This window comes from Bos indicus x Bos taurus, chromosome 10 (genome assembly GCF_003369695.1).
Source record: "Bos indicus x Bos taurus breed Angus x Brahman F1 hybrid chromosome 10, Bos_hybrid_MaternalHap_v2.0, whole genome shotgun sequence".
NCBI lineage: Eukaryota > Metazoa > Chordata > Mammalia > Artiodactyla > Bovidae > Bos > Bos indicus x Bos taurus.
In genome coordinates, this window is record NC_040085.1 from 21,265,144 (window position 1) to 21,337,232 (window position 72,089).

Below are 72,089 nucleotides of genomic sequence, written 5' to 3' on the forward strand. Positions count from 1 at the left end.
ACGACTGAGCGACTATACTTTTTTTTCACTTTCAATCCTTTATCAGCAGCATTCTGAAGGAAGATTTAAAGGATGAAGTCTCCCCCCACCCCCCCCCCCCCCAGGAAAACACCTTTACTGGATTACTGGATTTACCTGGAGTCTAGTCGCTAAGGAATTTAGTGTGTTTCCCCTGTCTTCTTTTCTTTACCCCAAGAGATTTCCTCATGCGAAAGAAGTGAAAGGATAGTTGAATAGCCACTGTAATTTCTTTTTATCCTGCATTAGTAAGCACATTTTTTGCTCAATTTGGTCACCATCAAAATTGCCCTTATTATAACTTCTTAACTATTTAGCCATAGTAAGTCTTTTTTCTAAACAATTTGATATTTTATATGTATTTAAAGAAAAGAACTTTATTACCACACATTATTTATTTAATTATTATAGTCATTTCATTAATTCTCCATTTTCCACAATTTGCCTATTTTCTTTTACATAGGTAATTTATTTTTCATTCTTTTTTCCTACCCTAAATAATGCTTGAAATGTCACTGAAAGGTACTATTTAATTATAAATTATATGAATAATTTATTTTTAAATGATTAGATAAAGATTTTATAATCTCAGGGACATAATCAAAAAGATTCCTTTTGAAAATGTGTGATAGAAAGCAATCTTTTCAGGAATATCAAGACGGCAAAACAAAAAATAAGTAAGTATGCTGTGACTCATATTGCCCCATAAACTTTGTGACAGATTTGGATATGCCATAAAATACTTGAGAAACTTTTATTTTAAAGTAGTGATTTGGAGTTTGTGTTTGATCTCTGGTCTTGACAAATACCTATTAAAATATAAAATGAATATAAAAGTTGGAAAAATAATCTATAATAAAGAATAAATATATAAATAAGCATAGTAGTACTTTTTGTGACCTTCAATTAGGCAAAGATTTCTTAGATATGAAACCAGCATCACAAGTGATAAGGTAAAAAGATAAGTTGGATTTCATTAAAATTCAAAAGTTCAAAGGACAATCATAAAAGTAAAAATGTAACTCACAGATTGATAAAAGATATTTGCAAATTATTTATCTAATAAGTGACTTATATCCAGAGTATATGTAAAGACCTCTACAGTTGAGAATTAAAAGATGAATAGGCTAATGTTTTAAAAATCATCAAGGATTTGAATATATATTTCCCAGTGAAGACATGGAAGTGGCCAATAAGCACACTGAAAGATAATCAGCATCCTTATCATTAGGGAAATGCAAGTGAGCACCATAATAAGATACCTCTTCGTATATACAAGGATAGCTAAAGGACAAAAAAAAAAAAAGAAAGAGCAAACAAGTGTTGGTGAGGATAGAGAGAAACTGAACCCTACATTTCACACTATGCTGATATGATAGTAAAGATGGCACAGTCACTTCGGAAAATAGTCTGACAATTCCTCAAAATGTTAAATAGTTAACATATGACACAACAATTCCTTTCCCTGGAGTAAATCCCCCAAAGTGAAAATATATGTTCATACAAAAACTTGTTCATGTATAACTTATAATAGACCAATGATGGAAACAACTCAAACATCCATCAACTATTGAATAGATAAAATGTGGGTATATCCATACTAAGAAATGCTATTCAGCCATAAAAAGGAATCAAGTACAGATAAACATGCCCAGCAAAAATGAATCTTGTACACATTATGTTAAGTGAAAGAAGTTGGTCACAAAAGGTCATATATACTGTATGATTCCATTTATATGAAATTTGGAGAATAAACAAATCTATAGAACAGAAAGTAGATCAATTGTTTCCAAGGACTGGAGAGAGGAAGGATGGGGGAGTAATAACTAATGGATTCATGGTCTTTTTGTGGAATGAGGAAAATCTGGCTGACAGTATGAGATGCTATTGTTCTTGACATAGTTAGCAAAGCAAATCTAGCAATTTCTGTAATCGCAACAATACCTGAGGGTCACTGGTTGTTATCTCTAGCTTGTAGAATGCACAAATGACGTATAAAGAAAAGGCAGTGTATGGTTTATTTTATAGAGAATTTATTTTAAAAATAATTATTAGATTAAACATATAATGGAGAAATAATGGCAACCATCTGGATCCAAATTCTGAGTATTTAAACTAAGTCTTGGTGAGAAAGTGGGAAGTACAATTATGATAAATGAACTTTTATAAAGAGGTTAATTAATTTTGTCATGTCTTTAATATTGGCATAGAAATTAAAATTTAAATGTTGTTTTGTAAATTTAGCATGCCTTTTGACTTACCAGAGAAATATCAGTAATAAATATTTGATTATTGTGTATACATATGTAACTGATATGCTAACATCAAAATTTTAATATTAAGTCTGAATGCCAGGAAGAAGACTGATTATTTTTTCTTTGATTATTTTTATTTGAATATGAAAAAATTTTACTATTAATGTAAATTTTCTCAAACAATAAAAAAAATGGACAGATGGCCACAGTTAATTTAATAAACATTTCATTACATTTGACTATGTTCTTCTCCCTCCCTCAAATATATTTGTCTAATGTGGTTAATACAATTGAATGCTAATCTTTCAATCATTTATTTCACATATATTATTTCAGTTGCACACACAAGTTCTTCAAGGATTTCTGCCAGGCCTCTGCCTAAATCTCACAGTCTTAAATAATTTTCTCAGAGCCTCCTTCATCTCTTTATTCCGGAGACTATAGATCAAGGGGTTGAAGGGTGGAGTTAGCACAGAATAAAACAAAGTCACATATTTCTGAATCCCGGCTGGATCGCCTGCTGTTGGGCTCACATATACGACCATAATAGAGCCATAGAACAGAGACACTACAGACAGGTGGGAGCCACATGTAGAGAAAGCCTTCTGCTGGCCTTCTGCTGAGGGGACCCTAAGCACAGCTCTGATCACCAGGGCATAGGAGCTGGTAATGAAGAATAAGGTGGAGAAAATGAGGACTGAATTGTAGATGGCACAGATAATCTCAGTGACAGGAGCTGGCACACAAGACAGCTTTATAAGGGGTCCTGGATCACATAGGAAGTGATCAATTTTATTGAGACAACAAAAGGGGAGTTGAGAGATTAGATATATAGGCAAGAGGAAGTACAAGAAGCCACACGCCCAGCATGGGGCTCCCATTCTGATGCAGCGTTGCACTGGCATGACAGTGGGGTAGTGAAGGGGCCTGCAGATGGCAAGGCACCTGTCAAAGGCCATGGCAGACAGGAAGAAGGTCTCAGTGGTGCCCATGGAGAAGAAGAAGTAGAACTGCAGAAAGCAGCCAGAGAAGGAGATGGTGTTGGTCTCAGAAAGAAAGTTGGCTAGCATATTAGGGACAGTGGAGGTGACAAACCAGATCTCCAAGAAGGGAAAATTGGCCAGCAGGATGTACATTGGAGTTTGCAGTTGATGGTCGCACCTCACAGCACAAATAATGCACAGATTTCCAATGAGTGTCAGAATATATGTCCCAGAAAAAACTGAGAAACAGAGGATCTGAATTTCCCAAGTATAAGGGAAGCCTAAAAGGATGAATTTACTCACAGAACTAGAGCAATTCTCTACATGGGTATACTTATTTGTTTTCAAAGCTGCAAAAGAATGACAGATTTCCATATTAGAATTGGCCTTACAAAACATGACTCATTAGGGCAGATGACTTGCTTTGAGCCACATTACTTTGTGCTGTACTTAGTTGCATCCAGCTCTTTGGTACCCCATGGACTGTAGCCCACCAGGCTCATCTGTCCATGTGATTCTCCAGTCTAGAATACCGGGATGGGTTGCCATGCCCTCCTCCAGGAGAGCTTCCCAACCCAGGGATCAAACACACATCTCCCACATTGCAGGCGGATTCTTTACTGTCTGAGCCACCAGGGAAGCTCAAGAATACTGGAGTGGGAAGCCTATCCCTTCTCCAGTGGATCTTCCTGACCCAGGAATTGAATTGTGGTCTCCTGCATTGCAGGCAAATTGTTTACCAGCTGAGCTACCTACCATACACAGAAATGTTACCATGATTTTCAAGTATTCATATTCCTATTCTGGATATAATAAAAACAAAGTGAACAAAGAGCTTTCCTAATTTCCTACAGCTAACAAAGTGTTGACAATAAGTAAATATGTATAAGGACTTACCATTTTAAATAATACTGAAAAAAACACAGATTCCCTCCCCCCCCCCAAAAAAAAACAAAAACACAGCCAAGTTAACTCAGTGTTTGTGATGTACAAAGACATTAAAGATAATGCTATTCAATATTCTTTGTTCTTCTGGTGAGAAATGCTTTGAGTTGAATTAAGGACAATATCAATAAATCTAAATCCTTTATACAACTTTAAATTTCTTTGAGTTACGTTATGAGAAATATTCCTATATCTTTTTAAGAATAGATTATGTTAATATTAAAATGAAAATTTACAAGAGTTCACATTTCAATTCCTCCCTTCAGTAAAAACACACTATGGAAAATACATGTTAAAATTAAGTAGTATCAATTATTAAAACATGTTTAATAATTAAACTTTACGTTTAATAATTAAAACATGACTTTAATAATAAAGTCATGTTTACTTACGCTCATAAAAAATGTCCTAAATTTTGAAATCTCAAGTACAAATAAAATTCCTTGCCTGCTACTCATTAAAAGTAACAGAAAGTACAGGGGATAGACTTTTCTGAAAGAAGGTGTATCCATTCATTTTCTGGAATTTTCCCTGATTTAGGATCAGAACACCTTTATATAGAGTGGGAATAAAAAGGAGCACCTGGCAAGATCATTTAAGAGTTTTAGCAAATGTTTGAAGTAACGCTTTTTATAAGCTCTCATATAAAATCTCAGCTATGATTCTGGAGAAATAGTACTTTTCTAATTCGTATATTAAGTTATAAAATGAGAAGGGGTAGAAGAAAGAAATAAGGAGAGCTCAGACACATGTGAGCTTTACCTTACCTGAAGATACAAGGTGAATATCATAGAATTCTGTATAGTTGAATGCCATTTTCCACATCTGAGTATACAGAAAAACAAAATACAACAGTTTTCTCATATCTCAGAAACACCAGATATAGTAGTGCTCCATGAATTATTATGGGAATTCATATGAATTGCTGAATAGGCTTTTAGGAACAACCTTATGGGATTAAGAAGTCAGTCTTAGGTACTCTTCAGGTTTCCCCTCTGTAGGTCTCCCTTTTTATATAAACTGTAAAGGCAAGGTGACAGCGGGAAAGAAAATCATGGTCTAGACAGAATCAAAAGGAGAATTTAAATATTGTTCCCTTTTATGTTCTGTAGAGGCCATCTTTGGAAATTGGCCCTCTAGAGAGGGAATTCATAACATAGTAGTTCTGTTGAACCTGGTTTCTTATTTTGGTCTTTATTCAGCATGCTGGATTAAGTTTCAGATTCTTACATGTTTTTTATTCTAATTGAAGATTTCTCTTTTGTAATAATGAGGAGGAATGGAAACAAAAAAGAATGGCAGGGAAAGTTTGCTGTTTTAGCTATGATGGAAAGTAAATTTATCTCTAGTGATTAGAAGAAAGTTGTGACTGGCAAGGAGACTTGATTTTACACTTGAAGAAAAGTCTCTGGAATAAAAGTTAGCATAGAGATTAGGAGTCTGTGTATTTAACTGTATTGAAGACCCTTTTGCATGTGTTAATTCCATCTTTGATGCCCTACCCCAAGCTCACTACTACCACCACGTTGAGAGACACATTCTTTAGCTATGAATATGATATTTTAAAATAAAAAGTAATTTATAAAAATTTACCATGCAGTTCAGTTCAGTCACTCAGTTGTGTCTGACTTTTTGCAACCCCATGAATCGCAGCACGCCAGGCCTCCCTGTCCATCACTAACTCCCGGAGTTCATTCAGACTCACGTCCATCGAGTCAGTGATGCCATTCAGCCATCTCATCCTCTGTTGTCCCCTTCTTCTCCTGACCCCAATCCCTCCCAGCATCTGTGTCTTTTCCAATGAGTCAACTCTTCGCATGAGGTGGCCAAAGTACTGGAGTTTCAGCTTCAGCATCGTTCCCTCCAAAGAAATCCCAGGGCTGATCTCCTTCAGAATGGACTGGTTGGATCTCTTTGCAGTCCAAAGGACTCTCCAGAGTCTTTTCCAACACCACAGTTCAAAAGCATCAATTCTTTGGTGCTCAGCCTTCTTCACAGTCCAACTCTCACATCCATACATGACCACAGGAAAAACCATAGCCTTGACTAGACTGACCTTTGTTGGCAAAGTAATGTCTCTGCTTTTGAATATGCTATCTAGGTTGGTCATAACTTTCCTTCTAAAGAGGAAGAGTCTTTTAATTTCATGGCTGCAGTCACCATCTGCAGTGATTTTGGAGCCCCCCAAAATAAAGTGAGTCACTGTTTCCACTGTTTCCCCATCTATTTCCCACGAAGTGATGGGACCAGATGCCATGATCTTCGTTTTCTGAATGTTGAGCTTTAAGCCAACTTTTTCACTCTCCACTTTCACTTTCATCAAGAGGCTTTTTAGTTTCTCTTCACTTTCTGCCATAAGGGTGGTGTCCAAGCCAGGCTTCAGCAATACGTGAATCGCAAACTTCCTGATGTTCCACCTGGTTTTAGAAAAGGCAGAGGAACCAGAGATCAAATTGCCAACATCTGCTGGATCATGGAAAAAGCAAGAGAGTTCCAGAGAAACATCTATTTCTGCTTTATTGACTATGCCAAAGCCTTTGACTGTGTGGATCACAACAAACTGTGGAAAATTCTGAAAGAGATGGGAATACCAGACCACCTGACCTGCCTCTTGAGAAATCTGTATGCAGGTCAGGAAGCAACAGTTAGAACTGGACATGGAACAACAGACTGGTTCCAAATAGGAAAAGGAGTACGTCAAGGCTGTATATTGTCACCCTGTTTATTTAACTTATATGCAGAGTACATCATGAGAAACGCTGGACTGGAAGAAACACAAGCTGCAATCAAGATTGCTGAGAGAAATATCAAGAACCTCAGATATGCAGATGACACCACCATGCAGTTAGCCACTTTAATAACATGTTTGAATGATTCTGTACTAAAATATTAGTATTATTATATGGATATATACGGTTTTACACAATGACTACCTAATTGTTGAGCCCTTGGAGTTGGTGATGGACAGAGAGACCTGGTGTGCTGCGATTCATGGGGTCACAAAGAGTCGGACACAGCTGAGCGACTGAAATGAACTGAACTGAACTGAACTAGGTGTGATAACCAGAGTTACAAAGATTATATTATATTAAGCCACATTCTAGAGTAAAATATTTCCAAATAATATAATATTATCAAGTAAGATGTATACCTTAAGGGTTATCCCTAATTGTATCATATGTTAATATAATATATAAATATAACATAATTTTTAATTAATAGAAGTAACATAAGAATGTCTTGATAGATGTAGAAGCAAAAATAGATAAAATTGAAACCCATTTTTGACAAAGCAAACCGGAAAAAGACATAGATAATTTAACTAGGTAGAAAAAAACCTCTTCATCAGAAATAATTTGCAAAATCATACTTTAGTAGTAAAACACAAAAACATTACAATTAAAATCAAGGACAAAACAAAATATTCATATGACAGAGTTATTGTTCTAACTGATTCATTTTCCTTCTTTACTAGAGGATAATATTTCTATTATAGCAAACACCCTTTTCCAACAACACAAGCGAAGACTCTACACATGGACATCACCAGATGGTCAACACTGAAATCAGATTGATTATACTCTTTGCAGCTAAAGATGGAGAAGCTCTATACAGTCAGCAAAAACAAGACCAGGAGCTGACTGTGGCTCAGATCATGAACTCCTTATTGCCAAATTCAGACTGAAATTGAAGAAAGTAGGGAAAACCACTAGACCATTCAGGTATGACCTAAATCAAATCCCTTATGATTATACAGTGGAAGTGAGAAATAGATTTAAGGGCCTAGATCTGATAGAGTGCCTGATGAACTATGGACTGAGGTTTGTGATGTTGTACAGGAGACAGGGATCAAGACCATCCCCATGGAAAAGAAACACAAAAAAGGAAATGGCTTTCTGAGGAGGCCTTACAATTAGCTGTGAAAAGAAGAGAAGTGAAAAGCAAAGGAGAAAAGGAAACATATAAGCATCTGAATGCAGAGTTTCAAATAATAGCAAGAAGAGATAAGAAAGCCTTCCTCAGCAACCAATGCAAAGAAATAGAGGAAAACAACAGAATGGGAAAGACTAGAGATCTCTTCAAGAAAATTAGAGATACCAAGGGAATATTTCATGCAAAGATGGGCTCAATAAAGGACAGAAATGGTATGGACCTAACAGAGGCAGTAGATATTAAGGAGATGGCAGGAATACACAGAAGAACTGTACAAGAAAGATCTTCACGACCAAGATAATAACGATGGTGTGATCACTGACCTAGAGTCAGACATCCTGGAATGTGAAGTCAAGTGGGCCTTAGAAATCAAATCTACAAACAAAGCTAGTGGAGGTGATGGAATTCCAGTTGAGCTATTCCAAATCCTGAAAGATGATGCTGTGAAAGTGCTGCACTCAATATGCCAGCAAATTTGGAAAACTCAGCAGTGGCCACAAGACTGGAAAAGGTCAGTTTTCATTCCAATTCCAAAGAAAGGAAATGTCAAAGAATGCTCAAACTACCGCACAATTGCACTCATCTTACACGCTAGTAAAGTAATGCTCCAAATTCTCCAAGTCAGGCTTTAGCAATACATGAACTGTGAACTTCCTGATGTTCAAGCTGGTTCTAGAAATGGCAGAGGATCCAGAGATCAAATTGCCAACATCTGCTGGATCATGGAAAAAGCAAGAGAGTTCCAGAGAAACATCTATTTCTGCTTTATTGACTATGCCAAAGCCTTTGACTGTGTGGATCACAATAAACTGTGGAAAATTCTGAAAGAGATGGGAATACCAGACCACCTGATCTGCCTCTTAAGAAACATGTATGCAGGTCAGGAAACAACAGTTAGAACTGGACATGGAACAACAAACTGGTTCCAAATAGGAAAAGGAGTACGTCAAGGCTGTATATTGTCACCCAGTTTATTTAACTTATATGCAGAGTACATCACAAGAAACACTGGGCTAGAAGAAGCACAAGCTGGAATCAAGATTGCAGGGAGAAATATCAATAACCTCAGATATGCAGATGACACCACCCTTATGGCACAAAGTGAAGAGGAACTAAAAAGTCTCTTGATCAAAGTGAAAGTGGAGAGTGAAAAAGTTGGCTTAAAGCTCCACATTCAGAAAATGGAGATCATGGCATCTGGTCCCATCACTTCAGGGCAAATAGATGGGGAAACAGTGGAAACAGTGTCAGACTTTATTTTTTGGGGCTCCAAAATCACTGCAGATGGTGATTGCAGCCATGAAATTAAAAGCTGCTTACCCCTTGGAAGGAAAGTTATGACCAACCTAGATAGCATATTCAAAAGCGGACACATTGCTTTGCCAACAAAGGTCCATCTAGTCAAGGCTATGGTTTTTCCTGTGGTCATGTATGGATGTGAGAGTTGGACTGTGAAGAAAGCTGAGCGCCGAAGAATTGATGCTTTTGAACTGTGGTGTTGGAGAAGACTCTTGAGAGTCCCTTGGACTGCAAGGAGATCCAACCACTCCATTCTGAAGGACATCAGCCCTGATATTTCTTTGGAAGGAATGATGCTAAAGCTGAAAGTCTAGTACTTTGGCCACCTCATGCGAAGAGTTGACTCATTGGAAAAGACTCTGATGCTGGGAGGGATTGGGGTCAGGAGGAGAAGGGGACGACAGAGGATGAGATGGCTGGATGGCATCACTGACTCGATGGACCTAAGTCTGAGTGAACTCCGGGAGTTGGTGATGGACAGGGAGACCTGGCATGCTGCTATTCATGGGCACACAAAGTGTTGGACACGACTGAGTGACTGAACTGAACTGAACTGAATATTTCTGTGTTTCACAAATGTTAGACTAGGCAATGTGACCTGTTTTGCACAATAAGACAAATTTACATATGGCACTTTTAAAGAAAACCTTTAAGAACCATTATGCAATGCACCATAGCTTTTTCCCATGCAATAAAGTAAACCCATGGCTGATTCATGTCAATGTATGGCAAAAACCACTATAATATTGTAAAGTTATTCAGTTCAATTCAGTTCAGTTGCTCAGTTGTGTCCGACTCTTTGCAATGCCATGAACCACAGCATGCCAGGCCTCCCTGTCCATCACCACCTCCTGGAGTCAATTCAAACCCATGTCCATCGAGTCGGTGATACCATCCAACCATCTCATCCTCTGTTGTCCCTCAATCTTCTTCTCCTGCCCTCAATCTTTCCGAGCATCAGGGTCTTTTCAAATGAGTCAGCTCTTAGCATCAGGTGACCAAAACATTGGAGTTTCAGCTTCAACATCAGTTCTTCCAATGAACATCCAGAACTAATCTCCTTTAGAATGGACTGGTTGGATCTCCTTGCAGTCCAAGGGACTCACAGGAGTGGTCTCCAACACCACAGTTAAAAAGCATCAAATCTTTGGCGCTCAGCTTTCTTTATAGTCCAACTCTCACATCCATACATGACCACTGGAAAAACCATAGCCTTGACTAGACGGACCTTTGCTGGCAAAGTAATGTCTCTGCTTTTTAATTTGTGGTCTAGGTTGCTTATAACTTTTCTTCCAAGGAGTAAGCGGCTTTTAATTTCATGGCTGCAATCACCATCTGCAGTGATTTTGGAGCCCAGAAAAATGAAGTGTGCCACTGTTTCCACTGTTTCCCCATCTATTTGCCATGAGGTGATGGGACCAGATGCCATGATCTTCGTTTTCTGAATTATGAGCTTTAAGCCAACTTTTTCACTCTCCTCCTTCACGTTCATCAAGAGGCTCTTTAGTAATTAGCCTCCAATTAAAAAAATAAATTAATTAGGAAAAAAATCCTATTTGCAGGGCAGGAATAGAGACACAGATATAGAGAATGATGTGTGGACATAGTAGGGGAAGGGAAGGGTGGGATGAACTGAGAGAGTTGCATTGACATGTATTCTTTACCATGTATAAAATAGCTAACTAGCACGAAGCTGCTGTATATTACAGGGAGCCCAGCTCAGTGTTCTGTGATGACTTAGACGGGTAGGATGGGAGGGGAGGTACAAGAGGGAGAGAAAAATATATATACCAACCAGAAGCAGCAAGTCAATGCGAGTTTAAAAAAAAAAAAAAAAAAGAACTTGGTGTAAGTCACTGATACTTACAGGTTCTTAAAAGATAACATAATTGGGGGAAAGTCACTTGATACATCATCATCACTGCTCCTATATACACCAACGAAATGAGACAAAGGTAATAATATACAGGCATGAATATTATGAAGAGAAATTTTGATTGTTGGCTTAGAATTGAATGACCACCAAGAAGAAGAGAATCAACTAAAACACAAAATGATTCAATAAGTTGACTAACTACAAAACATGTAGGTAATAAAACTTTCCTTTTATGGATGAGAAGATTTGTAAATTCTTATGGGTAAACTACTTCATTTTTAATAGCAACACAAATCATCTGGAAATAAACTTTGAAAGATAGTACATGCACCATTAAGAAAATGTGAATCTTTACAGAGGTATATATATATAAAAAAAAAACAGATTATCTGGAAAGTTATACCATGTTCTTTCATGGATTGACTTCTTAGTGTTAAGCATAAACATTTAACAAGGCAGTACACAAATCCAAGGCAGTCTAGACAATTGCAGTCAGACTGTGGGAAAGAAACTGTAATAGAAGTTTTCAACTTGAGAAAGAGATTTAAAAAATGTCCTTTGAAATAAATCTCAGGATAATAAATGTATTTTGAAAAAGTAAAGTAATGATGTAAGATTTGATCTATCAGATACACAAAATGAAAAGACAACTTATAGAACGGGAGAAAATGTTTGCAAATGTTGCCAGCATCACCCTGATATCGACATCAGACAAAAACATCACAAAAAAAGAAAACTACAGGTCAATATCACTGATGAACGTGGAGGCACAAATCCTCCAAAAAACTTGCCAAACAAATTAAACAATGCTTAAAATGATTATACACCATGATCCAGTGGTGCTTATCTCAGAAGAATAAAGACCAAATATCATTTTAATAGATCCAGAGAAAGCTTTTGACAATATTCAACATGCATTTATGATAAAAACTCTATGCAAAGTGGATATAGAGGGAAGGTACTTCAACATAAAAAAGCCATATACAATAAGCCCACAGCTAACATCATACTCACTGTTGAAAATCTGAAAACATTTTCTTTAAGATCAGGAACAAGACAAGAATGCCCACTCTTACCACTTTTATTTTTCATAGACTCTTCAGTAGATGTCGTTGGAAAACCTGGATGGCTACATGCAAAAGGACTAAACTAGATTACTTTCTCATGCCCTTTATAAAAATTAATTTAAAATAGATTAAAGACTCAATGGGGTCACAAACAGTTGGACACAACTGAGCAACTAACATTTTCACTTCACTTTTTTTTCTAAAGTGTAAAGCCTCAAACCATAAAACTCCTAGCAGAAAATGCAGGAAGTATGCTCTCTGACAATGGTCATAGCATTATTTTTCTAGATCCATCTCTTTAAGCAAAGGAAATAATAAAATAAATAAATGTGAATACAGAAAACTTTGCCTTTTGCATGGCAAAGTAAACCATCAACAAAGTGAAAAGGCAGCTTACTAAACTGGAGAAGTCATTTTCTTTTCTTTTTTTTTTTTATTTTTAACTTTACAATATTGTATTGGTTTTGCCATATATCAAAATGAATCCGCCACAGGTATACATGTGTTCCCCATCCTGAACCCTCCTACCTCCTCCCTCCCCATACCATCCCTCTGGGTCATCCCAGTGTACCAGCCCCAAGCATCCAGTATTGTGCATCGAACCTGGACTGGCGACTCATTTCATATTATAATATTATACATTTTTCAATGCCATTTCCAAAATCATCCCACCCTCTCCCTCTCCCACAGAGTCCAAAAGACTGTTCTATACATCAGTGTCTCTTTTGCTGTCTCATATACACTGTTATCATTTTCAAATAATACACATGATATGGGGTTAATATCCAAAATATATAAATTACTCATATACCTCAACAACAAAAACCAACCAGTTGAAAAATGGGCCTGCATTGACATTTTTCTAAAGAAGACATACATCTGGCCAACAGGCACATGATAGGATATTCAACATCAGAAATCATCAGAGAATTGCAACTGAAAGCCATAATGACAGAATGGCTATCATCAAAAAGACAACAAATAAGGAGTATTGATGAGGATGTGGATAAAAGGAAACACTTGTATACTGCCGGTGGAATTGTAAATTGGTGCAGTCACTATGGAAAAAGTATGAAGTTTCTTCAAAAAATTAAAATATAACTGTCATATGATTCGGCAATTTCATGTCTGAGTATTTATCAAAGAAAACAGAACCTTTAATTGAAAAAGATATATGTACCCCAATGTTTATTGTAGCATTATTTATAATAGCCAAAATATGGAAACAACCTAAATTTCATTACCCTGACATCAAAGCCAGACAAAGCCATAGGAAATGAAAACTACAGACCAGTGTCTCTAATGAATGCTGAAATAAAAATCATCAAAGAATACTATCATAGAGAATTTAACAGCATATTAAAAGGATTATACACTGTGACAAAGTGGGTTTTTTTTTCCTGGAATGCAAGGATGGTTTAAACGATGAAGAGTAGTCACAGTAACATGTTAACTACATGAAGGACTAAACCCATATGAGTATCTCAACTAATGCAGAAAAAACATCTGACAAAACTCCTCACCCTTACATGGTAAGAAACATTAAAAACAAAAAACACTAGGGGTAGAAGTGAATTATCTCAACATAATAAAGACCATTTAGGAAAAGATTCACAGTTAACATTAGAGCCAATGGTGAAAGACTGAAAACATTTCCTCTAGATTAGAAATAAAGCAAGAATTCCCACTCTTGCCTCTACTATTCAACATAAGAGGAAGTCCAGAGCCATTACACAAGAAAAAGAGGTAAATATTATCCTGAAATAGAAAAGGGAGAAGTAAAATAATTTCTGATTGCAGACAACATGATCTTATAAGTAAAAAACCCTACAGATTCCAACAAACTGTTAGATCTTATGAACAAATTCAGCAAAGTTGTAGGATAAAAACTCAAAACACAAAAAAATAGGGAGCGGGTCCCGGGCGGAGCCGGAGCCTGAGAGCGCGCACGTCCGGTTCGGCAAGGACCGCGAGGGTGGGGGCTCCCCTCATCTGAGAGGGTCTCCTCTGCCCTCCTGTTAAAAAAAAAAAAAATTATCTGCACTTCTAGATACTTTCAGTTCAGTTCAGTTCAGTCACTCAGTCGTGTCCAACTCTTTGCAACCCCATGAATCGCAGCATGCCAGGCCTCCCTGTCCATCACCAACTCCCAGAGTTCACTCAGACTCACGTCCAATCAAGTCAGTGAGGCCATCCAGCCATCTCATCCTCTGTTGTCCCCTTCTCCTCTTGCCCCCAATCCCTCCCAGCATCAGAGCCTTTTCCAATGAGTCAACTCTTCGCATGAGGTGGCCAAAGTCTCAAATAAAATTAAATATCATTCATTTACAATAGTATCAAAATTAACATAGGAATGAAGCTAACATAAGGAGGTTGAAGATACATACACTGAAAACTATAACATACTGTTGAACTAAATTATAGAGCCAAATAAATGTAAATACATTCTGTGTTCATGGATTGGAAGACATAATATTGTTAAGATGTGCATACTAGCCAGATGTGCATACTAGCCAAAGTAATCTGTAGATTCAATACAGTAATATTTAGGCTAAGTGAATATAGCAAAGTCACTACAACTGTTTAAAAAAAATTAAAGAAAAAGAAATTTGCAGTTCAAAAATAACATAAAGAGTGAAAAAATCTAACTAAACTTTACTCTGAAAACTAAAACACATAACTGAGAGAAATTAACTGAAGCCATATGTTCATGTTTATGTACACATGCCTCATTGCTGTTATATGGCAATGATCCCAACAGTTACATTGTTTGACTGATATATTAAAATTCCAATTAGTATCCTTATATATGCTAAAGGAAGTTGATAAGCTAATTCTATCAGATCAGATAAGATCAGTCGCTCAGTCGTGTCTGACTCTTTGCGACCCCATGAATCGCAGCACGCCAGGCCTCCCTGTCCATCACCAACTCCCGGAGTTCACTCAGACTCACATCCATCGAGTCAGTGATGCCATCCAGCCATCTCATCCTCTGTTGTCCCCTTCTCCTCTTGCCCCCAATCCCTCCCAGCATCAGAGCCTTTTCCAATGAGTCAACTCTTCGCATGAGGTGGCCAAAGTACTGGAGTTTCAGCTTTAGCATCATTCCTTCCAAAGAAATCCCAGGGCTGATCTCCTTTAGAATGGACTGGTTGGATCTCCTTGCAGTCCAAGGGACTCTCAAGAGTCTTCTCCAACACCACAGTTCAAAAGCATCAGTTCTCTGGCGCCTCAGCTTTCTTTACAGCCCAACGCTCACATCTATACATGACTACTGGAAAAACCATATTCTAGACGGACTCCTTGACGAGACTTCCCTGGTGGCTCAGATGGTAAAAGCAACTGCCTACAAAGTGGGAGACCTACAATGAGATCTTCCTAGAGGGTTGGGCAGATCCCCTGGAGAAGGAAATGGCAACCCATGCTAGTATTCCTGCCTGGAAAATCCCATGGAAAGGGGAGCCTGGCAGGCTACAGTCTATGGGGTCACAAAGAGTCAGACAAGACTGAGCAACGCCACTTCACTTGACTAGACGGAACTTTGTTGGCAAAATAGTCTCTGCTTTTTAATATGCTGTCTAGTTTGGTCATAACTTTCCTTCCAAGGAGTAAGCTCTTTTAATTTCATGGCTGCAGTCACCATCTGCAGTGATTTTTGAGCCCCCCAAAATAAAGTCAGCCACTGTTGCCACTGTTTCCACTGTTTCCCCATCTATTTCCCATGAAGTGATGGGGCTGGATGCCATGACCTTAATTTTCCTAATGTTGAGCTCTAAGCCAACTTTTTCACTCTCTTCTTTCACTTTTATCAAGTAGCTCTTTAGTTCCTCTTCACTTTCTGCCATAAGGGTGGTGTCATCTGCATATCTGAGTTTATAGATATTTCTCCCAGCAATCTTGATTCCAGCTTGTGCTTAAAGAGTATACAAATAATTAAAAACCCAAAGATGTTCATGAATACTGCTGATGAGGCAAACACAAATTAAAATAATGAACTATTATTTTACCTGTCATATTTGCAAAATTACAATAAAGATCGATATTATCCAGTGTTGGAAAGCTTGCAAAATAGCACCATGTATATTGTTCACAGGAGGGAAAAACAGTCTGTCAACATTCTTCTCAGAAATTTCACTCTCAGGCCTATATCCCTTCCAAATACCCAATAAATACCTAAATAACTATGAGCAAAATTCAAAATTTAAAATTATTCATTGTAGTGCTGTTTGCAGACGTTATAAAATAATAAATGATATGCATGTCCATTAATGAATATTTATTTCATTATAGCAGAACTATTTTAAAATATTATGTATTATTTAAAAAAAAATTAGCATTGCATACAGTATACAAAAGTATATCCATAAATCAATCTTTCTCTCTCTTTCTGTTCCTTCTCCTTTTCTCTCTATTCACCCCTCTCTCTTCTTCTTTCCCCTCATGGTATGGATGTGGCAGTGGAAGAAAGGGTGAGAATTTTATTCTTATTTACATAGTTCTATAATTTAGAAAAATAAAACAATATAGAATCTGAAGTGGAATCCTGACTAGAGAAGGCACTTCAAATAAAGAAAGTGGTGAAAAGGTTTACTGTTTTTGGCAAGGCACTTGGAACCAAACTTTTCCTAATGTTTCATTATCTTTCTTATTAACCTCAGTCCTGGGAACATTTACCTCTCGGCTATGTAACATTTTCACTTTTCACTTTCATGCATTGGAGAAGGAAATGGCAACCCACTCTAGTGTTTTTGCCTGGAGAATCCCAGGGACGGGGAAGCCTGGTGGGCTGCAGTCCATGGGGTCGCACAGAGTTGGACACGACTGAAGCGACTTAGCAGCAGCAGCATATAACATTTTAAAAATAGGTCTGCTATAATGAAATAAATATTCAATTAATGGACATGCATATCATTTATTATTTCATAACTTATGCAAACAGCACTACAATGAATAATTTTAAATTTAGACATTTTAAATAACCCAGTTGACATACTGTAACTATCACCCAGCTGATATGTTGCAAAAAGGAATCTTTTTTCCTCTTTTTTTCCCCTATCCATTGCCATTTACCCCTGCATCCCACTATTACCCTAAAACACACATATTTTTTGTGTTTGGTAATTTCTGGCAATAGATTATGATTTAAAATTTTTAATAATTCCCATTGCAATTTGATTATGAGTGCCTGAATCCCTAAATCCCTGAATGCCCAAATTTCCTAACAATGGCCAGTGTAACCTAGGGGTTCTTCTTTATTTATTTCCTACTTCTATAGTATTTAGGATGGCTCCGTAATGTTAATGTGCCAGGCTTCTGTGACCACAAGACCCGAGAATCTACACTTTATATGCAGAAGGTATATAATTAGACTTAAACTCTATTATGTTGAAAGCTTTACTTCATGTTCCTGTTATCTATACCCATTTGCAAGATCAGTATTTAATGGAAATTGCAGAGTTTTTCAGTAGTATATCATATTGTATATGTAATATCAACTATATAAATAAAAAAATACACTTTAGAAAGCTTTCAAGAATGTATGACACACTAAAGTTAATCATGTTTGCTTCTTGGTATTGGAAAATTATTTTCCTCATGTTTATCATGTTTCTAAATTTCAGCAATAAATGTTCATTATTTTTGTAATTACAAAAATGTTTAAACATGAAAAATTAAATTGTGAAATACTTTTTGAAAAACATATTTGTCATTAAAACCTTGCTTTTAATAAATCTGAGGTTTTTTATGTTATAGCTAGACAACAATAATAGCTCTGTAAAAAAAGTTACATGGATTATAATTAAGGGGATTTTTAATCTGAAATTTAGTAACTAAAATAAGCAACAATTAAGTTGCAAATAAAGGACAAATCCAAATATTCAGTTTTTTAATATAAAATAAGAGTTTTACTATCAAAAAAGCTGTGTGGATATTTATAACTGCACAAATTCACAGAGTTATATATTAATCAAAAGTATAATTGAGTTTATTATAGAAAATTTTAAACTATCAATAAGTAAAAAGAAAGTTTCAATTGTCCAAGTAAATATTTATATTTTATTGTCTTTTCCTTTAGTATAGCTGTTTTATATAGCTTAACTTTTTTATGTATATAAATTACTTTCATGTTTTAAGTATATTTTTGTGTGTTGTTTTATTTCCCTTTATTATTTTACCATTTTCTCTGGTTAATGAATCTTTTTGCAAGCATCACTGTAACAAAATGACACTTAAATTTGGGAAATTTTCTTCATATTATTCCTTGATAATTTTAATTGTTAACATATAAATAACAATATTTCTATTCATATAATTGTTTTTCTTTTTTTCATATAATTTCTTTAATTGAGAAGTATATACATTTTACTGTTTTCTTTAATTTTTATTTGGTTTAAAGTATCTTTTTCAAAACTTGCATTCTTGTTAAATGCCTAAATGAAGATATTTAGTTCATAGACTCAAACAGGGCATGAACTATGATGATAAAGTATAAAGAATATTCACTGATATCTAAACTTGAAATTATTGTGTCTTAATTCCTCAAAACATTGCTGTGTGTGTGACAGCACTGTAGACTTTGAGTCAATAGCAGCTATTGCGTGTACTCACAGTCCTCAGTAGACTATTACCCATTTCATTTCATGCAGTAGCACCTTCTAGCTATTGCTCCTATGAATGGATGAAATATGCAAACACACTTCCTGGACTGCTAATTCTTTCATATAAGAGAAATCAATTCTTTGTGCCCAATTTGATAGGAGTCAAACAAGGGAGTAACTTGAATGTATGAATAACCATCATATGATTCTATTTAGATCAATAAAAGCATACTCTGTACCCATATGTCCACAGCTATGACTTAAGATGAGAAATGTTATTAGAGATAATAATAAGCTGGATGGAAGTGTATTATAACAATAATATGCAGGACAGACAGTCAGCAAACTTAAGTAAGTGTTATTACTTAGGTAATGAGCTAGCAATAAGACCAAAGTGGCAAATAAACTTCCCTCTGGCCATTTTTACAGGGTGGAGCCTCAAGAGTTATCTTTGTAGAAAAGGCCACAGGGTTATTATAATAGCCTAACCATCTATAGTGCGATGATTTCTTATCTCAGATAAAACCTTTGTAGACTCTAATGCCTGTACACTGGAATTTTAAATTCTATCTTCTAGTTTTATTTTTTCTAAAGATTATAATTTTTAAAAAATATTAATATCTTAGTGAAATGTAATATTGCCTTGAGACAATGTAAAATAGGGGAAGGAAAATGCTGACTGATGGAAGATAGAGATACATCAAGTTGAAGTTAAAAGTCCAGTACTGGTGACTTTAAAAAATGTTGGCTACTTCATCAGTATCTCAAAGCTAGAGTTGTTGGGAAATATGTATTCATATCATCTAAGGAAAAAATAATTTCTTCCAGCTAACCAATCAAGATGCATCCTAGAGAAAAAATTCACTTTTGAAATAAGGTTCTTACATTTTGTGTGAAATATCTTATCCAGTTTTAACATTACTAATGCCCCATTGTTTAATTTTTTGATCCAGGTGAAACCAGATCAAATGGATGAAAACCAAACAAAGGTAGTGAGAGAATTTATCCTGGCAGGTTTCTCACAGACACAATCTATTGAAACAGGGCTATTTGTACTATTTCTTCTCTTCTATGTGTCCACTTGGGTAGGAAATGTCCTTATCATGGTCACAGTAGTCTATGATAACCATCTGAATTCATCACCCATGTATTTCCTTCTTGGCAACCTCTCTTTCCTGGATCTATGTTATTCAACAGTAACTACCCCTAAGCTTCTGGCCGACTTTCTTGATAATGAAAAGCTCATTCCCTATGACCAATGCATTGTGCAGCTGTTCTTCCTGCATGTCGTAGGGGCAGCAGAGATGTTCCTGCTCACAGTGATGGCCTATGATCGCTATGTTGCAATCTGTCGCCCCCTGCACTATACCACTATCATGAGTCGAGGATTATGCTGTGTGTTGGTAGCTGCCTCCTGGATGGGAGGATTTGTGCACTCTACTGTCCAGACAATTCTCACTGTCCGTCTGCCCTTTTGTGGGCCAAATCAGGTGGACAACTTCTTTTGTGATGTTCCCCCTGTCATCAAACTTGCCTGTGCAGACACTTTTGTCATTGAATTGCTAATGGTATCTAATAGTGGGTTGATTTCCACCAGCTCCTTTGTAGTGCTGGTTTCTTCCTATGCCACTATCCTAGTCAAGATTCGCTCCAAGGAAGGAAGGCGAAAGGCACTCTCAACCTGTGGCTCTCACCTCATGGTGGTAACACTCTTTTTTGGACCCTGTATTTTCATCTATGCTCGTCCATTCTCCACTTTTTCTGTGGACAAGATGGTGTCTGTACTCTACAATGTTATTACTCCCATGCTGAACCCCCTCATCTACACACTTCGGAACAAAGAGGTCAAGTCAGCCATGCGAAAGCTGTGGGATAGGAGTGGACTTACTTGGAAAAAGCAGGAGACATAAGAAGATGAAGTGAGTTTTTGCAAGCAAAGAATCTTGGGTTAGAATAATTACTTTGGGAAGAATGTGTTAGGAGATGGTAGCTTAGTTGTTTGGTTTTCTTCCATTAAATCATAATACTCCTATTTATGGTTTTGTAACAAAATTAAGCCCAGAAAAACTCTTTTCATACTGAATTGTTCTGTTTTCTGCTTCCTTTTCTTCTCTAAAGAAAATCTGGTTTCTGTTTCTGATCAATTTAGGCTCTTCCATTCTATCCACTTATCTAATAAAATTTTATTCTATACATTTTGTATATTCAGTTTGCTATTACATACAGGTACAATCTGCCCTTTCTAAATTCTCATCAATTTCTTCTCCACCTTGCCACAGGTTTTGTCTTGGTCTCAGTTTTAACTTACTCCAACTAAAAGTCTGCAATGAATTAAGTAATGAATTTATACAGGTTTCTTACTCTTGCAAAAAAATATCAATTAGATGAGTCAGAGTGAATCAAATTTATATGACTGTATAACAACAAACTAGTGGGATATATCAGTCTGCTTCATCACTTCACCACACTATTAATTACATCTAGAGTCAGACACGACTGAGCGACTTCACTTTCACTTTTCACTTTCATGCATTGGAGAAGGAAATGGCAACCCACTCCACTTTTCTTTCCTGGAGAATCCCAGGGACAGAGAAGCCTGGTGGGCTGCCATCTATGGGGTTGCACAGAGTGGGACCCGACTGAAGCGACGCAGCAGCAGCAGTGTAATTGAGACAGCAATTGCCCAATACTGTGGGTTCAAATACCTCTCTTTGAATTACAAGTCAAGTAAGGTCCCTATCTGTAGCATGTATAAATTGATGCTATTTTCTAGTTCTTTGTGAGAGCTAAAAATGATGATAGATATGGATGCAGATTGGTGCCTGGTTCATAACAGGGTTTCACTATTATTTACTCATTGAAGTTGATACTTTTTCAAAAGATACAGATGGTGAAATTCTAAATTTCTTGATTTGCCTTAATGAAACAACAGTGTAACCTACTGTAACTGGTTTGTGGAGAATGCTAGAAAGTGTACAGAAATAAGTTACAACATTTTCAACTTCATCAATTATTGGGCACAGTTTATATTACTGTCAATATTTTCATCAATACATTGGTTATCCTTAAAGTTATATTAAAACTAACTCATAGGTTTGTTTTTTGTTTATAAGCAAAGATAGGAAAATTAAAATGATGTTCAGGTTTAGAACAAGCTAGACACAAATTTAATATAAATGTGAAATACAAATGAAGCCTCCACTTTTTAGGGTTTTTATGTCAGTGAATTATAGAAGCCATTGCAGCAACTAATTTGTGTGACAGAGACAGAAGCCAAGAATATTTGGTTAATTCGTTGGATACTGAGGTTTTGTCTTTATTATCTATACATTTCCGAGTCAGAGTCAGATTTAGTTCTCTCCTATGACAGATGAAGACTCACATGGTCCTGTAGCCAGAGCTGGTGAATGTGCAGAATAGATGCAGTGAAACTCCAAGTGAGTGTTTGAACCTCCACAAAAGTGTTTTCTTAGCACTTAGTATTGTTTAGTATCCAAGTCATGTCTGACTCCTTTTTGACCCCAGGGACTGTAGCCCTCCAGGCTCCTCTGGCATCGAATTCTCCAGGCAAGAATATTGGAGTAGGTTGCCATTTCCTTCTCCAAAGAATCTTCTCGACCCAGGGATCGAAACCGCATCTCCTGCATTGCAGGTGGAATCTACTGCTGAGCCACCAGGCAGGCCCTACATATTCCCAACACTTACTTTTTAAAATGTCCAAAATAAAATGAATTAAAGATTCAATAAAAATATGCTGAATAAATGAAGGAGGCATCTGATTGATGTGGCAATGATTGGGGAAGAGATATTTCAAAGCTGAGGATTTTTTCCCCCTTACTTGGAAAGAGAATTTGCAAAGTTTTAACTGAGACATAGGAAACATTTTGAGATATATGACAGAGCAAGAACAGATCAAAGTTGCTTTAGTTCTTAAAACAGATATAAAAACATTTATAGATACACCACCTGTTGTCAGTGAAGACCAGATAGACACCTCAATACTGAGAAGATAATTGGGAAACCTGATTCATAACACAAATAACTAGAAAGCATGTGACTTCATCTATAGAAAAAATGACTATTTATAATGACTATAGTTGAATTATTTGTCAGTCTTTTAGTTTTTATTGCTTAATAACAGTATTACTAACAGAGGAGATAGCGAAGGTTAAAATTCAGCAGGATTGAGGCAATTCATCATAAAGACATAATGCAGTTTATTTTTTTCTAGAGATTAAGAGAGAGGATCTCTCTTGCTCCTAGACATTTTCCACTAATCAATAATATATGGGAAAAAGTGATACTTAGGAATTTAAAAAATGGTTCAACATTTTGTAATAGGAGGAGAAGATAAAAGTACATAAAATAAAATCAGTATTCTTAGAAAATATAAAGAAACAGTTCAGTTCAGTCGCTCAGTCGTGTCCAACTCTTTGCGACCCCATGAACCACAGCACGCCAGGCCTCCCTTTCATCACCAACTCCCGGAGTCCACCCAAACCCAGATATAACTATAAATTCTACAGGATAAATGAGAATGCATGTTTAAACAGAAATACAAATAGAGCTCTCTAGAATTCTCAAGAAAGCAACTGCCCCAATAAAATATCCCTAATACTATTCTTTGATGACTTTTACTGCTTCTCCTGTCATGACATTACCACCATTTTTGCAACACCTGTATATCTGTATTTTAAAATAAGAAGCTTAAGAAGTCCATTGTATTTCTATACACTGACAATACAAAAATTGAAAATGTAATTAAAAGTACTAAAATTATACTACATGTAAAGCATCAAAAGCAAAAAGATTAAATAGAAAATAAAATAGTTATATATTTAATTCATAATTATGGAAAGTATACTTGATGAAATTCATCACATTCAAAAATAGCAGGAAACTCTTTATTCTTAGAGAGGATATCAATAAATATCTACTGAACACATCATCATGTGAATTTTTAAAAAGATTTCCCATGAGATATGAAGTGTGCAAAGAGTCCCAATTTTACCATTTAAATAATATGCTGCTAGACGTCCTATCTAGGCAATATCACAAGGAAAAGAAACTAAAAAGCCATAAATGTTGGAAACAAAGAGACAAAATTGCCTTTTACAATGACATAATTTTAGCACAAGTGCATACTCTATGATTTCATTCTATAAGCTCAAGAAAAGAAAAAATAATGTATCCATTAAAAATCAAGACTGTAGTTATCCTTAGTGGGTGGAGAATGGAAGGGGGAGTGAGGGAACTTCTGATACTATGTTCCTCAATCTGTGTGTTCATTTTGTGAAATTTTGTTGAGCTATATAATCATTATTTGTATACTCCTCTAAATATATGCAATTATTCAGTAAAAATGTTTATCTATAAAAGGTAAAAATAATAAATAAAATGTTACTTATTTGAATAGTATTAAAATAAACATCTGGCAAGATCAAAATAAAAATAAGGCAAAAAATAATTGAATTTTGGTAGCATAACTGTCCCTCACTTAATCCCTCTCTCAATACACCAGGCTGTTAAAACTTCATGGATGATTTTGCTAAATTTTCTGGAAAATACATTTCTCCCCCTGTGCAAAAGTATTCCAGAAAAATAAAACTTCTCATTCAATACCAAATGAAAAAGAAAAAGTAAATAAAATTATAAACAAATCTTACTAATTATTATGAAAGTGAAAGTCGCTTTGTCATGTCTGACTCTTTGCGACCCCATGGACTGTAGCCTGCCAGGCTCTTCTGTCCATGGAATTCTCCAGGCCAGAATACTGGAGTGGGTAGCTGTTTGTTTCTCCAAGTGATCTTGCCAACTCAGGGACTGAACCCAAACACATTCAAAAAGATAACACTTTTACAAACTCAAGTTAAGGCTGTATTTGTGTTCCTTTATCAAGTAGAATTTATCTGAGTATTATTTATCCAAAGATGGTTCAACTTTACAGAATTTCTCAGCATATTATTATATTGAGCAGATTGAAGAAGAAAAATATATTATCCTAATGTATGCAAAATATGACGACAGAATGTAAAGAAATTATCATTCTGTTGATATATTTCAGAATTTGGCAAGAGAACCACTCTCTACTATTTAGAGTCAATACTTTCAGTTATAACTGAACAAAACTGTGAATTTACTTTTGAGTTTTCTTGTTCCCCTTTCAACATATTCATGATGAAACTCTTGACACCCAACACCTCTGCTAGCATCTCTACAATCTTACACTCATTTTATTTTCAGGAAAAGAATATTTATACCAATCACACAGACCATGCTCTCTGCTTCTGCTTAAGATGCAATAATAAGGATTGGATTTACTTTTCCTTCTAACGTAACTTAACATAAAATACACAAAACAATAGTTCTCAGAATCCTGGACATCAGGCATCGAAGGACAACAATGGTCCCTAAGAGGGAAAACATTGAGTCCTACAATTGCCCAGCTTTTTGCTGTCAGGGATTTTTCTGGGATGCAGAGATATACTTCTGAGAACACATTCTGGTCCATTAGTAGAGATTTCTCTCACAAGAAAATCCTTCCAACAGTACCTTAATAGCAATTACTCCTGCAGATTGATAATGTCAACAGTTGTTCTGTGGTTCTCAATCATGGTTGTGAATTATAATTACCTGAGCCAGCTTACAGTTAAAAAAAGAAGCACATATTATTTGCATTTAAAAATCATTCCAGGTGATTTTTTAGTATAAGCAGCTTTCAGATTACACTTTGAGAAACACTGTATTATGTATTTAATTTACTTTATCTCAGAATAGGAAAATAAGTTTTATAAATGGTTCCTCAAAACTCAAAGAAGTTCCTCTATTTGGAATGTATGACTTCCTATGAATTGACAGTGGTGAATTTCCTGCAAAAGTTTAGTCTGTGGAAAACAGACACTGATGACTCCTTTCACACTAGTTTTACTAACACATCAAGTATCCATGTTTATGTCCAGACAGCTTAAATGCAGAGATTTCTCCACCTAGACTGATAATACAATGGTCCACATTCATCTTCATGGATCTGGCATAAGCAACACGAAGAGTCGAGCAGATATTAGAGACGGGACATAGCCATTGGATAGTTTATTAATAAAAAGAAACAGGATTTAGCATATATTTGGGAACTTACTATATGACTGAGTCATGCTAAACTAAATGAAATATGTGTGTGCACATACATGTGTGTGCAGTAATATAACAGAATCCAGAATCCTAGGAGATAAAAAGCTGAAATAATAAGGGAAATCTTTTCTGAATATCAAAACTGAACTAGGTTTCCCTCTCATTTTCTCTCAGAGCATATCATGTTTATTCTTACCACAACTTTAATAATATGTTTTGATTGTGTGTATAACCAACTTCATTCCACTAAACTGGAAATGTGTGTTCTTAACCACTCTATCTTCACTCCTAGTGCAGTGCATTGAATCTTAAATATGGAAAGTGCTTGACAAACATTTGTCAACTGAGTAAGTAAATCCATGAATAGTATTAGCTATATCTTTGATGATGAAAAGAGCTATGTCCAAAATCTGTAAATCAAAAAATCAGTATTACATCAATAAAAACTAAGGAAATTAATCCCCAAACAGATATTGATTTCCTCTTAAGCTTTTTCATTGTTCACCAATGCAATGAACATGAACTTGGGCAAACTCCAGGAGATGGTGAGAGACAAGAAGGCCCGGCGTGCTGCAGTCCACGGGGTCGCAAAGAGTTGGATACAAGTGGGTGAATGAACAACAATGTTCACATACACGGGCATAGTCATAAAAATTGACTATGTCCAAATTTATAAAGTAGAAACACAGTATTATCATAATAGCAAGCAAGATGACTATAGAGAAAATATCCCAAGGAAGAAGTTGTTTCTTTTCTATGTTCTTTTATTGTTTAGGCACATGTGTAGGATTATAGTCAGAAGGGAAAACAGAAGTACTCAGGAGCATGCTTCTCCTGATTGACAACAATGTCCAAAATTATTGGAAGTTTCATCCAGTTACTCAAATAATTTATGCATTACCCAATTCTGTCCTTTGGCTTGGTGTTTCTGAATCAACTTATGAGAAAATTGCTTGAATCCTCTAAACATGAACTTAGTTAATATCAAACTTAATTCTTGCTTATAATTGTCTTTCAGGATCCAAAGACATTCAAAATTCAGCATAAGATCTGAATCTGTGTTATTCTGACAAATGCTTCCTAATAGATGACTCCTTAAGGGACAGCATCAACTCAGTAAGATGCAATGTTTATTAAAAACCTACTATAGATGAAAATGTATTAATTAAATAGTCCAGTGTATATCATATAGTAAGTTTATGTTTATACCATGAAATATGTGGCCATAAAATATTGATTTTCTCATGTTAAAATTGACTTCTATAATTCAATACCATCAACATGCATTCAGTTTTTAAATAAAAAGTTTAAATATAATACCAGGGGCTGGCGTGAGGAACTCCATCCATAGCAAAGGTCATGAGGAAGGATGCTTGACATATGCAAAGGCGGGATCGAGCCTCGGGAGTCCCCCTGGAAATTCTCGAGCATCTACCCCCATAACCAGAGCCTGCCTACTTTATTACTTTGTGTTCTCACCTACACCTCTGACTTTACGGGGGCTGTCCCCCACCACCTCTTTCGGAGAAGGAGTTAACTTAGAGCTCCAGTTAATAATAATTCCTGGGCGTGATAGGAGTGTTTTAACCTACAAACTCCTCTGAAGTTTCTCTAGCCTGCCTGACAGGCTTGTCCGGCCACGTGTGATTGCTCATAGCCTCCCAACCGTGAGAGGCACGAGATGCTTTAAACCTTCTAAAAACAGGTTCTTTAGAGAAGTTAGAAAACTATTAGTATAATACAGTGGGCTGATTAGAAATTGTATTGGTGAAGGGTTTTTCATTTGTTGAGCCAATGTTCGCTGCTAAGTCTCCACATCCCCTGCCCTTACACACATTAATGAATATATAGAAGAAATAAGTATTAGCCTTTGATGTTAATCACGTTGGACCTTAGGCTAAGTAAATTCTTTCCTTAATTAAAACCCACTACACCCTCACCCTATAGGAATGTAACTTTATCTGGTACCTTCAGAAGGTGGCGTCTGTTTTAAGAATAATCACTCTTGGAGAAATAAGTGTTCTGGTTGACTGACCACTGTCACAAGGAGAGGGCCATAAATTGTCAGCAGGCCTCCTGGCCAGAAGATGATGTAACACCCTTATGACCTCTGTATACATCTGTATGAAGCACCTGACTTTAATAAAAGTCAGGACTGCTGTCCCCACGTGACTTTTGTATAACATCTCAGTGTACAAAAACAGACCCTGCAAAATAAAGAATGGGATCAGTTCCTTGAAAGACTGGTCTCCCCATGTTGCTCGTTCTCTCATCTTCTGGCTGAATTATCTGGAACGTGGAGGCTCATCAAGCCTACTAATTATGCCTGGGCTTCTAAGATCTGACCGGGGAGGCCTTAGCGTCTCCTCTCCTTCGGGAGAACGGGAGGACGCCTGCGGCCTACGTAGGTGATGTAAATTCCTTGCCTTGGAATTTTATTAGCTTTCCACGTAAACCAAGTTATTCAGTCTCATTTCTCCACTGAATTTTCCTACTGAGCTATCCTCATTCTATTACTCTTTATATCTCTAATTAATATTTAATTAAAGCTATCGTATCCTGATCGCCGAAGCCGTCTCCCCTTCGAACTCCCTGGATCAGCTGGGGCTGGACCTCGGCAATACACATTCAAAAGAAAAAAATGATATGCTTTTCAAAGCAATACGATCCTGAAATTGTAAAGTATTTTTTCCTCTTAAGGTTTCAAAACTAGGACAAAGATTCACATGGTATTATTTACTCTCAAGCTACTTTCCCTGTGCCAAGTATCTCATGTCTTGAATATCTATGAACTGAGAGCCCTTGCTGTGTTGGACTATAATTGTGTATGTGTGTATGTGTGTATGTGAGTGTGTGTGTGTGCTCAGTCATGTTTGACTCTTTGCAACCCCATGGACTGTAGCCCACTAGGCTCCTCTGTCCATGGGATTTTCCCAGGCAAGACTACCTGAGCAGGTTGCCATTTCCTTCTCCAGGGGATCTTTCCCACCCAGGGATCAAACCCATGTCTCTGGCATCTCCTGCACTGGTAGGCAGATTCTTTCCAACTGTGCCACCTGGGAAGCCCCACTGGACTATGATTAGGAAATAAAAATTCATTTTTAATCAATTTTGTTAGACAAACTATTAAGAGAAATCTGGCTTAAAAAAATTTGTGGCGTCCATTCCACGGAGGATGCGTGGAACTGAGTAGACATAAGCATGCGTGCCTGCTTAGCAGCTCAGTTCTGTCCAGTTCTCTGCGAACCCATGGACTGTAGCCTGCCAGGCTCCTCTGTCCATGGTATTTTCCAGGCAAGAGTACTGGAGTGAGTAGCCATTCCCTTCTCCATGGGCTCTTCCCAGGCCAGCGATCAAACATGTGTCTCTTGCATTGTAGGCAGATTCTTTACCATCTAAGCCATTAGGGAAGCCCTGAGTAAACATATATTGTATGAGTAATTACATATGCATATATATAATATCACATGCAAAATTATGTATATATTTTGTTGAAATCAGTAACTACTTCTCTATAATGTAACACAATACAAATTATACCAATGTAATGTCAGAATGAAATATTTGATCAGAATTTTAAAAAAAGAAATATTTGACCAGAATTATATTAAAGAAAGATATCTTCTGAATGAATAAGAACATATAACTTTTTGGAAAGCTGGACTTCAGTGAAAAGTCACATGTCGGTTTCTCAGTTTCTTCATAGATATTTTCATCTCCTTGTTTCTCAGTGTGTAGATAAGAGGGTTCAAGAATGGAATAAAAATGGTGTAAAACACAGAGAGGAGCTTGTCCACAGAGAACCTACTAAAAGGCCACATATAAATGAAAATGCAGGGCCCAAAGAAGAGTGTGACTACCATGATATGTGCAGAGCAAGTCGAGAGTGCTTTGGAGACCCCACCAGCTGCACGCTGTCGGACAGTGATAAGAATAACAGTGTAGGAAATCAGGAGGAGAAGAAAACAGCTCATGGAAAGCAACCCACTGTCTGAGATCATAAGTATACCCAAGACATAGGTGTCCCGGCAGGCAAGCTTGATCACAAGAGGAAGGTCACAGAAAAAGCTGTCCACCTCGTTGGGGCCACAGTAAGGTAAATTTACAGTAAAGGCTACCTGACTGATGGAGTGCACAAATCCAATGACCCATGAAACCAACACCAGCCCCACGCAAGTCTGCCGGCTCATCACTGTCATGTAATGCAAAGGCTTGCATATGGCCACATACCTGTCATAGGCCATGGTAACAAGAAGTACCATCTCAGCCCCACCAACAAAATGCAAGAAGAAGATTTGAGCCATACATCCTCCAAAGGAGATGAGCTTTTGATCACTAAGGAAGTCCCTGATCATCTTGGGAGTGGCAAATGAGGCCAGCCATATGTCCAGGAAAGAGAGATTCCCCAGCAGGAAGTACATAGGGGAGGAGTGTAGGTGGAGGTCAGATATTACAGTGACCACAATGATAAGGTTGCCCAGAACAGTGACCACATAGATCTCAGAGAAGAATACAAAGAAAAATTTTTGAAGATGTTGTGAAGTGCAGAGTCCATGCAACACAAATTCTGACACCAAGGAATAATTCTGTAGGTCCATTATCACTGGTCTCAAATTTTGTTATGAATCTACACAAAGAAAAGAGATATAAGTGAAAGTGTCTATCATTTCCCAGGCACATGAAAGTGATCAACTAAGTGTGATCTAAATATAATTTTTAAGTTATAAGAGACAACAGAAAATATGATATATAGAAGACTAAAACCAATTCCCTACCAACATATTTATTCACCTTTTTCAGACCAGTGTTTCCTTAGGTGCAGTTAGACATTCTGGGAGACTCCAGCATAGATGAGAGCTGTGGGAATATTTTTTTCTCCATTATCTAGCCTTTGCCCATGAGCAAATGTAGAATCAATTATGTATAGAATGTGAACCAAAAGTCCTTGTAGGACTGAGAATATAAGGATTTTAATAGTATTATAGTCTGTCCACCTGTCAATATTATCAGCCAATGTGTAACTGTTTTTAAGTAACAAACCTAAGAATTGGAATTAAAACTTAATTTGAAATAATGCCATCAATGACAATTGAATGTACATTGCCAAATCTCCCCTTCTCTTTTTTCCATTTACCTGTGCTGTGCTTAGTCGCTCAGACATGTCGGACTGTTTGCGACCCTATGGGCGGTAGCCCTCCAAGCTCCTCTGTCCATGGGGATTCTCCAGGCAAGAATACTGAAGCAGGTTGCAATGCCCTCCTCCAGGGGATCTTCCCAACCTCAGAATCGAACCCAGGTCTCCCTCATTGCAGATGGATTCTTTATCCACTGAGCTTCCAGGGAAGCCCCTCGCATTTACCTGCATAAACTCAAAACAATATCTGGCAAAGACTTTTGATGGATGGCCATATCTATATATCTAAATACCAATCAAAATGTCACCAGAAGCCAAGAGATAAAGTAAATTTCATTCCTTCACAGCAAATTAAAAGGAAAAATATTCCTCCAAACTAAAAAGTATGATTTGGGTTAAAAACATATTTGAGATGATATATAAATATAGGATAACTGCCAGATTGTGTTGTATATGCTGTTTGGTAAATTGGGGGGTAGTGACATTATTGTGCTATATATGAGTTATAGAATGGCATTTATCATATTTTCTGTTACTGTCTTTGAGCAAAATTTGATCTAAATAGTAGCCCAACTATATACAATTTTAATCTAAAGCATGAATCTGTACCATCAAGGAGAATAGCCTCAGTTGAGGCCACCGGACTCTTTCCTAAACTTTGCTCTTTGTCAATATCTTGGAGAAAACATAATTATCAAATCTACAAATGACATAAATCTGATGGAGTTCACTTATAAAATATTTCAAAAGGCTAGAAAAATGGGCTGTAGTCAGCAAATTCCATATATGGAAAAAAGAGAGAAAAAAGTGTAGACTGATAGTTACCATGTTAATAGGGATATAGACTATTATTCATGACTTCTTTATAATTGTGTTTTTTATGCTTTTAATTATAGTGTGACTATATTTTTTCTTTTATCATTTAGAAGTAAGAGAAAACTGTTTTTGTCAAAAAATGAAAAAAACCCTTACAGTATAGTTTGTTATAATGCTTGTGATTAACTGAATGATAAAGAAGATCTGGTTCAGAAAAATTATATCTTATGTTCCAATTAATATTCAACTCAAGATATGGCTTCCCAAAGAGTAATAGAGTTAGTATCGCTTTCAGGTTAAGCCTATTTGGAATTTTTTTTCTGGTCTTATTTATTAAATCCAATTTATCAACTATAAAATTCACCTATTTTAATTGCAAAAACTCTATGATATTTAGTAAACATATCTTCTGTACTAATTTACTCCTTCACACACTCACTATTTCAGACCATATCTATATAACACCAACAGAGTTTCCCATTCTCACTTAATAAAGTATATAGAAAACAACCAATATGAAAGAAAATAAATAAATTTATGTAAGATTTATACAGTTCCCCTGATTCCACGCATTTTAAAAAATTACTGCTTTTGTCATCTTTTTCAATTTGGTTTGGGAATAAAAAGCTAATGGTCTAATTCATTTGTATATGTAATTTTTTAAAATAAATTGACTATTTTGAAAGGATTTTAGGATGGCTTTCAAAGAATGAGAATTTTTTTAGTACCTCTCAACAAGAACTAGAACATAAAACCTATGAAATAATTGGGTGAGGTTGGGGGAGAGGCTGCTTTCACAATTATATATAAAAGATTGCTAAATTCAGCATTTGATTTAAAAATGTAGCTTTGAACTCCCCAGAAGTACAATGAGATGTTTGGATCCCACTTTTGATTTATCATGAGAAATAAGCTGGTGTTTCGCTTTCCTCACAAGAGGAAATTACTGTATAAATCTATTTGTAAAGGCATTGAAAAGAGTTCTTTATGAAAAATTTTACATGTAGAACCATCCTTTTAAGAGTTTTATTATGCTTATCCTTTATAAAATTGGAAACATAAGGTGTTTACAGGAAACTAAAGTAACATAGGGGCTTCCCAAGTGGTGCCAGGGACAAGGAATCTGCCTGCCAATGCAGCAGACTCGAGAGATGTGGGTGTGATTCCTATGTTGGGAAGACCCCCTGGAGTAGGAAATGGCAACCCACTCAGGTATTCTTGCCTGGACAATTCCATGGACAGAGGAGCCTGGTTGGCTACAGCCTACCTGGGGCCCCAAAGTGTCAGACACAACTAAGCAACCAAGCACATAAAGTAACACATTCCACGCTTGAAACATTCTAATGATATTAATAGGATACAATAATAAAATTTTAAAATATATAGGAATTAATGATTTTATCTGTTTTAAACCACTCAAATAGCACTCAACAGACTTTTGTCAAGATAATAAGGACTCAGAACTTTTTTATTCCTCTTGAACTTTTATAAATGCATTATATTTAATTTCAACACCTTTGGTAATAGACTGGGGTTATAAATTTGAAGTTAAGTGCTTCATAGACAGAATGGTCACAAATCACAATTCAGGAACCCTTCATAAATATAGGTGGATTACCCTGACACCCATGGTAGCATACACAGTACAGACCATAATGGCAGTATCTTTATTCATATTTCTTTCTCTTTATGACCACAAAAAATTTGACATGTAAACCTAAAACATAACTATGTTTAATTTAGTGTTTTATAAAAATTAAGAGAATAAAATGTTGAAATAATCAAATGGAAAACTCAGGAAACAAAAGTTAAAAAAACCTTTTACTTGCTGTTGAATCAAAATGTTCCAAAATTAGACATTAGTGATGGATGCACAACTCTGAAATGTAAAAATACTAAAAACCATTGAACTGAACACTTAAAATGAGTGAACTCTACAGTATATAAACTATCTCTTAATAAAGTTTTTTAAAAATAGATACTAAAAGAAGTAGAATAAGAAAAACTTAGTGAAGTCGCTCAGTCATGTCCGACTCTTTGCGACCCCAAGGACTGTAGCCTACCCGGCTCCTCTGTCCATGAGATTTTTCCAGGCAATAGTACTGGAGTGGATCACCATTTCCTTCTCTAGGGGATCTTCCCCACCCAGGGATCGAACCCGGGTCTCCTGCATTGTAGACAGACACTTTACCGTCTGAGCCGCCAGGGAAGTCCTTAAGAAAAACTTTCTAAGAAAAACTTAAGTAGGGTTCTAGTTTCAGAGACTCATGATTTGCAAGGGCTTTTTAAAGCTCATTAAACAAATGTTGAATTTGTAATCAGGAAAAAAAAATGAGGTTGATTATGTATATCTACAAAAGATACTTAAATACAGCAATGACATTTTAATGTTAATAAATTTTACTCTAATCATTTAATACACAAAATAATAGAATAAATCAGTCTCTATCTGACTTTTATGCATAGACACACATTCACTTAAATATACATCAAACGATTTTTACTAACCTGGAGTTAAAGTATTCAGTACTGACACTGTAGATCCCTCAGTTTGAATTTTACATCTACTATACTTAAATAAAAATTTTATATTTTTATTCCGAGAAGACTTAATTATCTCTTCTTCCTCCTAAAAAAAAATTCAGACAAACATCATTTTAAAAAGATAGAGAACTTCAGATCTGAGTCTCTCCCAGATTTCAGATATAAATGTCTATATCCTTTTGCCCATTGAATTAAGAATCCTTTAAAGACTGGCTATTTTTGGCCAATTATTATACTGGTGTCTGGGGAATAAACCATTTTCTAGTGGAAATTTTTGGTAGTGAATCATGTTCACTTCCCCAGTTGATAATGGAAGAAACATTTTAAATGTCTGTCAGATTATAGTATCATAGTTGCAATTATTTTAATAAGTCAACTAGTATAATAAGGCATCATTATCTAGTTTTAAAAGTATAAAATATTCTTTCCTCTTGGTCGGTGGTTGAGTTGCTTAGTCGTGTTCGACTTTTGCGATCCTATTCACTGTAGCCTGCCAGGCTCCTCTGTCCATGGGATTCTCCAGGCAAGTATACTGGAGTGGGCTTCCATTTCCTCTCCAGAGGATCTTCCCAATCCAGAATCAAACCGTGGTTTCCTGCATTGCAGACAGATTCTTTACGAACTGAGCTATGAGGAAAGACCTCAAAAATATGCATGCTTAAATAGTTAAATTAATAAGTTGCATTCTAAAAATACACTGAAAATCTGCCAACCTCGTACATTACTTTTATGCCATCTTGATCGAGCATAACACTTCGAAGAAGGCTCATTCCTACCAGCAATATCAGATTTATATACAACAAAATACCTGCTTTCTCAAAGTCAGATTCATGTGATCATGTATAATGACCTGTTGTCTGGGTTACTTGCAGATCATTTATAATTAGTGTCCCACTTACTTCCCCCAAAACATTTTAAGTTAAATCAAGTTTCTTATTCTAATGGTTGTATGATGATTGCAAAAATCCTAGAATGTTCTAACAAATGGTAATCACATTTGCAACTATCTACATAACATTGAATTCCATATTAGACATATACATGCAGTCAAATTTATAACAAATTTTTCTTCCAAGATAGCACCTACTTGTAATGAAAAAGACAAGTTCCAAATTGGTATTACATAATTCAATAAAGAGAATAATAAAACCTAAGTTTCTGTTTCTCTATTTAAACACAAAAATAATAGTTGCTAAATAATGATTGTAGAAGTAAATTACATACATCAGTGTCACTTGTTTCTGAAATGGAGCTTTTATGTGGGTACAGCTATATTATGTAAAACAAAGAATTACAGAGAAACTTGTGAAAACCCACAGAAGTGGATACTTGATACAGAGGTATCACTAAACGTGATAATTAATTTTATGTGTCAATATGGAAAGTGTCTTTGGATGCGAGAGATGTTAAATTGGTGAACTCTGAGTAAAGGAGATCACAATCCACAATGTGGATAGGCCTTATCCAATCAGTTGAAGGCTAAATGAATAATCTAGATTATCCTCTAAATCTTTGAGATTGAATAGAAGAAGAAGAAGAAGAACAACAACAACAACAACAAAAAACAGTCTTGCCAAGCAAGAAGAAATTCTCCTGTGGACTGCCTTGGACTTCATCTGGGCCACCAGCTTGCCTGGGATTCCAGCTTGCCAGTCCACACTTCAGATACCAGACTTGCTAGGCTTCAAATCACATGAACCATTCCTTAGAATAAATCTCTTCTCTTCTTGTCCTTTTCCTTCCCTTCCCTTCCCTTCTTTCCCCTCTCCCGCCTCTCCTTTCCACAGTGGAAGAATTCAGAAAGTAGAAGGATAAAATATCAAAATATTAAAAAAAAAAAAACTTTGTATTTGAGACATCATCACAATAATATTAAAATCCACCTACAAACCGGTTAACTGTATGTCTAAACTTGTGATATTTGTAAGCTTTAACTACTCAAGTCCTACTGGCCAAAGGGTCTTTGGGGGCTGACATCTAGCCTTTGCCCCACCCATCCAACGAACCATATATGCTCACCAGGCCTGAGTCTGCCAAAATAGAATCACATTATTTTCCAATCCACACAAAGTTCCAGAGTGGCCGTTATAGCCCTGATCACAAAGACCTAATATCTTTAACACAGAAAAAAAAAAACTTACAAATCAGTAAGAATACTTGAAGAGAATAATGAACAAAGAGTATAAAAAAACTATTTTTTAAATGAAGAGAATAATAGCCCAGTGAACATTAAACATCTTACCTCAATAAACATCAAACATAAAAATTAACAAGATATGACTTTTCAGAACAGATCAGTCACTCAGTTGTGTCCAACTCTTTGCGAGCCCATGAATTGCAGCACACCAGGCCTCCCTGTTCATCACCAACTCCCAGAGTTCACCCAGACTCATGTCCATCGAGTCAGTGATGCCATCCACCCATCTCATCTTCTGTCATCCCCTTCTCCTCTTGTCCCCAATCACTCCCAGCATCAGAATCTTTTCCAATGAGTCAACTCTTCACATGAGGTGGCCAAAGTACTGGAGTTTCAGCTTTAGCATCATTCCTTCCAAAGAAATCTCAGGGCTGATCTCTTTTAGAATGGACTGGTTGGATCTCCTTGCAGTCCAAGGGACTCTCAAGAGTCTTCTTCAACACCACAATTAAAAGGCATCAATTCTTCGGTGCTCAGCTTTCTTCACAGTCCAACTCTCACATCCATACATGACCACTGGAAAAACCATAGCCTTGACTAGACGGACCTTTGTTGGCAAAGTAATGTCTCTGCTTTTGAATATGCTATCTAGGTTGGTTATAACTTTCCTTCCAAGGAGTAAGCGTCTTTTAATTTCATGGCTGCACTCACCATCTGCAGTGATTTTGGAGCCCAAAAAAATAAAGTCTGACACTGTTTCCACTGTTTCCCCATCTATTTCCCATGAAGTGATGGGACCAGATGCCATGATCTTCGTTTTCTGAATGTTGAGCTTTAAGCCAGCTTTTTCACTCTCCACTTTCACCTTCATCAAGAGGCTTTTGAGTTCCTCTTCACTTTCTGCCATAAGGGTGGTGTCATCTGCATATCTGAGGTTATTGGTATTTCTCCCGGCAATCTTGATTCCACCTTGTGTTTCTTCCAGTCCAGCGTTTTTCATGATGTACTCTGCATATAAGTTAAATAAACAGGGTGACAATATACAGCCTTGACGAACTCCTTTTCCTATTTGGAACCAGTCTGTTGTTCCATGTCCAGTTCTAACTGTTGCTTCCTGACCTGCATACAAATTTCTCAAGAGGCAGATCAGGTGGTCTGGTATTCCCATCTCTTTCAGAATTTTCCATAGTTTATTGTAATCCACACAGTCAAAAGCTTTGGCATAGTCAATAAAGCAGAAATAGATGTTTTTCTGGAACTCTCTTGCTTTTTCTATGATCCAGCAGATGTTGGCAATTTGGTCTCTGGTTCCTCTGCCTTTTCTAAAACCAGCTTGAACATCAGGAAGTTCACAGTTCACATATTGCTGAAGCCTGGCTTGGAGAATTTTAAGCAACACTTTACTAGTGTGTGAGATGAGTGCAATTGAGCGGTAGTTTGAGCATTCTTTGGCATTGCCTTTCTTTGGGATTGGAATGAAAACTGACCTTTTCCAGTCCTGTGGCCACTGCTGAGTTTTCCACATTTGCTGGCATATTGAGTGCAGCACTTTCACAGCATCGTCTTTCAGGATTTAGAATAGCTCAACTGGAACTCTATCACTTCCACTAGCTTTGTTTGTAGTGATGCTTTCTAAGTCCCACTTGACTTCACATTCCAGGATGTCTGGCTCTAGGTCAGTGATCACACCATCATGATTATCTGGGTCGTGAAGATCTTTTTTTGTACAGTTCTGTGTATTGTTGCCATCTCTTCTTAATATCTTCTGCTTCTGTTAGGTCCATACCATTTCTGTCCTTTATCAAGCCCATCTTTGCATGAAATACTCCTTTGGTATCTTTGATTTTCTTGAAGAGATCTCTAGTCTTTCCCATTCTCTTGTTTTCCTCTATTTCTTTGCATTGATCACTGAAGAAGGCTTTCTTATCTCTTCTTGCTATTCTTTGGAACTCTGCATTCAGATGTTTATATCTTTATAAACATCTCCTTTGTTTTTTCTCCTTTGCTTTTCGCTTCTCTTCTGTTCACAGCTATTTGTAAGGCCTCCTCAGAAAGCCATTTTGCTTTTTTGCATTTCTTTTCCATTGGGATGGTCTTCATCCCTGTCTCCTGTACAATGTCACGAACCTCATTCCATAGTTCATCAGGCACTCTATCTATCAGATCTAGTCCCTTAAATCTATTTCTCACTTTCACTGTATAATCATAAGGGATTGGATTTAGGTCATACCTGAATGGTCTAGTGGTTTTCCCTACTTTCTTCAATTTCAGTCTGAATTTGGCAATAAGGAGTTCACGGTCTGAGCCACAGTCAGTTCCTGGTCTTGTTGTTGTTGACTGTATAGAGCTTCTCCATCTTTGGCTGCAAAGAATATAATCAATCTGATTTTGGTATTGACCATCTGGTGATGTCCATGTATAGAGTCTTCTCTTGTGTTGTTGGAAGAGGGTGTTTGTTATGTTCAGTGCATTTTCTTGGCAAAACTCTATTAGTCTTTGCTCTGCTTCATTCCATATTCCAAGGCCAAATTTTCCTGTTAAAAGTAATAAAAGATATTACTTTTATTCACATACAAAATTTGGAATGAATACACTACATCTTTGGTTAAGTACGAGGTATGTTTTAGTTAGTTTATTTTTCCAGGGAAAGAGATGAGTTCAGGTTCTTCCTACCCTGCCATCTTGGACTCCTCTGTCTTCAGCTATTTTTTTTGTCTTTTTTTTTTTTTTTTTGAGTGTATATCTCACTCTGGTCATGCCTGTAACTTTCTAATTCCTCAATGTATGTACATAGTCACTTCTGAAAGAAACAATTTCCCAAAGAAACTCTCCCCAAATTTTTTCCATAAGTTTTGGTGTTCTATTGTATACCTCAATAGTAAACTTTTGTCTGAGATTGCTGTGGATTTTTTATTTGCATTGCAATGTTTTTGAGGAATGTTGTCTGCTTTTCTATCTTGAGTGAATTACTGCTGCTGCTGCTACTAAGTCACTTCAGTCATGTCCGACTCTGCGACCTCACAGACGGCAGCCCACCAGGCTCTCCTGTCCCTGGGATTCTCCAGGCAAGAACACTAGAGTGGGTTGGTATTTCCTTCTCCAGCGCATGAAAGTGAAAAGTGAGAGTGAGGTCGCTCAGTCATGTCCAACTCTCAGCGACCCCATGGACTGCAGCCCACCAGGCTCCTCCATCCATGGGATTTTCCAGGCAAGAGTACTGGAGTGGGGTGCCATTGCCTTCTCCAGGAGTGAATTACTAGGTATGTGAAATAAAAACAAGTGCTACTCCTTCAGATAGCCTAAAGACAAGTAAAGGTAGAGAAATAATATTTTAAGAATAACATCTGCTTTGTTCCCTCTAGACCTTGAAGTATGTCATTCCATTGCTGGCATCTATACTTTTTGATGAGGTACGAGCTGTAAACATATTGAGAGTAACTTGTGTGTGATGTATGAGTATTTTTCTTTTCTGGTCTCAAGATCCATTACTTAGTATATAAGAGTGTGACTAACATGTATGTAGCTGTGAGCTTGAATTTATTAAGGTAACTGAGGGCTTCCCACGTGGTGCAGAGGTAAAGAATCCACCTGCCAATGCAGGAGACAGAGGCGATACCTGTTTGATCCCTGGGTCAGGAAGATCCCCCAGAGAAGGAAATGGCAACCCACTCCAGTATTCTTGCCTGGAAAATTCCATGGACGGATGAACTTGGCAAGCTACAGTCCATGGGATCGCAAAGAATTGGACATGACTCAAGTACTGAGCACTCACACATGAGATTTTTCGGCATATATATTAGTGTTTCTCATCAAGTATAGGAAGGTTTTGGGTCTCTTGTTGTTATTTCTTTAACTATTTTATTTCTTTCTTTCTGTCTTGTTTCCCTTCAGAATTACCATTATATATTTTAGTACTTTTAATGATGCTCCTCAGGTCTCTAAAGCTCTTTTAATTTTTCTTTATTCTTCTTTGTTTCTGCTCCTTGACTGGATAATCTCAATTGACTTATCCTCAAGTTCACTGATATTTTCTTCTGAAAGCCAAGAGTGCAGTTGAATGTTTCATTTCTACTAGTAAATGTTTCATTTCTGTTATTGTATTTTTTCATCCCAAAATTTCTTTTTTTCATTATTTCTGTCTCTTTATTAATATTCTCAGTTATTCTTCTGGCTTAATAGCTCTTGCACCTATGATATAATGTTAGCAAGATACTAGGTCACAATCCTGACTATCTTCTTGTAGCAGATCATATTTTCCAAAGATGGTTACACCAACACTGAAATCAGATAGATTATATTCTTTGCAGCCAAAGATGGAGAAGCTCTATGCAGTCAACAACAACAACAACAACAACAAAACCAGGAGCTGACTGTGGCTCAGACCATGAGCTCCTTATTGCTAAATTCAGACTGAAATTGAAGAAAATAGGGAAAACCACTAGACCATTCAGGTATGACCTAAATCCAATCCCTTATGATTATACAGTGGAAGTGAGAAATAGATTTAAGGGCCTAGATCTGATAGATAGAGTGCCTGATGAACTATGGAATGAGGTTCATGACATTGTACAGGAGACATGAATCAACCCTTCACATGAAGTAGCCAAAGTACTGGAGTTTCAGCTTCAGCATCATTCCTTCCAAAGAAATCCCAGGGCTGATCTCTTTCAAAATGGACTGATTGGATCTCCTTGCAGTCCAAAGGACTCTCAAGAGTCTTCTCCAACACCACAGTTCAAAGGCATCAATTCTTCGGTGCTCAGCTTTCTTCACAGTCCAACTCTCACATCCATACATGACCACTGGAAAAACCATAGCCTTGACTAGACAGACCTTTGTTGGCAAAGTAATGTCTCTGCTTTTGAATATGCTATCTAGGATGGTCATAACTTTCCTTCCAAGGAGTAAGAGTCTTTTAATTTCATGGCTGCAGTCACCATCTGCAGTGATTTTGGAGCCCAGAAAAATATAGTCTAACACTGTTTCCACTGTTTCCCCATTTATTTCCCATGAAGTGATGAGACCAGATGCCATGATCTTCATTTTCTGGATGTTGATTAGTGGCTCTTGACGAAAAATGCAATAAAAAGTCAAACTTTTAATGATAGTATCATGTAGCATGGACAGTGTGTACACAGAAAGGACAGTGGCCAGGTTAAGGTAAAAACATCATTGAGGGCATAGAACTACCTGCTCAACTTTTTTTTAGACTACTATTTATTGATTATTTAACATTAACTACCGACTATGTTAGTTTGTGACTGATAAGAGTCGCTGAAGTCTGTGAAAGACTTTAATGTAGAGGATCTTTCTCTAGTTCGACTGCTAACAAATTTACTCAAATATTAGTATTTAATTAATGTTCTCTCATTGAGACTGTATGGTTTCAATACCCTTTTTATGGGTTTTACTAAAAGCAAGCATAACATTGACAAACATCACATAATAAGAAATTTTATTTATTAATTTGTTTATTTAACACACATTTCATTTCTATTCTATGACAGAATTTTCTAAACATTATCATTGAGAGATGTTTTAGTCTGGGGTAATTTCAAACAGTTTCAGTCTTTCAGGATGGAGCAATTCTGATAAGATTTTTTTTTTTTCTCTACTACTTTGTGTCTTTGTGCCACATTTTCTCGGAAGACAGATATTAAGGAAAAAATATTTTTTTTAATAATTAAAAGGGATCCCAAAGCTCCACACTGAAATGAGAAATGGGCTGCCTTATTAGATACAGAGCTCCCATTCCAGGGGAGGGTTTCTTTTCCCTGGGACCTCAGAGCTGTAATGCTGCAGCCAGAGGTTACCTCCATCCACAGCACAGCCTTCCCTCGAATCCCTGCTTGCTGCTGTTACGTTGCTTCAGTCGTGTCTGACTCTGTGCGACCCCGTAGAGGGCAGCCCACCAGGCTCCCCCATCCCTGGGATTCTCCAGGCAAGAACACTGGAGTGGGTTGCCATTTCCTTCTCCAATGCATGAAAGTGAAGTCGCTCAGTCGTGTCCGACTCTTAGTGACCCCATGGACTGCAGCCCACCAGGCTCCTCCATCCATGGGATTTTCCAGGCAAGAGTACTGGAGTGGGGTGCCATTGCTTTCTCCGAAATAATGCCATAATTCTCTCCAAACTGGTTTCTTCCACTAATGTTGCATGAGTCCTATATTTCCACATTCTTGTTGTCAATTTGCATCATTCAAAATCTGATTTTCATGTTAATTTGTTGGTGCAAGTTTGTATTTAGCCTTAATTTTTTTCTAGTAAATGAAGTAAGTTTCCTTGGTTATATTAGTTTCCTAGGGCTCATGGAGAAGGCAATGGCAACCCACTTCAGTACTCTTGCCTGGAAAATCCCATGGATGGAGGAGCCTGGTGGGCTGAAGTCCATGGGGTTGCTAGGAGTCGGACACGACTGAGTGACTTCATTTTCACTTTGCATTTTCATGCATTGGAGAAGGAAATAGCAACCCACTCCAGTGTTCTTGCCTGGGGAATCCCAGGGACGGTGGAGCCTGGTGGGCTGCCGTCTATGGGGTCCCACAGAGTCGGACATGACTGAGGCGACTTAGCAGCAGGGCTACCATAACAAATTGCCACAAGCACTGTGGCTTAAAACAAGAGAAATTTATTGCTCCACATCCTGTAGGTAGAAATCTGAAATAAAGGTGTCATCAGGGCCATGCTCCCTCTGACAGTTCCAGGAAAGGATCCCTTCTTGCCTCCTCCAGCTCTGGCAGCTCCAAGTGTTCCTTGGCTTGTGGCAGCATAACTCCAAACTCTGCCTATTGTGTCTTCACACGGAATTTCGTTTGTGTAAGTGTGTGTCCTTTTCTGTCTCCACAGGGCACACTCATTGGATTCAGGGACCACCCTAATCCAGTATGACCTCATTTATACCATTATCTTTATTGTATCTGCAAATACACTATTTCCAAGCATGGTCACATTCTGAGATTTCAGGTGGATATGAATTTTGGAAAATGCTATTCTGCCAACTACACCTCTATGACAAAATTATAAATTATTTACTATTTACTGTTTAGCTTTTTACAATCAACACTACTTGAAAATTTCATCATATTTATCATATATGGTTATTTCAAAACCTCAATACTTTTGAGCAGGTAAGTCTTACAGTTGAAGTGTTCAATATCACTTTTTCAAAAAATCTTGAGTATATAGGAAAATAAATTAGCTTTCACATTATTTGTCCATGGACTCAGCTTCCCTCTGTTATGTTTTCATCTCTTTCAGGATTTTGGGAATGGGTTGTTTATAAATGTGGTGTCCAGAATTTGAGTTAAAGGTAGAGGTAGCATAAGAATTATGAAGAGGTGCATGGAGTCTAAAAACAGACTGAGTTTGAATCTCAGTTCTTTACTTACTAGGTATGGAAACTTAGATAAATTATAAAGCCCCTCTGTGACAGTTCCCTCATACATAAAAATGGGGATAAAAACATCAAGTAGCTAATAACACTGAGATAGCCAAGTTATTTTGGAGAAGGCAATGGCACCCCACTCCAGTACTATTGCCTGGAAAATCCCACGGACGGAGGAGCCTGGTAGGCTGAAATCCATAGGGACGCGAAGAGTCAGACACGACTGACCGACTTCACTTTCACTTTTCACTTTCATGCATTGAAGAAGGAAATGGCAACCCACTCCAGTGTTCTTGCCTGGAGAACCCTAGGGATGGTGGAGCCTGGTGGGCTGCCGTCTATGGGGTCGCACAGAGTTGGACACGACTGACGTGACTTAGCAGCAGCAGCAGCAGCCAAGTTATTTACTTAGTTTCTTATTTTTAATTAAAAATTAATATAATTCTATTAATTTTTCAAAATCTGTCTTTTGAATACTGACTAAAGAATTGTCTTTGACCACTCTTTCTGTAGTAGCCTTAAACAATTCCTATTTTTCTTGGGACATATTAACCAATCTGACCAATTATGCTCAAAATAAAATCTTGCAAATTAAGACTATAATGGGTATTATATATATTTGTTCCTCCTGAAATTTAGAAGGCTCATCCACACTTTTAGAGAACTTAAAGAATTAGTTTTGTAAATCTATGGTAGGTTATAAAATTTTTCAATCATAAGTAATAGATAATTTCTTGCTACTACTAATAGTTTGACTTGCCTTTTTCACACTAATGGTGACTTAGTAGGTTGTGATGTCTACTGGGATTTTAGACTTGGCTGATGGGTAGTAGAGGAAAGAAAGCTCTCAAAATAATGTTAAAACTTGTTGTGAAAATGGCTATTTTTTGGTAATGATGAGAATAATCAGCCTGACTTCCTCTTTGGAAGGTACAGGACTTAGAGCTGAATCTATTGAGGGGATTGGGCAGAATTCAGTCCATTCTTATAAATTCTCCTTCCTAATTCTTGATTTCTTGTTTAAAGCCAGGAAGAGAAACAGGAGGTTGCTCTCTCTAGATGGCGCCCAAGCTCCTTATATATTTGTGTTAATTTTTGCTAGGCGGTCTTTCAGCTTTAGATACATTTTCTTAGATTTCTTACACCACCTAAAAGATTTACCTCTACCAACAGTTGGAACTGGACATGGAACAACAGACTGGTTCCAAATAGGGAAAAGGAGTATGCCAAGGCTGTATATTGTCACCCTGTTTATTTAACTTATATGCAGAGTACATCATGAGAAACGCTGGACTGGAAGAAACACAAGCTGGAATCAAGGTTGCCGGGAGAAATATCAATAACCTCAGATATGCAGATGACACCACCCTTATGGCAGAAAGTGAAGAGGAACTCAAAAGCCTCTTGATGAAAGTGAAAGTGGAGAGTGAAAAAGTTGGCTTAAAGCTCAACATTCAGAAAACGAAGATCATGGCATCTGGTCCCATCACTTCATGGGAAATAGATGGGTAAACAGTGGAAACAGTGTCAGACTTTATTTTTTTGGGCTCCAAAATCACTGCAGATGGTGACTGCAGCCATAAATTAAAAGACGCTTACTCCTTGGAAGGAAAGTTATGACCAACCTAGATAGCATATTCAAAAGCAGAGACATTACTTTGCCCACAAAGGTCCATCTAGTCAAGGCTATGGTTTTTCCTGTGGTCATGTATGGATGTGAGAGTTGGACTGTGAAGAAGGCTGAGCGCAAAAGAATTGAGCTTTTGAACTGTGGTGTTGGAGAAGACTCTTAAGAGTCCCTTGGACTGCAAGGAGATCCAACCAGTCCATTCTGAAGGAGATCAGCCCTGGGATTTCTTTGGAAGGAATGATGCTAAAGTTGAAACTCCAGTACTTTGGCCACCTCATGCAAAGAGTTGACTCATTGGAAAATACTCTGATGCTGGGAGGGATTGAGGGCAAGAGGAGAAGGGGACGACAGAGGATGAGATGGCTGGATGGCATCACTGACTCGATGGACGTGAGTCTGAGTGAACTCCAGGAGTTGGTGATGGACAGGGAGGCCTGGCGTGCTGCGATTCATGGGGTCGCAGAGTTGGACACGACTGAGCAACTAATCTGATCTGATCTGATTGTAAATGTTGACAGGAGCTCCAATGAAATTAGCAATTTTATCCATGTCAAATTAGCCAAGTACAAACTGTAGTTTTTATTGTCTCAAATATTAAATTATTTTTGTAAAATGTGCAAAATATTCAACATATTGTATAAATAGATTAAAATCAGCAAATCTCACTGGAGTTGAACTGTCTCACAAATTTTATGGCATATATCTATTTTGTTCTCCAGCTTTTAGGAAAAAATTCAGAAAAAATTCCTCAACATGTCATGATCTAAGATATAAAATAAAATACTGAAAAATAATAGAAAAATATATTTATCATAGATGAAATATTATATACTAAGCCCCCCAAAACTGACTAAAATTTTGAATTATTTAGAGTTTATTTTAGTGGTTAATTTCAAGTAAATATATATATGTATCACACACACACACACATATGTAAAACTAGACTTTCTTCACTCCAGAAATAAAAAATACAGTTGAAAATGACATTAAAATTAAATAAAATAAGTCATAATTTTAATAGTTTTAGTATGTAATGGAAAACTTTATTAAACATTGTTGGAGGACATAAAAGAAGACCTGAATAAATGCAGAAATAAACATGTTCTGTATTAAAAAGCCCAAAATTGTCAATATCTTACTTCTCCCTAAATTGATGTGTAAGATGAATGCAAATATAATTACTTAGTATTCATGTTATTTCATAGAAGTATTCTACTTAGTATCAGTGAATAACTGAATTGGTTTCAGAATAATTTTAAAAGAACAGTAATGGGGATACTTAATAGATAGATATTAAAATGAACATGGGTTTATGGTAATTAAAACAACTTGCTATTGAATGAATCTCACAGGCATTATGCTAAGTGAAGGAAGTGAAGTGAAGTGAAGTTGCTCAGTTGTGTTCAACTCTTTGAGACCCCATGGACACCAGGCTCCTTAGTCCATGGGATTTTCTAGGCAAGAGTACTGGAGTGGGTTGCCATTTTCTTCTCCAGGGAATATTCCTGACCTAGGGATCGAACCCAGGTCTCCCGCATTGTAGACAGACGCTTTACTGTCTGAGCCACCAGGGAAGTCCAAGTGTAAGTGAAGGAAGTTGTGTTCCAGGAGCTATTTCTATATGATTCCATGTCATTCTAGATCCAAGTCTAGAAAAGATAAACACTAGGGACAGAGAACAGATCACTTGTACCAAGACCAGAGGAAGGGAGAGAATGTTGACTACAAATGGGACCGGGGGGTTTGGGGGTTTGATGAAACTCTCCTGTGTTACTGTTAACTATATGCTTTTGTCCAAACTTACAGAATGATACACTAAAGAGAGTGATTTTTTTTTTTTCCATTTAAAAACTACTTTTGGGAAAAAAAAAAAAAAGCCTGATACTGGTACTAGGGTACTAGTAATTGATTGCAGAATTCTCAGAAGTGTTAATCATTGCTTCTGCCTCGTGAGTTCTGAACCAGCCCATAAATAGAATCAGGAAAAAAGAAGAGACAGAATATCAGTATTATTACTGGTAAAGCTGTATTGAACGTGTAACTCCAAAAGTCTCTGTACCATTTCCCCTTAATTTTAACCCTGAAAACCAAAGGGAGGGTTTGCAGAACAAATACTTAAATAGACAGGGGCAAGCATAACTTTAAACTGCACATACCTCTAGAGCAGATAATTCTTAGAGGAAGACACTTTGAGATGTTTCCAAATCTGCTCCTAGAAGGCAGGTTATAATCCCTGACTCAGGTTTAACACCAAGAGCAGAAAGAGAGCTCATGTGTGTGTGAGCAACTCTGAAAGGGCAAAACTATGAGGACCTCATGCTCAGTTTCCTTTCTAAACCTTAATGATCTATAAATCATGCTTCATACCAAGAGGAATGGTGAGTGAGTGGTATAGGGAAGGAAGTGCAAAAGCAAAGAAGTCTTGCTAACATCAAGATGGATGCTTCCGTACTATATGTTGATGGAAAGCAAAATTGTGAGAGAGGGAAAAGATTATTCCTCCTAACAACAGCAGTTTACAAATTTCACATAACAAAGTAAGGAGGATAAATTATATTAAAAATAGTGATGTGGAAAAATATGTAACTGTTTGGGGGAAAATCTTGAGTAGTTAGTGGTTTTACTCTGCCTTGGCATAAAAGAAATAAATTACAAATAATTTAAATTACAAATTTTTGGCCACAACCATCCATCAGTAATGTGCTTATAGAAACAAGAGTGTAGACTATTCTAAATCTATGATGCATTTCTATAAGATGTGTTCAGAGAAAAGATATCTCTAGCCAGATAGAATTCAATATGCATGTACATTGTTTTGTCCAGAAACTGGTTTTTCAGTATAAAACAACTAAGGTTGATGTGATGAGGCTTTTATGTAGAAATGACCTATTGATGTGTTGCTGCCATAGTATTTAGTGTTTTATTTTCTGGGTCATAGCTATGATAAATTCCATAAATGCGCTAAGATTCTGTTTTATTGTGTGCTGCAGTTAAAAGACAATGGGCATCTCTTCCCATAACCAGTTGCCATAAATTTTCTTTCGCCTTTTATTCAGGTCCAGGCTTAGTTGCTAAGATGGCAAAGAGGAATATCATAGATAGAGCTGAAATGAAGAAGGTAAACTTGGAATAAGAACAGTACAATGTATTATTTGGGGCAGGAGAGTCTATGCTTTCTTTTTCCTTCTGTTGTAATTTCCATATCATATAGTTTTGAATGCCAGGTAGTGCCCTTAGGTCTTCTTTAAGACTGCATTTGACCTAACTCTCACCTCAGCTCTTGCTATCAAACTCCATGTCCCAGGTCAATAAAATTATGTGTGCTTCCTCCAAGGTGTCATATTTCTTGCTTCCATGTGTGCTCCTATACAGCTCCCTTTGTCAGGATGTCTTTCTTCTCTATCCAACCAATGGTTACTCTAATTATTTCCTTCTCCTGGAAGCCTTTCTTGCACCTGCTCTGATTTAGATGTCACTCCTCTGCATTTCTAGAGCACCCTGTTCATCCTTTAATATGGTGCTTTCATGCCACAACACAACTGCAAATTTAGTTCACTCTCTCCATCCTTAGGCCATGCTCCTCACAGTCCTAGGTATATCTTCCAGGACTTTGCAGACTCACTAAATATATGTAGAATGGCTGGAGGCACTGTGGTAAGTAGCTAATTAAAAATTAATACACACTGACTAGGGATTATCTACAAAATGCAGCTCTCTAGCAAGGTAGTTAGCCAGGCCCTTAGCTAAACAATTATGTGAAGTGTCATCTGTGGGCATATTCCAAATGTACACTACCATTGTAATGACAGCAGCTATAACAGCAGCAATGATAATATACTTTACAAGGTTTAAAGACATGCTAAAATAGTAAAAGAAAGATACGAGGAAGTTTTTCTAGATAAAGAAACTAAGTTGCAGAGATTTATTCATTTTGTTCAAATTTCCATGAGAGAAACTGGTGAAGATGGGATTTAAATGCACACCTGCCAGACTGTAGATATTATGCATTTAAACATTAAGGATGACAATAGGGAGGCTTCCTTTTTAACAATCACACATACTGTTTTATAGAACTTGAAATACATTTAAAGTACATTCCTAAATAATGTCCAAACACCTCTTCAGCAGTGTCATCTACAAAGCGTGCTTTGAATTTGTATGTTGAGTCCTTATCTTCCTAATGGCTGCTTTTACCTCTTGATTCCTTAATGTATAAATAATAGGATTTAAGAGAGGTGTGAAAATCGTATAAAACACAGAAAGAATTTTATCTATGGAGTATCTGTTGAAGGGCCATACATAGATAAAGACACAAGGGGCAAAGAACAGAGTCACTACTGTGATGTGTGCTGAGAGAGTGGAGAAAGCCTTAGAGGAACCACTGGCAGTGTGGTGCCTAACAGAGTAAATAATTACCGTGTAGGAGACAAGCAAGAGGAGGAAGCAGACCAGGGACAGGAGGCCACTGTCAGCAACGACCAGGAGTTGGAGCACATAGGTGTCCCCACAGGCGAGTTTGATCACAAGGGGCAGGTCACAGAAAAAGCTATCCACAACATTGGGACCACAGAAGGACAAATTCAACATAAAAGCCATTTGACTAGATGAGTGCACAAATCCAACTGCATAGGAGGATAACAGTAGCCCAATGAGCACTCGTGGGCTCATGATGGTCATGTAATAGAGGGGTTTGCATATGGCAACATATCTGTCTATTGCCATGGCTACAAGCAACATCATCTCACTCCCACCTAGGAGGTGCATGAAGAACATCTGAGAATAACATCCCCACCAGGAGATGGTCTTCCTGTCTCGGAGGAAATCTGCGATCATCTTAGGGGTAGCAAAAGAAGCCAGGATCATATCAATACAGGAGAGATTGATAAGCAGAAAATACATTGGTGTGTGAAGGCATGAGTCAAAAATCACAGTGACTAAGATCAGGAGGTTTCCCAACACAATCCCTCCATAAACCACAGAGAATCCCAGAAAGAATAAAATCTGAAGATTCTGAGATTTGGAAAGTCCCAGCAAAATGAACTCAGATACCACTGATTGGTTTGTCTTTTCCATGTCATCCACTTGTCTGGTTGTCTACTTAATCCAGTAATAATCAAAATGAGTAAGAATAAGGAGTATGAAAATTGTGTTTACTTAAAGGTGGTTCATGCTGATGTCCAGCTTCGCTATTTAGACAAGGTAATGAATTTATAAGCACCTCTCACTTTTGGGAATTTTTGTTGGTCAGTGATTTACTAAATGGTCCAGAGAAGTATCCAAATAATAGTAGAATTCAGAATACACATTTCTGAAAAACAAAAATAAAAACAGTTTATGTATGCGAGACAGCAAAAGAGACCCAGATGTATAGAACAGTCTTTTGGACTCTGTGGGAGAGGGAGAGAGGGGGATGATTTGGGAGAATGGCATTGAAACATGTATAATATCATATATGAAACAAATCGCCAGTCCAGGTTTGATGCATGATACAGGATGCTTGGGGCTGGTGCACTGGGATGACCCAGAGGGATGGTATGGGGAGGGAGGGGGGAGGGGGTTTCAGGATGGGGAACACGTGTATACCCGTGGCAGATTCATGTTGATGTATGGCAACACCAATACAATATCGTAAAGTAATTAACCTTAAATTAAAATAAATAAATTTATAAAAAAAAAACAAGTTTATGAAACCACAGTTTTATAGGCTGTGAACTTGGAATTGGAGGGCTTCAATACAACAACTACCTGAGCTATTCATTGAGCAACATAGGATACACCATTTCCCTTTTGATACACCAGTTCCCTTCTCTATAAAATAAAAAAATTGGACTACAAGACATCAAAAGCCTCTTCGTGCTATAAAGATCTCCATACATTAGATAATTATGGTGGGCTCTATATTGACAGAGTAATATTGAAATTTTTAATCTGGAAATTAGAAATGTAGAAAATATATCCATGATTCTCAAGAACTATATTTTGAAATAGGTTTTGGTAAAGTACTATGAATTAAAACATAAATTAAGGTTTAAATATGTGCCTTTAGTTCCTGAGAAATCTACCTTTATTTTTCCATGCTCCATTGCCTGCTTCAGTGCAGCAATGTCTCACAGCTTAACTAGTCATGGCCACTACACACTTTTTAAAAGTATATAAAAATACAACTTATTCACTCAAAATGTAACTGTATTCACATCAAATGGCTATTCTAGAATTCTGGACAAAAAGTACAAAAGGTAAAAAAAATCCACAGCCAAATGTAACTGATTTTATTTCATTTTTAGTTTGTATTCATTCATTTGTTTTTTGTTTGCTTGTTGCTGTATAGAGGACCACTGGTTGGTTCGTGTAGGTGTATCTGTAACAGGCTTCAAAATAACTGAGAAAGTTTGAGGCAACTAGCTTATACAAATTTTGCAGTAGAATCACCTAATTAAGCCCATGTTTATTGCAAAACTGATTTGACTAGCTTTACTTTTAAAAAATTGCTTTCATCATTCAGTTCAGTTCAGTCACTCAGCCATGTCCAACTCTGCAATATCATGGACTGCAGCACACCAGGATCCACGTCCATCACCAATTCCCGGAGCTTACTCAAACTCATGTCCATTGAGTTGGTGATGACATCCAACCATCTCATCCTCTGTCATCCCCTTCTCCTCCTGCCTTCAATCTTGCCCTGCATCAGGGTCTTTTCCAGTGAGTCAGTTCTTCACATCAGGTGGCCAAAGTAGTGGAGTTTCAGCTTCAGCATCAGTCCTTCCAATGAATATTCGCGACTGATTTCCTTTAGGATGGACTGGTTGGATCTCCTTGCAGCCCAAAGGACTCTTAAGAGTCTTCTCCAACACCACAGTTCAAAAGCATCAATTATTCAGTGCTCAGCCTTCTTTATGGTCCAACTCTCACATCCATACATGACTACTGGAAAAACCGTAGCTTTGACTAGACAGACCTTGATTGGCAAAGTAATGTCTCTGCTTTTTAATAATGCTGTCTAGGTAGGCCATAGCTTTCCTTCCAAGGAGCAAGCATCTTTTAATTTCATGCCTGCAGTCACCATCTACAGTGATTTTGGAGCCCAAGAAAATAAAATCTCTCACTGTTTCCATTGTTTCCCCATCTATTTGCCATGAAGTTATGGGACTGGATGCCATGATCTTAGGTTTTTGAATGTTGAGTTTTAAGCCAGCTTTTCATCCTCCTCTTTCATCATCATAAAGAGACTCTTTAGTTCCTCTTCACTTTCTGCCATAAGGGTGATGTTATCTGCATATCTCAGGTTATTGATATTTCTCCTGGCAATCTTGATTCCAGCTTGTGCTTCATCCAGCCCAGTGTTTCTCATAATATACTTTGCATATAAGGTACTCCTTTCCCAATTTGGAACCAGTCCATTGTTCCATGTCCAGTTCTAACTGTTGCTTCTTGATCTGCATACTGATTTCTCAGAAAGTGGGTAAGGTGGCCTGGTATTCCCATCTCCTTAATAATTTTCAAGTTTTTTTGTGATCCACTACGCTTTAGCATAGTCATGAGTGATTTCCAAATTACCTGTTTTTATAAATCTCCTTCAGTAAATAAAATATAGTCTTCTTTTTGCCCCAATTATACCCAGCAGACAGGGAGAAAATATCTTCATGTGAAGGTGCCTTCTGTGAATCCCAGTGGTATCCGTGCATCTTCTAGCCTCAATCCCATCAATTTCCTACAATTTACTTTCCCAATCATCAAAAACAGAAAGAATAAGCATCATAATGATGTATATTCTGTTTCTTCAAGACAACTTCATAGTATTAATACATTTTCGAAATGAGGCTGTATTTTTCCCTATATAAACATATCTTTTGGCCAATTTCCTACTCTGAGAAACATGAATTGACTTAAAGTACTAAATTACATCAAGTACGTAAAGTTATTCATTTCCATGTCTAGAAAGTTTATAGCTCCTTTCAGCTACAGTCTAGTATTTTAAGGATCTCTTATAGTGATCCTTTTTAAAATCTAATTTTTGAAACTTTATTTAAAGAGAATAGGACAGTTCTCAAGAAACATATAAAGTAATTTATACACATTTTAGCATCTGTGCATGACACTCAAATATCTGTTGAATGAATGGTTGAATAAATGAGTTATACAGTATATATTCAGGATCTAGGTTAAAATTAGTTTTAGAGCAAAGTCAATAGAATTGGAAAATTGGAGACTTTAATCATATGTCAAATTGAATGTTGAAGCATTTAAAACATAAACAATCACCATTTTAAAATATTTGTTAAAAATATAGTCTTTCTTTAGATTACTTTTTAAAAAGTAAAAGTAGCTTTTCAGTTCAGTTCAGTTCAGTTGCTCAGTCGTGTCCGACTCTTTGCGACCCCATGAATCGCAGCACGCCAGGCCTCCCTGTCCATCACCAATTCCTGGAGTTCACCCAGACTCATGTCCATCAAGTCAGTGATGCCATCCAGCCATCTCATCCTCTGTCGTCCCCTCATGGGGAAAAAAAGAACATGTCACACATAACAGGATCACTAACTGCAAGCCATTTGTATCCCAGATAGCTTTCAAGAAAAATAATAACATACTAGTATGGTGTTTGTTTGTGTGTTGTGTATATTAGTGTAGGTTTATAGTTATAAGACAACAGTCTTCATGCTATATGCATAGTTATTCCCCTTGGGTTTTTCACTTATAAATTAAAGACATGTTCATATGAGTACATAAAAATTCTGAACTTTTTGCAGCTATACAGAATTTGATTTTACATCAATAGATGATGCATATGTAATCACTCCACAAACACAGTTTGTTTTTAGGATTTTAACATTTCCCATAAAAATTCTGTTTTCATCATATCATTGTTTTCTTAAAAACATATAAATTTTTAACTATATTATGAATCCCCAAATGTTCTTAGGTCTTCGCAGTCACCCCTTCACCAACCAATCCAATAGTATTTTCTAGTATTGAAAAAATTCAACTTCTCTTTCAGCAGAAACAACTTCATGGCTTTCTACATTCTTCATGCATTTTTCCCCACCCTTGCTTGTTTTCTCCTTCTTAGCTACACAAATTCCTTTGTCGTATAACCAAATCCTTCAGAACACATCAAGGCCTCTCTTGTACATAATAAAACCCTCCATAGATTTGAAACTCATGATAATTTCCACTGTATTTATTGTCCATTTCATGCATCCTATAACTTAACTATTTCCCATATATATCACATGTATTACATGCATTAATTCTCAGTCTTCTGAAGGAACACTGGAAAAAGAGTTGTTTAAGTTGCTAAGTCATGTCCAATGCCTTTGTGACCCTATGGACTAGAGCCCACCAGGCTTCTCTGTCTGTGGGATTTCCCAGGCAAGAACACTGCAGTGGGCTGCCATTTACTTGTCTAGGGGATCATGCAGACACAGGGGTTCAACCTGCATTGCCCACATTGGCAGACAAATTCTTAACCACTGAGCCACCTGGGAAGCCCAGAATAAGAATTCAGTTTAGTTCAGTTTGGAGAAGGCAATGGCACCCCACTCCAGTACTCTTGCCTGGAAAATCCCATGGACGGAGGAGCCTGGAAGGATGTGGTCCATGGGGTCGCTGAGGGTCGGACATGACTGAGCAATTTCACTTTCACTTTTCACTTTCATGCATTGGAGAAGGAAATGGCAACCCACTCCAGTGTTCTTGCCTAGAGAATCCCAGAGACAGGGGAGCCTGGTGAGCTGCCATCTATGGGGTCGCACAGAGTCGGACACGACTGAAGCGACTTAGCAGTAGCAGTAGCAGTTAGTTCAGTTCAGTTGCTCAGTTGTGTCTGACTCTTTGTGACCCCATGAACCGCAGCATGCCAGGCCTCCCTGTCTATCACCAACTCCCAGAGTTTACCCAAACTAATGTCCATTGAGTTGGTGATGCCATCCAACCGTCTCATCCTCTGTCGTCCCCTTCTCCTCCTGCCCTCAATCTTTCCCAGCATCAGGGTCTTTTCCAATGAGTCAGATCTTTGCATCAGGTGGCCAAAGTATTGGAGTTTCAGTTTCAACATCAGTCCTTCCAATGAACACCCAGGACTGATCTCCTTTAGGGTGGACTGGTTGGATCTCCTTGCAGTCCAAGGGACTCTCAAGAGTCTTCTCCAACACCACAGTTCAAAAGCATCAATTCTTTGGTGCTCAGCTTTCTTTATAGTCCAACTCTCACATCCATACATGACTACTGGAAAAACCACAGCCTTGACTAGACAGACCTTTGTTGGCAAAGTAATGTCTCTGCTTTTTAATATGCTGTCTAGGTTAGTCATAATTTTCCTTCCAAGGAGTAAGTGTCTTAATTTCATGGCTGCAATCACCATCTGCAGTGATTTTGGAGCCCCCCCAAAATAAAGTCAGCCACTGTTTCCACTGTTTCCCCATCTATTTCCCATGAAGTGATGGGACCAGATTCCATGATCTTCATTTTCTGAATGTTGAGCTTTAAGCCAACTCTTTCACTCTCCTCTTTCACTTTCATCAAGAGGCTCTTTAGTTCTTTAATTCTTCTAATAAGAATTAAGCACATTGATTCTAACACTGGGTATCTCTGACTTCTAGGGTTAAATTTCTAGTGTGGTTTCCTTCCCGAATAAGGAATTTTTAAGGTCCTTGAAAATATACAAATTAGTTCTCATAATACTAATACAGTTTATGAAAGCCATCAATAAAGCTGTTGAGTGAGTGAAACCAGATATTTAAAAAGAAAAAAAATTCTAAAAATTTTTTAATATTTTTAGAGTAATATTTCTAAAAATATATAACATAATTTTTACATGCCAATGGATTTTTCTACTTTTATTCCTTTCTGTTTTTATAGTGTTGCACTAATCTATGATTTTCCTTTAAAGAACATTTTTATATATAGGTTTTTAATCCAAAACCTAACACATATACATATAGAGAAAGCACACACACACACACACACACACACACACATACACATTCATACACTCACCAACACAGACTCCCTAAGGGTATAGAGAAGGCAGAGACAGAGAAAAGAATCTCTTTTGTTTTCAAAAGGATCATTTTGATTGTCTGCCTGGCATCTTCCCTTTCTGCAAAAGCAAAGTCCTTAACTTCCCTTTGTTAGATGAAAAACTTTCAGATTATTCTAAAACAGTTGAGGATAAAGATGGATATATGAAACCCTGAAATTAACATTTTAATTCTAATGCTTAAATGGTAAAGAATCTTCCTATAATGTGAGAGAATTGGCTTCATTCCCTGGGTTGGGAAGATCCCCAGGAGGAGGGCATGGCAACCCACTCCAGTGTTCTTGCCTGGAGAATCCCTGTGGACAGAGGCGCCTGGCAGGCTACATACAGTTCATGGAGTCACAAAGAATTGGACGTGACTGAGTGACTAAGTACAACGCACAGACTCATGTGCAGGAGGTATAACTGAATTAAGGTTTAGAATTTGAAATTTACTCATAGAGGATTATAGTCATCAAAATATGATAAGAAAAGGACAAACTGTGATTGATTATCTAGTGCTTTAGGGTTTCCCAGGTGGTGCTAGTGGTAAAGCATCCACTTGCCAATGCAGAAAAGATAAGGTCCAGTTTTGATCCCTGAGTCCGGAAGATCCCCTAGTGAAGGCAATGGCTACTTACTCTAGTATTCTTGCCTGGAGACTGCCAAGGACAGAGGAACCTGGAAGGCTATACAGTTCATGGAGTCACAAAGAGTTGGACATGACTGAGGCAACTTAGCATGCCCCTAGAGCTTTATCTACAAAGAATAAAATGTTCAAATATTAGAGAACAGATAAAAGATTTATTCTATTTAAAGTTTATATTTTAATATTTGTAATCTTAATACATAAAAACGTTAAATAAAACTGAATATTCTTAGGTCAGATTTGCCAAAAGTCATATTCTTATCCATATGATACTAGTCAATTTAGCTGACTTATTTTTCTTTAAAAACAGAATAGGCTAAATTGATGTGTTAGATGTGGTAGGTTTATAAGCACAAGAGAATAACACATTTCTTGGAAAACAAGAGGGAAGTTTCCATTCACCCAGTTACTATTTTAAATAAACACTGTTTGGCATAGTTCACCATAAAATTTTGTAGGCAAGAACATTAACGTGATAAAGTTTGACATGGACACTGTTTAGCAGATTGAAAATAAAATCACTTGAGTTGTATCAAAGTATACTCAATCATATAATTTTCTTCATGTCACACACATTATGAGACTATGCTATATTTGTAGGACAACTAGAGTAATAATGCCTTCTCAAATTCTATAATTTTATCACATTGTTCAGCTTCTAAATGACTTTTCACATCTGATTCTACCTATGGACAATGTGATTATAAGCCAGTATCCAGGAATGTTTCTGTATTATTTAAATCTACATTAAAACTGACTCCATGACTTACCAACTCTACAGAGTGTTTCAGAACATCACTTGACTCTGGGCACACTGAAACCTAGAGAGTGTCTCCCTCCAAAATAATTGCATTATCCCTAAAATAATGACACATATGAATATTCATTTTCCTAGGGAAAAAGGGATCATAAATATTGAGGTGGTGGTAATAAAAAAGGATATATTTTGAGACCTAACAATACCCAACTGATGATCAAATACCAAGGGAATTATTAAAGATGCTGTATTGTTTTCCCTTAAGTACAATAGAATTAAACATTCTTTTCTAGTATCACATAATTATAGAAATTGAAATGCCTTACTTATGGACAACAGATAAGAGGGCAAGATAAAACCACTCTCAGGTCTGGTATATTCAAATTATGAAAATTTACTTGAAGAGTATTAAAAAGCATCAAATACAAAATATATCTAACTTTTATTGTAAACTAACTTTAGTTTTTTTAATGTATATAATGTATTTTAAATACAACTGGGCCTATTAAAATACAAGACTTGAAAAGATAATGTTAGGTAATTATATTTCCCTCTATTTCCTCATTTCCACCTCCAGTTTTAAGAAAATTTTTCTATGGAATATTTCCTTTTACTCTCATATGCAATTGAAAAGTACATTTTCCCATTAATATTAGCAGACTTTCAAGCCTGTATCCACTCCTATTCAAAGTAACATATGCTTTGAATTGTCTGTTTCAGTTTTCAGTAAGACCAATGCTCTAAGAATGATGAGAAATGTGAATACCACATAATTAAATGTTTCTTGGATAATTTTTGTATATTAATAACAAAAAATGCCTTTCTTGACCAGAGGAATTGGATTCATATGAAGTGTACTGATAAACTCTACAATGTTATAAATCTTTACTTATATTCATGGTGGTTGCTTCTATAAGAGGCTAACCAGATTTCAGAGCTGAATAGGTGTCAATTCTATTGAATATCTGTTTTTATACCACTGGAGTTTCAGGAATGAATCCAATACGATCCATTTTCTGATTTTGTGCAGGTTTCCCATCAGAAAAATTTGCCTAAACTCTTTAGATTATTTTTCCCCATGGGCTTCGAGTTCAGTTCAGAGAAGTGGCTTCAGCAGCTGTGTATGAGAGATATATGGACATCTATTTTTTGTTTGATGTTCCCATATCAATTTATTTAATGACCCCAAGTAGCTGCTTCTAAGAATTCTAAGTCATCTGAAAGATCTTGCAGATGCATTCCAGTTTCCTGGCTCCAGGTTTTTTTTTTTTTTAAAGAGGTTTCTACATGACCTTTTAAATCATCCTCAAAGTTCCCATTAAAGTTTCCATGATCAAGTTCTTAAGATAAGAGTGGTTTATTTTCCAATTATCTAGAGCCAATGTACTTGACCACATAGGAAGAACACTGGTTTAAGAGACTAATAATGTCTGAAGATATCATTGTGACTATGAACAGAATTCCTATTGCAATACTAGCATGGAATACTTGGCACATCTGTCATGCAGATTTCCCTTTTACCTTTTCCAACATTTTTATTGCTTATTGGGACTGATTGTGGCTGATTAATAATGCAAAGAACATTATTAATCATGGCCTTCATTCTAGTAAGCCCATCACTAATCCAACAAGCTTATCTGGTTTGACCAGGAAAGAATCAAATGGCTTAGACGGGGCTGTCCAAGTTAGTAACTACTAGACAAACATGATTATTTTAGATAACCTCTGTTTCATTTTTCTTTCTTTTCTTCTTTTTTCCTTCTTTCTTTCCTTCTTCCTTCTGTCATTCTCTCTTTCTCTGTTTCATTTTTGTGGTTTCTTTAGAGTATGTAATATGTAACTTTAAATTACGTAATAAAACTTTCCCAGTTCTGGCCACATGACTGGAAAAGGTCAGTTTTCATTTCAATCCCAAAGAAAGGCAATGCCAAAGAATGTAAACTACCACACAGTTGCACTCATCTCACACGCTAGCAAAGTAATGCTCAAAATTCTCCAAGCCAGGCTTCAACAGTACATGAACCAAGAACTTCCATTCAAGTTGGATTTAGAAAAGGCACAGGAACCAGAGATCAAATTGCCAACATCTGTTGGATCATAGAAAAAGCAAGAGAGTTCCAGAAAAACATTTATTTCTGCTTTATTGAACTGTGTGGGTCACAAGAAACTGTGGAAAATTCTTCAAGAGATGGAAATACTAGACCACCTCACCTGCCTCCTGAGAAATCAGTATGCTGGTCAAGAAGCAACAGTTAGAACCTGACATGAAACAACAGACTGGTTCCAAATTGGAAAAAGCCTTAGTCTTTCAGCTGTGTCTGACTCTTTGTGATCCCATGGACTGTAGCCTGCCAGGCTCCTCTGTCCATGGGGTTTTCCAGGCAAGAATACTGGAGTGGGTTGCCATTTCCTTTCCTAGGGAATCTTCCCAATGCAGGAAACAAATCTGGGTCTCCTGCATTGCAGGCAGAGTTTTTAATGTCTGAGCCACCAAGGAAGCCCTCCAAATTTGGAAAGGAGTATGTCAAAGCTGTATATTTAACTTATATGCAGAGTACATCACGTGAAATGTCAGGCTGAATGAAGCACACGCTGGAATCAAGATTGCCAGGAGAAATATCAATAACCTCTGATACACAGATGACACCACCCTTACGGCAGAAAGTGAAAATGAACTAAAGAGCCTCTTTATGAGGGTGAAAGAAGAGAGTGAAAAAGCTAGCTTAAAACTCAACATTCTCAAAAAACTAAGATCATGGCACCTGGTCCCATCATTTCATGGCAATAGTTAGGGAAACAATGGAAACAGTGAGAGACTTAATTTTCTTGGGCTCCAAAATCACTGCAGATGGTGACTGCAGCCATGAAATTGAAAGACACTTGCTCCTTGGAAGAAAAGCTATGACCTATCTAGACCACATATTAAAAAGCAGAGACATTACTTGGCCAACCAAATTCTGTCTAGTCAAAGCTGTGGTTTTTCCAGTAGTCATGTATGGATGTGACAGTTGACCATAAAGAAGGCTGAGTGCTGAAAATTGGATGCTTTTGAACTGTGGTGTTGGAGAAGACTCTTGAGAGTCCCTTGCACTGCCAGGAGATCAAGCCAGTGAATTCTAAGGGAAATCAATCCTGAATATTCATTGGAAGGACTGATGCTGAAGCTGAAACTCCAATACTTTGGCCACTGGATGTGAAGAACTGACTCGTTGGAAAAGGCCCTGGTGGGAAAGACTGAAGGCAGGAGGAGAATGGGATGACAGAGGATGAGAGGATGACAGAGGATGAGATAGTTGGATGTCATCACCAACTCAATGGACAAGAGTTTGAGCAAGCTCTGGGGGTTGGTGATGAACAGGGAAGCCTGGTGTGCTTCAGTCCATGGGGTTGTAAAGAGTCAGACATGACTGAGTGACTGAACTGAACTGAACTTTAAATTGTCACTTTCTGGTTCCTGTCAACTTAAATACTCACAACCTAAAAGTTGAGAGCTATTTTTTTTCCCCTAGTGGGAATTTTTAGAACTTCAAATCTAGAAGACAGAATCTCAAGTGACCTGAGAGAACTGCACCAAGGAGGTGAAGGGAAGAACCAGGTTACATAGTTTTGCAACAAAAGGCACATAGTCTGAACAACAAAATATTGTTGTTACTTAAAGAAAACTGGATAACTCAAGTTAAGGAATTTCATTCTTTTCCATGTATGGGAAGATGCAAGAGTTTGGGCTCACTGAAATCATCCCATTTATTTGCACTGAGCTATGTAGGATCAGTGTCCTGTGTTGTTCACATCCTGAGTTTCCTTGTGGCTCACTGTAGGGAGTGGCTATAATCTGATGGCTGCAACATGGCAGGTATTCTTCTCCTTCCGAGTTCCCTCAGAGTTACCAGCTCACCATGGTGGTGGCTGCAATTGCTAATGACTGTAACATCTTCATATACTGATATGGCAGGAAACATTCTATTTCTCATACCTCCAAATAATAATTATACCATTTCATTAAAAAAATGTAAGAAACTTTTTTATGTACCTTCTCTTCTATGGACTATTGTCATATTCAAATTTTATTTGTACATAAATAAATGTAAAAATTTTCATTTCAACTTCATTTAACATATTTATATAAGCATCAGGTTGCTAAGAATTCTTTAATTTTTTGTATGCTTTAAAAGTCTTGATTTCAACTTTAAGTTTTAAAGGTACTTTTATTGTAGGTTGAAAGGTCTTCTTGATCATTGAAAGATGTTTAGCAGCATTCCTTCACTATCCATTAAATTCCAATAGCAGACCCTACATATGATGTCCAACCAGGTCCCCAGATAATGCCAAACGTCCTTTATGTAGAATCCCACTGATACATGACATTCAATCATTAGCTAATAAAAATTCAAAGAAGTAAGATATGATCTATATAATCAAGATATACATATTCAGAAATTGTCACTTTAAATTGTCACTTTCTGGTTCCTGTTAACTTAAATACTCACAACCTAAAAGTTGAGAGCTATTTCCCCCTCTCCCCCCCCCACCAGTGGGAATTTTTAGAACTTCAAACCTAGAAGACAGGATCTCAAGTGACCCTGAGAGAACTGCTCCAAGGAGGTGAAGGGAAGAACCAGGCTATATAGAAGTTTTCCAACAAAAGGCAGATAGTCTGAACAACAAAATATATTTATTTAGATGAATAAGCTTTTAAAATAAAAAATTTTGAAATAGACATTATATAAATAAATATAAATACATTTAAAGAAAAATATGAAAAAAATTAAGATATGAAATAACCAAATGGAATTGGGGGGTGGTAAAATATAACACAGAAACTGAAAAATTCCATTTTGCAAACAGGAAAAATAAAACACCTGGATAGAAAATAGAAATCATCTAAGCTAAACCAGAAACAGAAGAAAATTGGAGAAAAACTTAAAAGAGCCTCTATAACCTATGAAAAATATCACATGGCATACCACATGTTGTACTGGAGTCAGGGATGGCAGAAAAGAAATATCTAAAGAAATAATGTTTAAAAAATTTTAAATTTAATGAAAAGTATGCTGGGCTGGATGTGTTACAAGATGGAAACAAGATTGCCAGGAGAAATATCAACAGCATCAGATATGTGGATGACACCACTCTAATGGCAGAAAGTGAAGAGGAACTAAAGAGATTCTTGATGAGGGGGAAGGCGGAATGTGAAAAATCCAGCTTAAAACTCAATATTAAAAATCTAAGATCATGGCATCCAGTCCCATCATTTCATGGCAAATAGAAGGGGAAAAAGTGGAAGCAGTGACAGATTTCCTCTTTTTGGGCTCTGAGATCACTGTGGTTGGTAACTGCAGCCATGAAATTAGAAGACAATTGCTTCTTGGCACGAAAGCTATGACAAACCTAGACAGTGTGTTACAAAGCAAAGACATCACTTTGCTGACGAAGGTCCATATAGTTAAGGTTATGGTCTTTCCAGTAGCCATGTCCAGATGTGAGAGTTGGACAGTAAAGAAGGCAGACCGCCAAAGAATTGATGCTTTCAAACTGGTGCTGGAGAAGACTCTGTAGAGTCCCTTGGAAAGCAAGGAGATCAAACCAGTTGATCTTTAAGGAAATCAACACTGAATACTCTTAGGAAGGTTTGATGCTGGAGAAGAAGAAACTTTGGCCACCTGATGCTAACAGTTGACTCATTGGAAAAGACCCTTATGCTGGGAAAGATTGAAGGCAGAAGGAGAATAGGGTGACAGAGGATGAGATGGTTGGATGACATCACTGATTCAGGGGACATGGTGAGGGATAGGGAAGCCTGGTGTGCTGCAGTCCAATGGGTTGTGAAGAATCAGACATGACTTTATGACTGAACAACAACAATGAACCCACAGATCAAAGAACAAAATGAGGTGGATGAACTCTTTTAGTTTTCGTCTGTCTGTCCTTCAATTCTCCATGATAACCTTGCTTGGTAGAGTATTCTAGGTTTATTCTTTTCTCTTTCAGTAATTTATATCATATCATTCCTTTCCAGCATGCAAAGTTTCTGCAGAAAATTCAGCTGATAGTCTGATAGGGGGTCTTTTGTATATGACTCTTTGGTTTTTCTCTTGCTGCCTTTAGAATTCTCTATCTTTAATTTTTGTCATTTTAGTTATGATATGACTTGGAGTGAGTCTCTTTGGGTTCATCTTGATTAGGGTTCTCTGTAATGAATATCTGAACATTTGTCTTCTACCTGAATATTTGTCTACTTTTTTAGTCTCAGGAATTTTTTAGGCATAAATTCATCAACACTGAACACTCTCCTTAACAAAGGTAGCATTCACTCTAGTGGGGAGTTGTGCTGGAGGTAGAGGGGCCAGAGTGGGTGACTGGCATGGCAAAGGTACACGTTGGGGCATTTTCTGGAAACCATCCAGAGCCTGAGGCAGCTTCAATCTGCTTCCTCATCCTTGTTCCTAGGAGTAAGGAAGATGTATGTGCACTTCACCAGTGGGTCTGGGTTTCTCACAGCCCTCTATAAGTTCAACTGGTTTTCATATCAGCTAATGGGACTCATACTGTCCATGGGGTTCTCAAGGCAGGAATACCGAAGTGGTTTTCCATTTCCCAAAACACCTGGGGTAACAGGCAAATTTGGCCTTGGAATACAGAATGAAGCAGGGCAAAGGCTAATAGAGTTTTGCCAAGAGAACGCACTGGTCATAGCAAACACCCTCTTACAACAACACAGGATAAGACTCTACACATGGACATCACCAGATGGACAACACCGAAATCAAACTGATTATATTCTTTGCAGCCAAAGATGGAGAAGTTCTATACAGTCAGCAAAAACAAGACCAGGAGCTGACTGTGGTTCAGATCATGAACTCCTTATTGCCAAATTCAGACTTAAATTGAAGAAAGTAGGGAAAACCACTAGACCATTCAGGTATGACAAATCCCTTATGATTATACAGTAGAATTGAGAAATAGATTTAAGGGACTAGATCTAATAGATAGAGTACCTGATGAACTATGGATCGAGGTTTGTGACATTGTACAGGCGACAGGGATCAAGACCATCCCCATGGAAAATAAATGCAAAAAAGCAAAAATGGCTGTCTGGGGAGGCATTAAAAATAGCTGTGAAAAGAAGAGAAGTGAAAAGCAAAGGAGAAAAGAAAAGATATAAACATCTGAATGCAGAGTTCCAAAGAATAGCAAGGAGCGATAAGAAAGCAGTCCTCAGCGATCAATGCAAAGAAATAGAGGAAAACAACAGAATGGGAAAGACTAGAGGTCTCTTCAAGAAAATCAGAGATACCAAGGGAATATTTCATGCAAAGTTGAGCTCGATAAAGGACAGAAATGGTATGGACCTAACAGAAGCAGAAGACATTAAGAAGAGGTGGCAAGAATACACAGAAAAACTGTACAAAAAAGATCTTCATGACCCAAATAATCACGATGGTATGATCACTCACCTAGATCCAGACATCCTGGAATGTGAAGTCAAGTGGGCCTTAGAAAGCATCACTACGAACAAAGCTAGTGGAGGTGATGGAATTCCAACTGAGCTCTTTCAAATCCTGAAAAATGATGCTGTGAAAGTGTTGCATTCAATATGCCAGCAAATTTGGAAAACTCAGCAGTGGCAACAGGACTGGAAAAGGTCAGTTTTCATTCCAATCCCAAAGAAAGGCAATGTCAAAGAATGCTCAAACTACCACACAATTGCAGTCATCTCACACGCTAGTAAAGTGTCAAAATTCTCAAAATTCTCCAAGTCAGGCTTCAGCAATATGTGAACCATGAACTTCCAGATGTTCAAGCAGGTTTTAGAAAAGCCAGAGGAACCAGAGATCAAATTGCCAACATCTGCTGGATCATCAAGAAAGCAAGAGAGTTCAGAAAAACATTTATTTCTGCTTTATTGATTATGTCAAAGCCTTTGACTGTGTAGATCACAATAAACTATGGAAAATTCTGAAAGAGATGGGAATACCAGACCACCTGATTTGCCTCTTGAGAAACCTGTATGCAGGTCAGGAAGCAACAGTTAGAACTGGACATAGAACAACAGACTGGTTCCAAATAGGAAAAGCAGTATGTCAAGGCTGTATATTGTCACCCTGCTCATTTAACTTATATGCAGAGTACATCATGAGAAACACTGGGCTGGAAGAAGCACAAGCTAGAATCAAGATTGCTGGGAGATGTATCAATAACCTCAGATATGCAGATGACACCACCCTTATGGTAGAAAGTGAGGAAGAACTAAAGAGCCTCTTGATGAAAGTGAAAGAGGAGAGTGAAAAAGTTGGCTTAAAGCTCAACATTCAGAAAACTAAGGTAATGGCATCTGGTCCCATCACTTCATGGGAAATAGATGGGGAAACAGACTTTATGTTTTTGGGCTCCAAAATCACTGCAGATGGTGATTGAAGCCATGAAGTTAAAAGACACTTACTCCTTGGAAGCAAAGTTATGACCAACCTAGATAGCATATTGAAAAGCAGAGACATTACTTTGCCAGTAAAGGTCCAGATTAGTCAAGGCTATGGTTTTTCCAGTGGTCCTGTATGGATGTGAGAGTTGGACTGTGAAGAAAGCTGAGCACCGAAGAATTGATGCTTTTGAACTGTGGTGTTGGAGAAGACTCTTCAGAGTCCCTTGGACTGCATGGAGATCCAACTAGTCCATTCTGAAGGAGATCAGTCCTGGGTGTTCTTTGGAAGGAATGATACTAAAGCTGAAATTCCAGTACTTTGGCCACCTCATGCGAAGAGTTGACTCACTGGAAAAGGCTCTGATGCTGGGAGGGATTGGGGGCAGGAGGAGAAGGGGATGACAGAGGATGAGATTGCTGGATGGCATCACCGACTCTATGGACGTGTGTCTGAGTGAACTCTGGGAGTTGGTGATGGACAGGGAGGCCCGTGCTGCGATTTATGGGGTCGCAAAGAGTTGGACACGACTGAGGGACTGAACTAACTGACTGAATGGGACTCATCTTCCCAGTGTCAGACTCCAGGGCTGGGGTGTCAAATATGTGATTTGAACTGCTCACTCCCTAGGGAGAATCTCCAAACCCAGATTCTTCTGTGTTCCCTCTGATGGGTTGTGAGTCCTGAACTGATCTCTTCTCTTCCCTTCCTACCCAGTTCTGTGTGTGTCTTTCTTGCAGTCTTCGTTGTACAAGAGTCTTTCTGCCAGTCTCAAAGTTGTTTTCAGTGAGATTTGCTCCACGTGTAGATATGTTTTTGATGTGTTTCTGGGGGGAGGTGCAATCAGCATTCTCCTCTTCCGCCATCATCTCTGTCTATTCTCTCTACATTATTTCACCTAAAACATTTGGAAAATTTTTCATTAGTGAAGCAAATGTTGCTTGTGTTTCTTTTTTAAAGGGAATATTTTAAATTATGGTTTTAATCTCTTTGATACACAACATGTACATTTTCTTTCTTCTCTTGCCAGTAGTATAATTTGTGGTTTCAAGATTTGCTTGTTTCACTTAAGTTGTCCATTCACAAGATTTGCGCAAAAAGAGTTACATAGGTACTTCACAAAAGGGAGTATTCAAATGGATAATAATCATATGAAAATGTATTCCTTACTACTAGTAATCAGGGAAATGTACAGATAACCACAATTAGTATTGCTATATACATAAGAACATAGCTTTAAATTAAAAAAGTTTGAGAATCTCAAAGTCTGTGAAGGATATGGAACATCTAGAATTGTTGTACACTGCTGGTGAAACAGTGTAGGAAACTGTTCATTGGAAACTGGCAGTTTCTAAAAGACATGCCTACCCAAGAGCCAGTAATTTCACTGCAAGGTATATACGTAAAGAAAAAGAAATGATCATGTCCAAAAGAAATGTACAAGAATGCTTATAGCAGGTTTGGGAATAACACATTAACTCTTTAACAGGTATGTTATTTTCTTAAGAGTATCTAAACTATGAATACGTGAAGTAATCAATATGTGAAGCTGTCAATATAGAGGCAGAAAAAAAGTACTTTTGGATACTATTGACCAGGCTTTTCACTGAAATCCCAATATAATTCAACAAAATAATTGGTTGCATGGGCCATTTGTTGACATAATAAACATTGGCAGTCAAATGTGAGAAATAAATTAGCTGCTGTTTGACATGGAAGAAATCGAAAAGCAGTAAATCTCTCTAATTTTAACCAAATTTTAACCAGTTTGAACTCTTCTGGAACAATGCAGTTATGGGGGAGCTTGCAAATCCAAAAGGATCTAATTACAGAAGAAAATAGAAAGGTATCAGAGGAATGTGACTCTTAGGAATAAGCTATTTCCAATATTTCCAATTAAATTTGTTCTCTTGACTTTTATTCAGAGGATAGGATTAAAGAAAGAGATGTTTATGGCTTGGAAAGTTTTTTTTAAAAGAAATTTTCTATAATAAATTGAATTATAATATAATTAATCTTGTCTCTTATATTTATAAATCCTTCTTACTTTGTATTTTTGAAAATTCAATTTTGTCTACATTTTAAATAGACACTCAGTTTTTATATCCATGTCTGCTTTTTGAAATGGGAATGTATTGTTTGGTTGGTAAAGCCTTATTTTTGTCCCTTGTTATTGGGAAAAACTACACACTAATGAGAGAATTTGAATACTCTAGCTTGCCAAATACATGTCCTTTTAATTGCTGAGGAAACTCAATTATGAGATGCCAGATTTTCCCAAGGTTATTAATTGACACATTTTTCATGTCTTGTACATTTTCAAGTAATAGTCTCCTTTATTAGAATTTGCACATACAAAAGGAAGATTAAAGAAAGAGGGAGCAAGTAAAAAAAAATTCTAGAAGAATCTTAGTGATTTTCAGCCACAGCTCTCAAAGCAGGTACAAGGTATGGAAAAAAAAATTAAAGATATTTTTATGTTTGAATATATTAAATAAAATATTTATTCAAACATCTTTAATTTTAAAAATTAAATATATTTATTACAAAATATTTGTGATATATCAAGATATATAGGAAAACATAACCAGAAATCTAATTCTACCATCCAACTAAATCACCAAAACTTTGCTGTGTAAGTCTCCAGCTATATTTTTATGGAAATTAATTTCTTTTTTCCACAGGTTCAAACATCACATATATTTTCTTAAACATTTTATACTTCACTTTGTCTTATTTTTTTTACATGGCTCTTGATATTGTCCTGTTGACTCGTAAAAAATTGATATTAAGGGCATATATATTGACTCTTTCTCTCCAGTTCAGCTCTTGCCTCTTACAATTTTTTTATGTTTTTGAGATAATAGAGAATTTACTCATCCTCACTGAATAAAATCTATTGACCTTTATTTTTGCCTTTTACATGATCCTAACTCAATACTGTTGCTGCTGCTGCTGCTGCTAAGTTGCTATATAACATAACAGAATGAATATATTTACTTATAGGTTTATCTTGATCTTACCCAATATTAATACAAAAGAGCATATATATTCACTTATATATTTATGTCAGTATTTTATCATTGAAAGTATTGTTGAAATATTTAAAATATTTGAATTTATTTTTCTGTAAGATATGTAGCTAACCAGCCATATTTATTCTCAACTAACTGTAAATTTGTCCTTAAGAACATATTTTTAATCTATGACTATTTTTAAATTTTCAGGTTTCTTACAATCACTTCATTACTCCATCTAATGTTATGAAACTAAAATATCATTTTATTACTCTGCTTTGTAATACATTTTAATATCAGATTTCATTGTCCTTCATTTCAAGAATTTTTCTCATTATTCACAGAGGACAGTTTGGAAAGGCTGAAGGGTAAGGGGACAGAGATATCGTCCTGACTTTCTTGAAGTTTCTTTGTAAAAACTGATATACAGCTTAGAATATGTTTCCAATTCTGGCTATGTATGATTGATTGCCTAATCCATAATTACCAACTTCGAGTTGCCACTGCAACTCTAAATGCTGTAGGCAGTAGATGGTAAACTGGCACAGCAAGTTAATATCACAAGTTTCAGGTTACTTATGGATATTTTAAAATATTCTGTTATAGCTGTGTATAAAATAAATGACTCTCTGATTCAAAGCTTTTGGTAGCTAAATGTCAACTACATTTTTGAGAGCATTTATCCAGGACTAGACTCTAATTCAATTTTATTAAATTGTACAGAATTTGAACTTATAAAATTTAGAATCTTTATTAAAGTTTATTATATGTTAATATGCCAGAGGTAAGCAGTCTTGGTAGTTTAGTGAATTGATAGTTTTCTGAAATTTGTATGAAATATTTCATTAAAATATTGCAGCAATTTAAAATATAACATTTACAAATTTAATATGTCATAAATTTTTCCAGATCAGCGCATATACATTTCCTTTTTAAAATAATCCCACTAATAGTGGGATTTTGAGGAGCTTCTTGATTTTTGGTTATTAAAGACAATGATACAAAGAGCATGCGATTATGTTTCTTTTAACACTTTGCCTATAAATCCCATAAGTGGAGGTTCTCCATTAAACTGTCGTAAAACCTTTAAATCTAAGATATAGTGCCGACTCCGCCTCCCGAACTATATATAGGGCCAATATCAAAAAGAGAATGATTAAACTCTATCTCACATTCTTTCAAAATTAAATTTATTTTAAAATGTGATAAGTAAAATTACATATTTTGCTGTAACTTGGATTTCCTTAATTATCAACAAAGTTGAGCAGGCTTATGTTTAAAGATATTTGAAGTTTTACTTCTGTGAATTGCTAATCCATATTGTTTTTCCACTTTTCCACTGTTTCTTTAACCTTTTCTTACTAATCAAAGTTCTTAGTTTGAAACGGTTCTTAGTTTCGTTGACAGTATATTCTCATCTCTTTTTTATGATCACTTTTTATTTTTTACATTTAGTAAAGTCAAATCTACTAGTCTATATCTTCCTAGAGTTTAGTTTTTGCATCATATCTAAAACATTTTTAATAAGCTATTTTAATGGGTTAAAATATGTATCTATATTTGCTTTTACCATTTTCATAGCTGTATTTTTACAAATCTAAATCTTTTTCATTTCTGAGATTTATTTTCAAAAGAGAAGTGAAATTAGAGGTTTGATCTTACCATTCCTGATTGCTATGTTGCCCCATTATCATTTACTATTTCCCTTCATTTCAGTCGCTCAGTCGTGTCCAACTCTTTGAGACCCCATGAATTGCAGCACGCCAGGCCTCCCTGTCCATCACCAACCCCCAGAGTTCACTCAAACTCACGTCCATCGAGTCGATGATGCCATCCAGCCATCTCATCCGTTGTCGTCCCCTTCTCCTCCTGTCCCTAATCCCTCTCAGCATCAGAGTCTTTTCCAGTGAGTCAACTCTTCACATGAGGTGGCCAAAGTACTGGAGTTTCAGCTTTAGCATCAGTCTTTCCAATGAACACCCAGGACTGATCTCCTTTAGGGTGGACTGGTTGGATCTCCTTGCAGTCCAAGGGACTCTCAAGAGTCTTCTCCAACACCACAGTTCAAAAGCATCAATTCTTTGGCACTCAGCTTTCTTCACAGTCCCACTCTCACATCCATACATGACTACTTACTGATCCCAAAATCTATCTCTATCATATATCTCATTTACCTCTGTGTTTGTGTCTAGGTATGGACAATACAATTGAGTCGGAACACATCCTGGAGAAGGAAATGGCAACCCACTCCAGTACTCTCGCCTGGAGAATTTTGTGGACAGAGGAGCCTGGTGAGCTATATATAGTCCATGGGATAGCAGTTGGACACGATTAAGCTACTAACTTGAACACATGGGGAGATTAGGGGCACCAACCCTCCAACACAGTGGAACTTACCAATTATATAATACTGTAGTATTTATTATTGGAAAAAAATCTGCATATGCACAGTTCAAACCCTTGTTATCCAAGGGTCAACTGTAGTTT

At 36.9% G+C, this 72,089-nt stretch overlaps 4 protein-coding genes across 4 annotated transcripts; 1 reads left to right on the plus strand and 3 right to left on the minus strand.

The window, feature by feature from the left end:
- Positions 1-2,626: 2,626 nt before the first annotated feature.
- LOC113899597 (olfactory receptor 11H6-like) lies at positions 2,627-3,655 on the minus strand. The gene has a single exon (XM_027552859.1). It carries the CDS (start codon positions 3,653-3,655, stop codon positions 2,627-2,629), a length of 1,029 nt encoding a protein of 342 aa, XP_027408660.1.
- Positions 3,656-19,943: 16,288 nt separating this feature from the next.
- Positions 19,944-20,885, plus strand: LOC113899446 (olfactory receptor 4Q2). Its single transcript, XM_027552802.1, has one exon. The coding sequence runs from the start codon at positions 19,944-19,946 to the stop codon at positions 20,883-20,885; it is 942 nt and encodes a 313-aa protein (XP_027408603.1).
- Positions 20,886-29,768: 8,883 nt separating this feature from the next.
- Positions 29,769-30,701, minus strand: LOC113899447 (olfactory receptor 4K14). The gene has a single exon (XM_027552803.1). It carries the CDS (start codon positions 30,699-30,701, stop codon positions 29,769-29,771), a length of 933 nt encoding a protein of 310 aa, XP_027408604.1.
- A 19,181-nt stretch (positions 30,702-49,882) lies between these two features.
- On the minus strand, positions 49,883-50,827 carry LOC113899598 (olfactory receptor 4K13). The gene has a single exon (XM_027552860.1). The coding sequence runs from the start codon at positions 50,819-50,821 to the stop codon at positions 49,883-49,885; it is 939 nt and encodes a 312-aa protein (XP_027408661.1). The 5' UTR covers positions 50,822-50,827.
- Positions 50,828-72,089: the final 21,262 nt, after the last annotated feature.

Coding starts and splice junctions, on each gene's coding strand:
- LOC113899597 (XM_027552859.1), bottom strand. CDS start 3,655: ATGTTTTGTAAGGCCAATTCTAATATGGAAATCTGTCATTCTTTTGCA.
- LOC113899446 (XM_027552802.1), top strand. CDS start 19,944: ATGGATGAAAACCAAACAAAGGTAGTGAGAGAATTTATCCTGGCAGGT.
- LOC113899447 (XM_027552803.1), bottom strand. CDS start 30,701: ATGGACCTACAGAATTATTCCTTGGTGTCAGAATTTGTGTTGCATGGA.
- LOC113899598 (XM_027552860.1), bottom strand. CDS start 50,821: ATGGAAAAGACAAACCAATCAGTGGTATCTGAGTTCATTTTGCTGGGA.